The sequence below is a fragment of the Lampetra planeri genome, chromosome 41, assembly GCF_965212315.1.
Source record: "Lampetra planeri chromosome 41, kcLamPlan1.2.h2, whole genome shotgun sequence".
Classification (NCBI taxonomy): Eukaryota; Metazoa; Chordata; class Hyperoartia; order Petromyzontiformes; family Petromyzontidae; genus Lampetra; species Lampetra planeri.
This window is the reverse complement of record NC_136147.1, coordinates 8,952,723-9,024,811: the sequence shown is the minus strand read 5'-3', so window position 1 is coordinate 9,024,811 and position 72,089 is coordinate 8,952,723. Positions and strand designations below refer to the sequence as shown.

Below are 72,089 nucleotides of genomic sequence, written 5' to 3'. Positions count from 1 at the left end.
GCGAGAGTTATCTAACCACGCGGCCGGAGCAGCAGCGGTGAATTCGCGTGGCCTTGACTCAGGGGCTCTGTCACCACCACCACCGTGCCAATCGGAGGTGCGGATCATCATCCTGATGCTGTTGCTGCTGCTGTCGTTGCTGCTGCTGATAATGACATTAATCGAATCATCAATGTCTCATCGAGTCTCAAGAATAGTTTTCAAGAGGGTCTTTCTGCGTTGGGCTGTGTGACGGACAGTGTTCATGGGAGTTTGGCTTAGTGAATGAGGAAATTGGAGATGCCAGCACCGCGCTCTGTAACAGGGGGGGAGGGGGACACTCGGCACTGACATCTCCTGGCCGCACCTCGCCTGCGACACCCGGCAAGCCCTGGAGGCCGTCAATCCCAACACCGCGTGATCGAGCAGGCCAAGTCCCGACTGAGCGTGCGACGTCTGGCCACGTGTGGCGCTGTCTGGCGCAGACCGCATGGACGCTGATGCAGAGGCGTGAAGAGGGCCCCCCTCCTGTCCAATGCCCCCCAGGCCCCTGGGCCCCCCTTTCCAACCTGTGGGCTCGGGTGGAGTTGCGCGGTTTGATTAACCCACGAATCCGATAACATGAAAATAGTTGAAACGTAACTCTTTATCGTTTATGGTTTTGTTTACCAGGCAAGGCCCACTGAGCTCTACAGCTCTTTTTCAGATGCTCGCTGGCTATCACAAATGCTAGCTCAACTTATAGCAGCCATGTACTCTAAACGCATGTGTCTCAATGTGGAGGGGAAAACCGAAGGACCCAAAGGAAAAATCTCCGCGACCACGAGGAGAACACGCGCACTCCAAATAGACAACAGGCGTCAGGGTTGGGATCGAACCCACGACCTTCTGTACACCAGGCGAGGCAGAAAACATCTCGCCATCGGGACAACCCCAAAACCTTTTGTTTACACGCGTGCCACTGGACGGAAGGCCACGTGATCGTCGTCATCATCAGCATGACGCCGGCGTGGCTTGCAGTGACACCCTCGCTCCGGCACGGCTAGAACACACCCTGCCAGGTGCACACCCTGCCTGATCTACACCCTGCCTGGTGTATTCCAGCCGGACACGCCGGTGATGCAGCACCGTGCTGCGTCACAGGGTCGATGGATTACCCCACAAACGTTGCGAAACTCCCTCCCCGTGGTCACCGAGGAGGCGACACACTCTGGGCCCGCCAGCAGACGGCGGCGGAAGCCAAGCATGGGGACTCCACCTTCCCCGTCTGATGACGGGGTAAGATGATTTAACACGAGCGCGCGTGGTTTTTCTCTGGGTTTCCTGCCGTAACACTTTGGTATATATAGGACTGCAGAGCTTGGGAAACTGTTTACTGTGCGGCTGCTGCTGCTTTACCGCTCGTCTTGCGGCTCCTCTCGTCGCCTCTGAGTGGCCCTCTCTCGATGGGTGTGAGTCGAACCCTGATGCTCCTGGCCTGTCCAACTGTTAATGTTGTGCAACAGTGGATTTACTGCAGTGACGTGCGGTGAGGTCAATGGCAGGGGAGGCGCTGGCTCGTGTCAGAGCCATATTCACACACTGAGGGGGCGTGTCCTCACTGAGGGGGCGTGTCCTCACTGAGGGGGGCGTGTTAGACACGTCCCCCTCAGTGAGGCAGATGTGATAGCTGCCTCCCCTGGTACTTTTTAATTGCAGTTTCATGAAGAGACCAGCGAGCCTAAATATCTTTATACACATACGTGAAATAAGTTGCCTGGAGTATAGAAGGCGAGGACATGAAATGAAATGTTCTACAAACATTACATTGGTGACATACTGAGATAGTAAGAGGCACGCGCTTATTGCCCGCGCTCCATCCAGTTACTGAGGGGTTGCGCAATCAGAGGGGAGGCTGAACTCGTCACTGCCTCACCTCTCTTCCTGTATTTGCAGCGGAGCTCCGCAGATTTGGTGATTTTGACTATAAAAAAAATTGTTGGAATCGTACAGAAATGACATTTATAACACCGATCAGTGGAAAAATCTTAATATTTATTTTATTTGATTCTTCTTATTTTTTACTTTTCGTAACAGCTATTTTAATTGGAGTATGTCAGGTGAGGCTCTGCCTCCCCTGACCGCACGTCCCTGATATGCTGCATTTTAAAAACGAACCACACACACGAAGCTGGTTTGGGCAGCACTCGTGTGGCTATAAGGGGGATGAGTGCCGATGAGCGAGAATAGCAAAGTTGCTGGAAGCCAAACGCCCCCAAAATGATCCCCACCCCCACCCCCCAGCGCAGACGGAGCGCTGAAATAATCTCGTGAGCAGATGCCGGTGGGATTTGGTGCGCGGTCGATGAGGCCGCGGTAACCCTTGTCTAGCAGTGGATTGACCATGGCTGGTGATGACGACGGCCACGATGATGATGATGTTGTGAATAAGCTGTGCCCTTTGAAACTGCAAAGGAGATGTGCCTTGCTGCGACGTTGGCAACAGCGCCACCCATCCACGACTTGCCACGCGGGTCGTGCTGCAATCGCAAAGGATGATTCATCATAATAATAATACTACTACATTAATACTACTAATCGTGACACAGCACTAACACAGCCTGCGTCACCATGTCGGTGACTCGGCTGCTTTGTCTCGACACGTGGAGACGTTCGCTTGGGGTGGGTGGAGAAAGCGTGCGGCGCGCGTGACTTGTCCTGCGCGGTGATTGCCAAATAGAGTTTTTTTTAAATTCTTCCAAATCCAAGCTCAGCGCTGAGACTCCACTGCGTGAGTTGGTTTCTGCCCGTCGGATGCTATTTTGAGTGATGAATTCTTGGCGCGTTGTGTAACCCTGTGTGGATATGGGGTCCACATCTAACAAGGGAGGGAGGGAGGGGAGGGAGGGAGGGGAGGGCCCCCAGGGCCCCCTTTGTCAACACTGGGCGACTGTCCGCCAGCATTGATTGAAGAGCAAGCCTGAGCCGGCTCGCGTCGAGACGCGTGTGTGTCGAAACCGGTTCAGAGTATTGATTGATTGCGTTTAAATCAGTGCCGATGTTACTAGTCACTGCCATGAGGCCGTGCGGCCGAGGAGCTGTGTTAGGAACATGCCTTTAGACGATTTAGATGATTCTGCTGCTATAAATGCCCACGTGAGAAGCCTGTTTTGTCGAGCTGTCGTTTGTGGCCAGGTCGATTTAGAAAGATAAGTCCGTGCATCAGTGGGCTCTGTCTGATAGGATCGGGACGGTTTAGTCTTATTGAACGTGTTTGGGTGATTTGTTGACACGTCTTGTACTTTTCACTCCTATCGTGGGTTTTGTTTCTGTGTTGTTTGATGTTGGAACGTTCTTGCTCGCCCCGACTGGACATCCTGTGAAAAAAAGAGCTTTGCAGCTCATCGGATTCCTCCAGTCTAAATAAATATTTATGATTCAGATGATTTATTTTTATTGTTAATAAAGGAATGCTCGTACAGGCGGATCGCGTGTGACACGCACAGCGGGTGGCTGCACAATTGTGTTCTTAGACGAGGTCACGTGGGGGCCATTGCGCAACGATGACGTAATTGAATTCACTGGCAGCCCCACCCCCATGCGTGGTATGAAATGTAACCGCACGGGCGACTGCGCTTATATGGACTATGAATTTCCAAGCGGAAGTATTCAGTGGTGAGTCACGAGTTGAGGAGGGTCACGTGAAAGCGTGGGTGTCGATACCGATTCCGCTGAGGTAGGTATCGATTTCTGGAATCGATCTGCGAATTCCGAATACTGTAATGGAATTTTAACCGAAATCGTCTCAGCGGGATCAGTCGCTAGAAGGATGCTTTAATAGCCGTGTAAACGCGTGGATGTAACGGGACCATTGTTGTCGTTGTTGCGCGACTGAATCGTTTGTTGGCACCGAGATTCGAATCGACGGTTCAACAACTCTCGATCGAGTTGATGCCCACCGGCCTCCTAACCACCACGCCTCATGGCAGGTGGAGGCGGGGAGGGCGGGGCTCGCGGCTCACGGGGCGGGGCTACGGGGAAGAAGTTCAAGGGCATGGAGGGCGGGGCCTCGTGGGGTGGGCGGGGCCAAGGAGGAAGTAGGCGGGGTCTCGCGGGGTGGGCGGGGTCTCGTGGGAGTGGGCGGGGCCAAGGAGGAAGTAGGCGGGGTCTCGTGGTAGTGGGCGGGGCCAATGAGGAAGTAGGCGGGGTCTCGATGGCAGTGGGCGGGGTTAATTGGGGGAGTGGGAGGGGTTAAGGAGAGGTGTGGACCAATGTAAATGAAGGCGACTGTTATTAATAATAATTATATCTATCGAGAGCTTTTCATCAAGTATCTCAAAGCGCTGTACAGGACACAGCAGCAGCAGCAGACACAACGCATACAAATAATATAAATACATTTTAAGAATATTTTTTTGTCTTGCATATAAGTGAATGTACGTTGAACTTCTTTTGCACCGTACGTAGCCCACCGTGCTATTCGGAGGTGCGAATTGGTCCTGGTGTCATCTGGGACCGTATTTGTTGTTTTGCTGCCTTGCCCCAAGCTTGCGTTTAGCATTTTTAAAAATCGCCAACAATGTATGTTGTCATTTACGAAAGTTCGCACTGACGAAATTTCGCGTTCACGCAATTGACGAAATTATGTTAAATTATGCAATTTTCTCGATTAACGAAATAAAATTTGCGTGTTAACGAAAATGTTCACACGGCACAGCATGAGATCGAACAACACACCTGTCAACCCCTTAACAGTGACCTACTTTAGTACAGACCAATTCAGACCTGATTGGTCATCCCGTGCCCTTATAAATCTCAGCGTTCATCCTTCAAAGTCCCATCACAAGGAAGAAACACAAACAAATAGACACTTCTATTGCCCGCAATGGAACGGCTGTACGCCGTCGTATGCACCTGACAACTAAATTTCCCCCGCACAAGAAGACTACGGAGTAAATAAACCGCATGGGTTGACAGCGATGGAGCAGGGAGCAGCCGAGAGGCTGCGTCATCCACCCACGTCTGTGTCACGGCGACCTGCAGCAAGACATCAGCCACGGCTCCACATCTGCCTGTTGCGGTGACCTGCAGCAGGCATCAGCCACGGTTCCACATCTGCCTGTTGCGGTGACCTGCAGCAGGCATCAGCCACGGTTCCACATCTGCCTGTTGCGGTGACTTGCAGCAGGCAACAGCCACCGCTCCACATCTGCCTGTTGCGGTGACCTGCAGCAGGACATCAGCCACGGCTCCACATCTGCCTGTTGCGGTGACCTGCAGCAGGCATCAGCCACGGTTCCACATCTGCCTGTTGCGGTGACTTGCAGCAGGCAACAATCACGGCTCCACATCTGCCTGTTGCGGTGACCTGCAGCAGGCAACAATCACGGCTCCACATCTGCCTGTTGCGGTGACCTGCAGCAGGCAACAGCCACGGCTCCACATCTGCCTGTTACGGTGATCTGCAGCAGGCAACAGCCACGGCTCCACATCTGCCTGTTGCGTTCAGTTTGTTGTCCTTCCCACGCACCTCCGATTAGCACGGTGGGCTACGTACGGTGCGAAAGAAGTTCAACGTACGCCACCTGTTCAGTCATTCCAACATGCAGGTATTTTGGTGAGTTCCGTAAAAGGTGATTTAAAAAATATATCATTCAGTCATTTTTAGATTGATGTCCCTTTATTACTTGTTTGTGTATTGTGAAAAGTAATATCGGTGTGCAGTACACGTACGTATATTTGTAGGTGAGGAGAGTTGGAATTGCTCATTTTTCGTGCTTTTTTGAAGAAAATAGAGGGATACCTGTGTAGTACCGTCGAATATAGATCGACACCCGGGGTTGAGGCACACTGACGTTTATTTACAATAAGCACAGGGGACACGTAATACTGGAGGGGGTAACGGCCCCCTCACCCGGATAGCTGGGAACACACGGCTATCTACCCTGACCTGCCTCTTAATCCTCCAATCTCTGGGCTAGGGGAGGCTGTCTGGCCTGACACTGGTGAGTCGGGCTACGGCACCCGGAGTCCCAGAGTCCTAGCTCTGATTCACGGGGCCCCGCCACTGGCTCGGTCCTGCGCGGCCCTTACAAGGGCGGCGTCTCAGGGGAGACCAGGGCTCTCACTAGGCAGTCTTCAATCTTCAAGAGTTACCAACACATTCTGCCCCGAGCCCTCCGGCTCATCCCCTTATATCTTGAACCCCTCCCCGCTGGGGTGGGCTCTGTGCGGACGTCGTTGCGAGCACCCTCCCGTGTGCTCACGAAGCCCCGCCCACTGTGCTAGTTTCTCATACGATCCCATACATATCACCTCTACACATATCTCCTCCGTAAGACCCCTACATCACCCCCCCCTGTACAGCTCGCAGCCGTCCCGGCTGCAACATTGACAATAAAAGTTTAAACCATCTCCATCCGCCCCAGCGTGTGCCTCATTATTTTTTTTTTCCTTTAACAATAACGCAACGAGACGAACAACAGGAAGGAAAAGTAACCCGACGAACCCCCCCCGAATAAATACGAAATCCGTAGGACGAGCGTATATACACGTGCTTCTCTTCCTGGAACCCCTCCAGCACCCACAGAACACACAGAACACACAGAACACACACAACACACACACACAGCAAGCCCAACAATCGTACAACGCAACGTGCCGGGAACACAGCACGGACGCCCCACACCGTGAGCACAACATGCGAATGTACACCGGAAAGAGAACCCACAAAAGATGCAAAAAAATAAAAAATAAATTCTTCTTCTTTTTTTTTCACAAGAGTTTGCGCATTTTTGCGCGCGTCCTCGCCGCAGGCCCGTCACACGGGACAGGCCCGGCCGGCAGGTCGTCGGCCGGCAGGTCGTCAGCCGGCAGGTGTTCATCACCGAGCGAGTCTGTTGCTGACGTCGCAAGACCCTCAGCATCACCTGCGGGGGTCGTCGGGCGTGAGCCCGTCACTCCCGGTGCACCTGGGGGTGGGACAGCCGGCAGTACGTTAGGCGAGAGCAACGGAGAAGACCCCTCTGAGTCGGACGCCCCCCCACATGTTTGGCCACGCGCGTGTGTAGTGGGATCTCGCACCGCAACGAAGGGTTTTAGCCTGGAGGGGTGTACAAACCACCGGCGCCTCCCCCATTGAATGCGCACGCACTGAGGTCTCAGGACCTCAACCACCTCGACGGGACCCCGCCACGGTCGCAGCAGTTTAGAGGAGGACGCGAGCGGTACCTGGGGACAGTGCAACCATGCCCTGTCCCCCGGCTTCCACTGTATCACATGCGCGCGACCCATTCTGAGGCGCTCATTAGCCCTCTGCCGCCTGGCAGAATTCTGCATGGCAGCATCCCGTGCCTCCGTTAATTTTTCCAGGTTGAATTTAACATGTTCGGCCAATTGAGTTTTTCCCTGCGGCGCCGGGATCTGCAGTTGGGCCTGAACAGGTGGCTCCGGTTCGCGGCCATACATAAGGAAAAAGGGGGAAAATCCCGTCGCAGCATGGGGGGCCAACCGGTATGCTGACAGGACCCCCTGAATTTTCAAATCCCAATCTGTCTGTGAGTCAGAAACGTGCTGCGACAACATCGACGTGATGGTACGATGCAACCGCTCGACCATCCCGTCGGTTTGTGGGTGATATGGAGAGGTGCGAATCTTTTTAGTGCCAAGGATCTCACAGACCTGTTTGAGCAATTTGCCTGAAAAATTTCTACCCTGGTCGGTCAGCAGCCGCTCGGGAGCACCTTTGTCAAGGACATAGCCCTGGACAAAGGCCTCCACGATGGCTGCTGCCGACTGGTTGGCCAGGGGCCAGGCCATAGGCCAGCGCGTGAAATATTCAACACCGGTTAGCAAGTACCTATTTCCCCTGGGGGTGGCGGGGAACGGTCCTAGAATGTCCAGCGCGACGAGTTCGTTCACCCGGGAAACCCTGATAGATTGCAGGGGCGGGTTCGACTCCTTCGCTGGTGGTTTGCGCTGCGCACACCTAGGGCACGATCCTAATAGATCCCCAACATCCCTTGTCATGCCCGGCCAAAAGAAATCAAGTTGGAGCAAGGCCAAGGTCTTTTGGGTGCCCAGGTGGAGGAGGCGCTCGTGAGCGGCCCACACCACCCTACCCCGTAACCCCGAAGGGACCACCAGCCGGTGTCGATGGGATTTGCCGTCCCAATGCATTAACAAGCCACCGAGCATTTCCCATGCGTCGGCATCACCCCTCCCCCGCCCCCGGTCCCTGACGCGGCGGCGCAACGCAAGGAGGGAAGTATCTTCCATTTGCAACCGACCCCATTCCGTAGCAGGCAACACCAACAGGGAATCAGAACCCTGGTGTGCGATGGAATTTGTCACTGCTGCTGCATCGTCAGCAGCCGCCAAGACCGGAACAGGCAATTCAGCAGGATGCCTGCACCGACCCGACCCCAGGAGGCATGCGCATTCGGGGGTGGTCGGCATGCGTGACAGGGCGTCCGCGTTGGTGTGGCGAACGCCCTTACGGTACGTGGTCTCAAAATCAAAATCCTGGAGAACCTCCAGCCATCGAGACAATTGTCCCGATGGTTGTTGGACTCGCAGGGCGTACTGTAGCGCCGCATGGTCTGTACGGACGGTGAAACACTGTCCGTACAGATATGGCCGGTACTGCTGGATGAAGTAGACAATTGCCAGCAGTTCCCGACGCGTGACACAATATCGTTGCTCCGCTGGAGACAACACTCGGCTACCGTACGCGACCACCCGTTCCACGCCCTCGACCACCTGGGACAGCACGCCCCCAATACCTGTGTTGCTCGCGTCGGTATCGAGCACAAAGGGTTTCGAAAAATCGGGATAAACCAGGGGAGGGGCATTAACCAGAGCGTCCCGAAGTGAGCGGAACGCAGCCTCCTCCTCCTGTCCCCAATGGAAGCGGACCCCCTTTGACGTCAAAGCGTGCAAGGGTTTAGCAATGGTGGCAAAGTCCGCGACAAAGCGTCGGTAGTATGACGCGAAACCAACAAAGCTCCTGACCTCTCCCACCGAGGTGGGAGTCGGCCAGGAGCTGACGCACTGCGTTTTGGCGGGATCGGTAGCAATACCCGAGCGTCCTACGATGTGCCCCAAATAACGTACCGATTCGCGCAACAAATGACACTTTTGAGGTTTAAATTTCAAATTAGCAGCCCGCATTTTGAGGAAAACGGCCCGCAACCTCTGGAGATGCTCGTCAAATGTTCTGCTAAAGACGATAACGTCGTCCAAATAGATTAAACACGAATCCCACTGCAATCCAGCCAAAACCAATTCCATCAATCGCTGGAAAGTCGCCGGCGCCGAGTGTAATCCCATCGGCAACCGGTTAAATTGGAAGAGACCATGTGGTGTACGGAATGCAGTTTTTGGCTTAGATTCATCGTCCAGAGGAAGCTGCCAGAATCCCGAAAGCAAATCCAATGTGGAGAAGAATCGCGCCCCCGCCAAGGCGTCGAGCGATTCATCAATACGGGGAAGCGGGTATGCGTCAGCAACGGAAATTTTGTTGAGGCGGCGAAAATCGACGTAAAACCGCAACGATCCATCCTGTTTCTTTACCAGAACGATCGGTGCTCCCCACGGGCTGGTAGAGGGGGAAATGATATCGGCGGCTAACATGTCATCAACAGCCGATTTGACATGGTCCTTCTCGGCGGGACTCAGCCGGAAGGGATTTTGGCGTATGGGCGCGCTGTCACCAGTATCAATATGGTGACGCAGCAAATGGGTGCAGCCCAGATCGAATTTGTTTTGACTAAACACATCGGCAAATTCGCGCAATAGTGTCCGAAGTTTTTGACGCTCTGCATCCGACAGGTCCGTCGAACCCGCACAAAGCGCCTCAAGCCACCCTTCATCGGTGTCCGAATGTGGAGTTGGCAGAGTGGCAGCGCGCACGTGATTTGCGACAGACTCCTCACAGGGCACCGGCGTTGCGTGAGCAAGCACGGTCCCTTGGGGAATTACCACGGCCTGCGACCCCACATTGAGGACTGCGATGAAGGGGTCCCCGTCCCCCCTTACGATGGTCTGAGCGGGAATCAAATGCGGCCCGCTAACCCCAGCCCTAGACGGCCCCAGCAGGATACCCTGGTCCCCAACACCCTTAGTGAATGGTCTACGAAGCTTTAGGGGCACCAACATTTGTGCCCCCGACGGCACGCGAACCGTTTGAACTACAAACGCGGGTACCGTCGCGAACGCCGACCGATCCGTAGTAGGGGAGGGCAAAAACGCCATCCGCCGTCCCGACGGGAGCTCAATGCAACCCTGATCAATCATAATCCGAATCGGCATTTTGCCCAAGAAATCCGTCCCCAGCAGGCACGGAACCGCCAGCGAGGAGGAAACGAAAATAGGGCCGGACAATTTAATATCACCGATGGAAATTTGCGCGCGAATCTGACCCATGATACCCAATGAGCCCCCGTTAGCAGCGTAGAATGGGACATGAACCGGTAGCAAGGGACGACTTTGGACAGGGAGAATGTTGTATATTAGTTCCGAAATGATGGTCGCCGATGCTCCTGTATCGACAAGGATACGCACTTCGACCCCGTCAATATACCCTACTACGGCCGACGACCCCGACGGCGCAGCCAGAACGCGATGGGCCAACACGGACCACTGGGCGGGTTCGATTTGGGTCCCCATAGTGGTTCGTGTTGGCCCCACGGTGTGCAATGTTGGCCCCCCGTTCGTTGCGGTGTGTACATGTGTAATGGGTGTGTGCTTCGGCCAAACATGTGGGGTGCCGCGACTCGCCGGGTCATGTCGGTGGAGCTTGGGAGGAGGAGGAGGAGGGCCGGCGTCCCGGCGAGGCGTCGTCCCGCGCTGTCGAGGGGAGCGGCACCCTGAGGCGACGTGGCCCCGGATGCCGCAGTTATAGCAGCGCGGGAGCGCAGGTGGTGAAGACGTGCGGTTGGAGCGGGCCGACCCATCCCGGTCCGCCCGTACTCCCATCCGCTGCTGCTGTCGGAAGTCAGCGGCGTAGACCTCCTCCGTCGGTGGGGTGATGGCAGCCACCGTACGCCCGGCCGCTGCCCTGCTGGCCTTCCTTCGCTGCGACAGGAGGTTGGCGTGGAGGAGCCGCGCCGCTTGGAGGGAACCCATCTCTGCGTCCTCCTGCGCGACGATAGCGACGTCCAGGTCGTCCGCCAGCAGAAGGATCTTCTCGGTGACCATGGCGTCGACGCCTTGGTCATCCATACGAGGGAAGGCCGTCTTTGCGAGCGCCAGAAGGCTCGTACGGTAGGCGAGGGGCGACTCCTTCGCACCCCGCTGGCGATCGTAGAATCGCTGCCTACACTCCGCCGAAGGTCCGTAGACCCCAGCCAGCAATTGCAGCGCCATCTGAAGAGTAGAGCGCTTGTCCCTCGGTGCGGACGTAAGAGCGGCGAGGGCATCGCCGTCAAGGAGCGCCGGTAGCGCGCAGAGGGCTTCGGCGTCTGACCACCCCGCCATCTCTTGATGCGCGAGGAAGCGCCGCTGGAATCCCCCCCAGTCGCCGTCCTCAGCCACAAACTCCTTCAGCGGGGGCAGCCTTTGTTGTAGCGCAGCGACCGCCGTGGAGGCCCGCACTTTGCTGTCGCCGCAACTCGGCTGAGCGTCAGCCCGAACGACAGATGTAATCGCCTGTCGCGCAGGTAGTGACGCTCCGTCCGAAGGTGGTGACGCGGCAGCCCCAGCGGAGCCGATGTCGGACCCCAGGCTGAGGTTGGCCACGCCCTCGGCAGCTGCAGCGGCGATGGCGGGACTTTCAAAAGTGCCGTCGGTAGAAATGGCGGGAAGGCGCAACGGCCGTCGGCCGTCCTCGCCCCCCGGTGGTCCAGCAGCCCCCAGCCGAGTGATGGTCTCGAGTGTGGCGGCAGCAGCGTACAGCAGCTCCGCCAATCTCGCGTGCGCCAGCCGAAGTCCGTCGGACAGCGACTCCCCTTCCTCCCGATGCCCCGGTAATGGTGCATTCGGTCCCGGCTGCTCGTTGCCCCCATCAGCCGTCTCTGGTACCGCACTTCCCGCGGTGTCCTCCGCCTCCTGCACCCCGGCCCGAGCTGTTCGGCGCGTGTCCATGTTCGTTGTTGTTTTTACTTCTGACGCCAGATGTAGTACCGTCGAATACAGATCGACACCCGGGGTTGAGGCACACTGACGTTTATTTACAATAAGCACAGGGGACACGTAATACTGGAGGGGGTAACGGCCCCCTCACCCGGATAGCTGGGAACACACGGCTATCTACCCTGACCTGCCTCTTAATCCTCCAATCTCTGGGCTAGGGGAGGCTGTCTGGCCCGACACTGGTGAGTCGGGCTACGGCACCCGGAGTCCCAGAGTCCTAGCTCTGATTCACGGGGCCCCGCCACTGGCTCGGTCCTGCGCGGCCCTTACAAGGGCGGCGTCTCAGGGGAGACCAGGGCTCTCACTAGGCAGTCTTCAATCTTCAAGAGTTACCAACACATTCTGCCCCGAGCCCTCCGGCTCATCCCCTTATATCTTGAACCCCTCCCCGCTGGGGTGGGCCCTGTGCGGACGTCGTTGCGAGCACCCTCCCGTGTGCTCACGAAGCCCCGCCCACTGTGCTAGTTTCTCATACGATCCCATACATATCACCTCTACACATATCTCCTCCGTAAGACCCCTACACCTGCATAAACTTAATTCTGTTTATTTTTCGTGACTTACATTTTCTCTCTTTTGGCACTCTTATAGTTTGTTTTTTTGTTGTATTTTTTGTTTTTGTATTTTATTACGTTTTATTTTTATAATTTTATAATTTTCCTTCTACGTGACTTTACCGAAAGAATCAAGAAGATGAATCCCTGCAGTCACGAAAGCTTTAAATCGAAATTTAAAAAGTATTGTTTGTTGTTTTAAATTGCTGACCCGCACTCCCTACTGGACATCTGTAAAGAAGAGCTTTATAGCTCATCGGATTTCCTCCTGCAGTCGAAATAAAGACTCAGGGGGTGGGCGTGGTTATGAGTAAGTGGGCGGGGAGCGGGAGTGCAGCGATTAGCGCGCTGCGCTCCAAACCTGACAACCCGAGTTCGATTCCCGCTCACGGCCAACACCAGTAACGATTATTTGAACCGGTCCTGGGCCTCCCCTAGGTCGACTCAGCCTCAAATGAGTACCTGGTGCGGTGCGTAAACATCGCCACTAGGGAGACAAAGGCGGCCCCTCGTGTGCTGTTCCCGCCTTCATAAGGTGGTCGCTAACAGCACTTTGCCCCAACAGTCTGTTGAGGCTATACGGGGATCTTTGTCTTGGGAGTTAGGTTGGAATTGGGGGGGGGAGGTCAGTCGTGGCCGGAGTGGGCGGGGTCACCCGGTCGGGCAGGAGGAGGCGAAACCAGGAACGGAGTGGGCGGGGTTTATAGATAGTAGGCGGGGGCTATGGGGGAGAGTGGGCGGGGTTTACGGGGGCCACTTGACGCAGGGGGTGAGAGGCAGTGGGTGGGGTTTTGAAGTGAGTGGGCGTGGTGTTCATGGTCACGCAGTGGCCGGGGGCGAGAGGCAGTGGGTGGGGTTTTGAAGTGAGTGGGCGGGGTGTTCATGGTCACTCAGTGGCCGGGGGCGAGAGGCAGTGGGTGGGGTTTTGAAGTGAGTGGGCGGGGTGTTCATGGTCATTCAGTGGCCGGGGCGAGAGGCAGTGGGTGGGGTTTTGAAGTGAGTGGGCGGGGTGTTCATGGTCACTCAGTGGCCGGGGGCGAGAGGCAGTGGGTGGGGTTTTGAAGTGAGTGGGCGGGGTGTTCATGGTCATTCAGTGGCCGGGGGCGAGAGGCAGTGGGTGGGGTTTTGAAGTGAGTGGGCGGGGTGTTCATGGTCATTCAGTGGCCGGGGGCGAGAGGCAGTGGGTGGGGTTTTGAAGTGAGTGGGCGTGGTCTAATGCGCAATGGGCGTGGTATAACGTGAGCGGGCGTAGTCTAACGCACAGTGGGCGTGATCTAACGACAATGGGCGTGGTCTAACGTGCAGTGGGCGTGGTCTAATGGCAGTGGGCGTGGTCTGTGGACCCGTAACGGTTTGACGCGGTCGGCTGAGCTCGCGAGCTTCCCATTCGGCTCCGCGTTGTGGCCGCGTCGCCCGCAGCGAGGCGCTGATCGCCAACCCTCTCGCTCTTCACCAATACTCACCGATATCTATATTTACACATCTAATTGGCGCTATTAAACGCGCTCTCTTTATGTAACGCCCCGCGCGCCTCTATAAAGACGCTGCTCGCCGCAGCCTCTCGGGGCGAGAGGAGGAGGAGGAGGCGCTCGAGTCCTGCCTGGGGGGGAGCGAGGGTGAGGAAGGCCGCGCACGGCGCTGCCGTGGTACTGTGTGTACTGTGTGCACTGTGTGCGTACTGTGTGCGCTGTGTGTGTACTGTGTGTGCACTGTGTGTGTACTGTGTGTGCTGTGTGTGTACTGTGTGCGCTGTGTGTACTGTGTGTGTACTGTGTGCACTGTGTGCACTGTGTGCACTGTGTGCGTACTGTGTGCGCTGTGTGTGTACTGTGTGTACTGTGTGCGCTGTGTGTACTGTGTGCACTGTGTGTGTACTGTGTGCGCTGTGTGTGTACTGTGTGTGTACTGTGTGTACTGTGTGCACTGTGTGCACTGTGTGCGTACTGTGTGCGCTGTGTGTGTACTGTGTGTGTACTGTGTGTACTGTGTGCGCTGTGTGTACTGTGTGTACTGTGTGTGTACTGTGTGTACTGTGTGTACTGTGTGCACTGTGTGTACTGTGTGTGTACTGTGTGTGTACTGTGTGTACTGTGTGCACTGTGTGTGTACTGTGTGCGCTGTGTGTACTGTGTGTGTACTGTGTGTACTGTGTGCACTGTGTGTGTACTGTGTGCGCTGTGTGTACTGTGTGTGTACTGTGTGTGTACTGTGTGTACTGTGTGCACTGTGTGTGTACTGTGTGCACTGTGTGCACTGTGTGTGTACTGTGTGCACTGTGTGCACTGTGTGTGTACTGTGTGCGCTGTGTGTACTGTGTGTGTACTGTGTGTACTGTGTGCACTGTGTGCGTACTGTGTGCGCTGTGTGCACTGTGTGTGTACTGTGTGCGCTGTGTGTACTGTGTGTGTACTGTGTGTGTACTGTGTGTACTGTGTGCACTGTGTGTGTACTGTGTGCGCTGTGTGTACTGTGTGTGTACTGTGTGCGCTGTGTGTACTGTGTGTGTACTGTGTGTACTGTGTGCACTGTGTGCGTACTGTGTGCGCTGTGTGTGTACTGTGTGTGTACTGTGTGTACTGTGTGCACTGTGTGCACTGTGTGTACTGTGTGTGTACTGTCGGTACTGTGTGTGCTGCTGCTGTAGCTAAACTGGCTGCTTGTTCGCCTTACTGGCAACTGAGAGTCATCGGGTTTCCAGGTTTGCCGTGCGGATATACAAAAAAATCAATGTCGAGCAGTAATCGTACCACCGCGGTTGGTTTTGTGAGGGGCTGAGGGAACTAAATGCAATATCAGGGAGCTGCTGGTGCTGAAGGTGGTTGTTGTCATGGGGGGTCCGCGGCGCGCTGGGCAATCCGGCAGTGACAACAAGGGGGCAGTAATGGTGGGTGGAGGCAGGAGTGGTGAGGGGTGAGGCAGCAGAGGTGAGGGATGAGTGGTGATGGGTGAGGCAGCAGAGGTGAGGGATGAGTGGTTATGGGTGAGGGATGAGGGAGGAGTGGTTATGGGTGAGGAATGATGCAGGGGTGGTGAGGGATGAGAGATGAGAGAGGAGTGGTTATGTGTGAGGGAGGAGTGGTGATAGGTGAGCAGGAGATCGTCTTGTAAGTGAAGTGGCGTGTAAAGTGAAGAGTTGGGCATGAAGAGTCATCAAGAGAGTGGTGGTGGTGGTGATGATGGTAATTAAATGAGGTGTAGCGTCAGATTGGGGAAGCTAATTGCTGGATAAAGGAACCGATGAGAAATGAGCATGTGGCAGTAGAAAGATAAAAAATAGAGTGAACGAAGGATGAGGAATAATGAAGGGCATGGTGATGGTGATTATGATGGTGATGGGTTGGCGAGAATTGTGTGAAGCTGGTGACGAGTGTGAGTGGGTGAGGCTGACTGAAGGTTCTTGTGATGGTTGTGTGTGGGAGTAAACAATGAGGACGTGAGAATGAATGAACGGGAGGCGAGTGTTCAAAGGTGTACGGGGGAGAATGGACGGTGGTGATAATAGTGATAATGTTCATTTTGTATTCGCCCCGGAGACGAGGGGAGAGTCTCATTGTCAAGAGTGACCTGGGATATATAAATGACAAAAGATGAGCTATGAGGGAGATGGTGGGTGAGTGTAGGTGGGTGGATTGAAAATGGACGGGCAAGGGAGTGTGGTGATTGATGATGGTTGTGGAGAAGAGTGATGGTGGATGTTTGCAAGGTGCTGGTATTCCACGTGATCCTGTAACTCTCTGGTCAACCCAGTGTTGGATGATGGCTTTCCCATGCTGCCAAGGTCATGGGGGTTACGTGATAATACTGGTTAGTGCTGGTTGGTTAAGGTCGGGAGCATAGACACGAGGGCATAGGCATACAGTACAATTTATTTTATTGCACTACCTTCTGCTGTCAGCATAGCCTGCATCTACGCATGGCTGTCCAACCAATCCCTAGTATCATCCGGCTCGACTATGCTTCGCGTCTGAGATCTCAGAAACTTCGGCATCATGCAGCTGATATCGTCACATAGGTGTGCTTGTGCAGGGTGTATTCTGCGAGAGAGAGAGAGTGGTTGAGGGTGTGTGTCGGTAGCTTTGTGGTTGAATTTGGAAGGCTGGAGGTTTGGGAGACGAGAGATGAGCCGGGAGCTGGAGGGAAGAACAGTGTCGAATCCCTGAGATTTCGCACGGACACCACGAATGAAAGGTGGCCGGGCTCGATTAGTATGCGGGTCGTGTGTCCCTGGCGGCCTCCGACTGGCCCCCCCGGCATTTCGTGGCCACCGACCGATCGATTAGCCCGGGAGACTGGTTAAGGAAGTCGCCGGTATCCTGGGAATACGTCAGCGAGGGTTGTGGAACGGGAGGGTCCCCTTGTGTAACATCACCCACAAAACGGTGGTTCCGTTTTTGTCGCACCTGCGTCGTAATGTCATTGACCAAATATTTAACCGGGCGAGGTGCTACCCATTGAGGTTCAGTGTTGAATGCCCCCATTGAAGCTTCTTTGTGTGGCTAGCGGTGGGAAGCAGCGGTGAAGAGACAACGGTGATGTCAAGCACGCTAGTTGGGGTGTGTGCGTTGAGTCGGTGTTGCATCTCGGCGTGGGGAAATCGGAGGTCAGGCGAAAACCACCGCGGCCACTTGAGCTGCGCTGCGCACAGAGCCGTTCATTCACCGACGATGCCACGGATGGGATAAGTAAGGAGTGCTCGTGCATTAATGCTCATGCGTCAAGGTTAATCAGTTTGGTTCTATTGTCTGATTTATAAATATTGTAAATTACTTGAACTGCGATTATCTATTTACATTAGCGCCGTGTATTGTATATATGTACGTTGAACGTCTCTCGCACCGTGTGTCGCCATCCGCGCTAATGGGAGGTATTGCTGCTTAGTTGGAGAGTGTTGCTACAAACTAGTTACTCTGCTTCTGAATTGACATTTGGTTAAGTACAATTGGGGTGTGGCAGGGGCGGTTTCTTCATTAGGGCGATTGGGCGACGCACCACCAATGTCATTCAACCACAGAGTCACGCTAGCCGTCACTGTCAGCCTCTGGATATAGTCCAATCAGCGTCATGTCACGTTCTGTGGAGTACCGCCTCTTTTTGGGCGATTTCACTCCGGCTGAGAATCGCCCCGAGTGGCCCCATAGACTTACATTCAAAGATGTTTTTTTTTTCGAACGGGGGCGCTGCAATGCATTCTCTATGGCTTCCGGGAGGGCTCGCCCTAACGTGCTTACGTCATCCTACGTAAGCACGTTTCATCCAACAATATAATTGGTCGCCACCTAGTGGAATCTTTAATAAAAGAAACTTGAGTGGATTGTATATTAATAGTGAGTATAGGAACAAACAAGATGTATTGTAAGAGTCACTTTATTTTTCGTTAATATTAAAGAAATGAAGTTGCCTTTACATGCTTAAGCTGTTAATTTATCCATTGCATGGGTGGACCTTATCCTTATCAATCATCCAGACATTTGCCCCCCCCTGAGAGATTTTGCAGGAGCCGCCACTGGGGTGTGGTCAGTGGTGACACTTGTGCCTCCACAGCAAGAAGGTCCTGGGTTCAATTCCTAACGTGGGTGCTTAAATCTGTGGAGTTTGTATGTTCTCTCCCTGTTCTCAGGTTGTCGTCTCTATAAAAAAATACAATTTAGCTGGTATTTGCAGAAAAAAAACCTTCCCAATGCTGAAACATTTCCTGGAAATTATATAACGGTGTTTACATTTAGTAACAACATAGGATCCTAGATTTGAAGCTTTCGTGACTGCAATGATTCATACTCTTTGGTTTTTTCGGTAAAGTCACGTAGGTAAAAAATAAAATAAATAAAAACAACTAGTGATTTTGGCTGTAACGGTTCCACTTGAAGACGGAAGCTTGTGTTGCCTCCGAAACGTCGTGATTTAATTTAGTTTTCATTTATTTTATTTTTTACCTTCGTGACTTTACCGAAAAAACATAGGATCCCCTTCTCACGAGGCTTGATACCTTGTGAGGCTTTCCTGAGACTTGGTGAGGCATTCCTGGTAAACTAGCAGAATAATGAACATGATCCTCATGGTTAGCCTGGTTGCGTGTTGCCGCTTGCTGTCCTCTGCTTTTGATCACAATGGAATGGCATGCCCATGCGATTACATTTTGCAACCTCACATAAATTCCTCTGCACTGTCTCGCGGTCAACATGCGCAGGGGGTGTTTATCGTGCGTTTTTTTACAGCACAATTTTAAAAAAAACCTGCCACACTGGCTGCTGTCACTATCACTGGTCATCTTTCCCCATCGGCTTGTGATTCATCCACAAATTATCCTCCGCTCACGATTTAGTTTCAGTATTTTCACAGTTGCCGAGCACAATCCCCGTGGCCTTAAGACGTCAAAGTTGCAATCGATTAGGGGCCATCCATTTAGTACGTACGTATGGAGGGGGGAGGGGGGTTAACCCAAATGTATACGCTTGCGTATGGGGGGTATGCTGACAATGTACGTACACATAGGAAACGGGGGGGGGGGGGGGGTGGTGAAGCCTCGATAATAATGTGTCTACATTGGCCTACAAATGAGTTACATATTCCGGCGGTGGACTATCTGTTTGTTTCAACACGTTCATATTATTAATCCTTGATCGTTTCTGCGTGGATTAAATATCGGCCATTCTATAGGATTCGGGGGGGGGGGGGGGTGCGTCAGGCGTACGTACGCAGGTGGGGGGGTGGTGTAAAAAGTCCGCGTGCGTACAGGGAGGAGGGGAGGGTTCAAGTTTTGACAGATTTTTGCATACCTACTAAATGGATGGCCCCTCAGAGGAGACGCAACTCTTGAATTGAGCGAGATTATTGTTCTTAAGAGCTTGAGAACAGAGGCGATGGGAGGGAATTCCAAAGTGAGGCAGAGCGAGAGAAGAAGACGACTGTGAGAGATATGTTGTGACCTGTAGTGTTGGGGTTATTAAACACTGAGGATGAGATAAAGCAGTGGGGTGTCTGTTAGACTGAGTCCTCAACATGAGTGAAGTTCATGGAACAGTAACCATGGTGGTAGTAGCTATTGAGCCATACGGGAAAGGCTGCCAGTGACTGGAGTGAATAAATGAGTAACGGATGGTCAAATAATCCCAAGCTGTTATAATACCCCTGATAAAATTCAACAAGAAACATGTTGACTCGTATCTATTCGAGCTTCCATAGAGATGTATGTTTGGGGCCAGTGTTTGGTCACTGGGGGGTGGTGACGTGACCTTGCAGTAGTGCGTTTGTCGCTTGTTGTAGAGCATTGGTTCTTAACCTTTACTGCAGCATTGGTTCTCGATGTTTAATGTTAATAAACACATGCATAGGTTTGATGAAACAAAGTAGTTGTCCTTACGTGCCTGTGCTTAATTTGTGTTTTAGATTGTTTACCTTCTAAAAAACTCTGGCCATGTCTCGCACCCCTAGAAAGGGCATCTCCCACACCCCAGGTTAAGAAGAACCACTGTTTGTAGAGGTTCTCGATTTGAATCGGCAGGCCACCTTGGTTATTATAGCGCGTGCATTGACCGTGGAATATGCGCCCTCTGCTTCGCAGGGTTGTAAAAAATCCCATGACGTCATTCACAAGAGTGGGATAAATTTGAAATTTACCTACAAATTACTAAATTGGAATTACACAGCAATATCGCACCATTACTGCGAAACTACTGTCGCCTGTCTGTGAACCACAGCAGCGCCTTCGTGATAGCCTTGTGCTATAAGTATTAATCGAAAACCAAATGTATTTGATAATTACTATTATTACTGTGTTTTTCATTTCAGTTTAAATGTATTAGGTATAACCCTGTGAGCCATGCGGCTTTTGACTCGGGTGCAACCGCAACAAACAAAAACATCAACAAGAAACATCTTAAAGTGACTACACGCAACAGAAAAATCCAGGAAAAAACAGCAAAGTCTTCCAGAAAAAACACCGTATATCAATGCTGTGTGCAAAAATCCCAGTGGGATGCAAGTCAAACAATAACAACCATAAGACAATTTCGATTAAAGTTACCAGGCTAACTCTGTACTACAACAAACAAACGTGGCCAAACCAAAACGTTAAAAAATAAACCCTCGCTCGTGCACACACACAGGTTTGCGTGCACCGTGTTATGGGCATCGGGAAGAACACGCAGGCGGCGGCGGTCGGAGAGAAGGGCTGCGAGGTGGGAGGAAACGGCCAGGTGACGACCACCCCGCTCGGAGGAGGCCAGGTGAGACTCAGCCCAGGCACTTCGCTCCGCACTCCACTGCAGCGTTGACTGAAATAACACACTTCTCAGAAGGCTGTATTGCTGATTGGGATGCGTAAAAATGCTTTTTTTTTCCCCATTCGTAAAATGGGAGCGGTCGAGTGGTTGCGTGTTCCGCCGCTCGTTGTCGAGGCTCGCGGTTGTAGCCCGGCGGGCGCCCTGGTTAATGCTGCGGGTGCATGAACCATACAACACTACGTGCTGTCTGCTTCACGGTGGATGTTACAAATTCCATGACACCACTCAAAATGAGTCGGCCATTGTGCGCCGGCGTCATGCTCCACATTGCCAAATTCGAAAAAAACGACACCAAGTGCTCAATTGGGATTGCTCATCGCGACTGTTGCCTCCATAGGCGGAATAATGCTCATTCGCGTGCCACTTGGAGTCACTTCGTACGCATATGGACAGTTGCCACTCCGGGGGTGCCCTTTCAAATGTTTGAGATGCGATTTAGATGGTATATATGAAACCAATGCTGCTGTTGAAGGCCGCTCCCAGCAGACTGTGTGGCTGATGGAATGTGTAAAATTGTGTTTGTTTTGTATATGGAGGGACAGATATGGGGAGGTGAATTGTCTGTCTTTGTTGTTGCTATTTGCTATGTACGGTTTGAAAGAAGTGCAAAATACATACTTGGTGACTCGGGGTCAGGGGGCTGAGCTGACACCACTGAGGGCCTGGATTGGAATCTGGGAAGATGCTTGTGATTAAGCCGGCTTCTCAGCCCGGTCACCAATAACTGCTCAAAATACCCATCGCATCTAATTTGGCTTTGCACTGTGACTGATTCACAGCTCTTGAGTATTAATAATATTGCTTTTATTGACATCCAAAGGATATTCTTTGCCAGGTGTCCCTCTAGTCTGGATAATACATGTCGATTATTATAATAATTATTTTACTAATACGCTTATTTACTGAGGACGGCCTCGCACTGAGTCTCATCACCTCTTTTGAGGAGGTTGCTGCTTCACAGCAGGGGACGATGTAATGAAGTAATAAAGTACTTTTTCAAATTTGGTTAATGTGGACCTTTACTCCGGCACACAATGTCCTACTCTTTTGGAATGTTACGGAACCTCCAATGTCTACTTTGAAGCAGACGGTGTGTATATTTTACGGTTAATACACCCACGGTATTAACCGAACCGTGAACCTCTGCAACGAGCAGCGGATGCCCTGCCGCTGAGTCGTGGCACTGCCCCCTATTGGAGTGACTTCAGAAGCTGGCATCTGATGTAGTCCTCTGAGGCCATTTGCTGATGCAGGGTGATCCACTGTTAGCTGTCGACTTGCGTATTGGAAATGTATTCATTTCATGCATTGAAGGATGAAGCCTAGAAATCCCCGAACAAAGCGGATGCTTCCTTAATGGACTGACTTATCAGCTCGTGTTTAACCAGGTGAGCGCCTTGTGATGCCTCTTATCTGGTTCATTGATTGGTTTTCCAGTACGGTTGTTTGTCTTTGATATTATTGCATATGGTCTGCCGCTGGTGCATGGTCAGCGCTTTTGTCAATCGTGAAAAGGGCCTCTCCAGACTGCGCAGGGCGTGGGGGTTATTTGACCATACTTCACCACGCTGGTCGGAGGTGGGGGCGGGCAATAGAAGGCGGGTGGCAAAAATTCAGGAGCATAGAAGGACAGTACAATAATGGTGTTGCTGCACTACGCTCTGCTCTGAAGAGGCCAACCATTTGTGGCAACAGTACTCGTGGTAGTAACGTATTGCTTGTGGTGATGATGGCCATGATTTATATATGACCTTTTCTTTCTGTAACAAAATAAGCAGAGCATTCACCTCCTTCCCCATATCTGTTCCTCCATGTAAACAACAATACAAAAAAATCCAATAAGCCACACAGTCTTCTGCAAGTGATTATTTTTCAGTGGCATTGGTGTCATGCAAGAAAACTCCACCAGCTTCGACATGCAGTGTCTCATCAGCAGTCAGGCTTGTTTAAATCATCACTGGTGAACTGACAGATGTTTATCGGCAAGGAAAGGGCAAAGCCTATTCCTTTTTCATCATCTTGATGCCAGCAAACACGTTCTTTCGGAGTGGGCAGGTAGGAACTTGGTTGGACAGCGCATTCGTGCACGGCAGAAAGCTCGCGGTCACGTGACACACTTCAACCAATCCGGGAGCGTACTACATGTTTGGGAGGGGCTATGCACGACAGACAAATAATCCCTGGTGGGCAGTGTGGAACTGTTGTTCCTACCTGTAAAATGGTCCCATAGATAAGGACCCTCGCCGTTTGATATGGGTCCGATTTTATCGCAAAGTGATATAACGCCGAACACAAAATAATAATTAGCATTGTTGTGGAGAACACAAGTAGGTGGATGTGTGGGGTTATTCAGAAGGAATGACCAGCAAGTCACCTGGAACAGACATAACAACATGAGCATTATTCCTCAAGAGCCACCCTTCATTACTCTTTGGTTCTTTCGGTAAAGTCACGTAGAAAATAAAATCAAATAATAATAGAATGCGACGTTTCGATTGCAACACAAGCAACCATCAGGTAAGAATGAATGAGAAAAAACAAACCTAGTGAACTTAGAAACACAATGCAACACAACACAGAGAGCCGGCCAACACAACAGCCAACACCCTACCTGGCTGACCACGCTCCTCCAAAGAATGACAAACACAAAGATAGCGCCAATGGGTCGTGGCCTTAAATAGAGAGAGGGGGGGAGGGTTTCGGGCAGAGAGAGAGGTGGGGGGGGGCAGAGGACAATGAGAGAGTTGTGTGGAATTCTGGACAATAGTGGCCGGAGGAGAGACATTGGACTATAAACAAACCAGCTCCGCAATATTTAGAGCAAGAAAATCTGAAGTTTGAGAAAGCAAATTTTGTAAATTCTAGATTTGAAGCTTTCGTGACTGCAAGGATTCATACTCTTAGGTTTTTTCGGTAAAGTCACGTAGGTACTCTTTTACTTGATACAGCAATCGTGCTGTGACGGTTGCCTCCGAAACGTCGTGATTTTCTATTTTACTTTTATTAATTTTATTTTTTACCTACGTGACTTTACCGAAAAAACCTAAGAGTAAATTTTGTAAAATTAGGAAGTGTAATGCAATGCAACACATAGTCGGTTAACACACAATTAACGCATAGCCTGGGTGATTCGTTCTCCCAAAGATTGCTAAATTAGAAGTTAAGTCTAGATTTGAAGTTTTCGTGACTGCAGGGATCCATATTCTTTGGTTCTTCAGCAATTGTTTCTTGCTGTGGTTGTCCCACCTGATGACGGACGCTTGTGTTGCGCCCGAAACGTCGTGATTTAATTTATTTTTTATTTTATACCTATGTGACTTTACCAAAAGAACCAAATAGTATAGAAGTTAAGTGTGAGTTGTGAGGAAATCCTCCCCGTAGAGGTGGTTCAAACAAGATTCGAAGCTTTCGTGATTGCAGGAATTACTCTTTGGTTCTTTCGGTAAAGTCGCGTAGAAAATCAAATCAAATAATTTTATCGGGCTGTGCGCAGAAACCATGAATCTGGCACGCCGTCTATAAATACATGGAGGGGGGGAAAAAACAACCTCGTATTTCAGTGGAACACTTTGTGCATTGTAAGTGCCTGGTATCCTTGGCGGTGGTGACGCAAATCTTGCAAAGTTATTGTTTGCCTCTGCTATATCGTTTAACTAGAATGTGCGAGCTGCTTTGATGAAAACAAGGAATAAAAACCCTACGTTAGCACAGAGCCTTTACCGCTTTCTAAACTGTGTTTGTTCTCAGAACGTGTTTTTAGTGAGCGATAATGACATCACATGTCCAACCCGCACGACGAGGTGACTTCACAATTGATAGCGCATTGAAAAGTAAAAGCAATTTTAAATGAACCTTATCAGTCTTCCGTGTTCGTTGCTCTGACCCCTTCGGTGTGTCGTTATCTATGATACGGTTTCCGAATCTTAGCCGTTTTTGTGGCAGCAGCCCTCGGCAGCCACGGACAACAGAGTTATTGTTGGGGTAGAGAGGAGCCCAGCCAGGAAACTGAAGGCATATATTATTTTGAATAGTATGATGGTATTTAACCTTATGCAAAACCACACATCACCATAACAAAGGTCAACACTGCCTATAGCATTACTCAGATCCGGAAGTCACTTTGCATTTATTGGTTTTAATGGTTACCTCAAATAAATCTCCTCGTAATTAGAGTCTGCTTTTCTATAGCACGTGTTTTCACAACGCGAATTGGATATAACCATGATGAATGTATTAAGGGACACCTTTTTGTATAATGTGAATGAGATAATAACGCGATTGAGTGAACAAATGACATTGCACAAGTTGGAATGACCGGTTGTGTGGCTGCCTAGGTGCAGCATTGTACAAGGCAGTGGGATGCTGCTGGATGCTTCTAGACACTACCCACGCGCCTCGGTCTTTGTTCGGCCTGCGTACGCATCTCACGTGTTATCGTGGCCTGTGCTTTACCCTATATCATATATTATTTATTATAATGCGGTCTGTCCATAACGCGGTGTTCTTCAGGAACGCAACTAATACCGCGTTATAGGAGAGCAGACGGTACTACAAGATGAGTTTGAACATGGTGGTAAGAAGTATTGGATATTTTTACCGAAAATTATACTTGAACTTCCAAGCATCTGCATGGAGGAGCCATGCTCGAGCAATGTTACGATCATCGTATCGCCATTGCAGTTTGCACAGTGTCAGTAAATGTTTAAGTTTATAAGGAAATTATGCAGGAAGTTAGTGACACGCCGGCTGACTATGTTGTGTGTTGTTCACACTGCAGCTGGTTACATAAACATTGTCGCAGTACCACCCCTTGGCCATTCCACGCAGCATTATAACAATGATGCTCGTGTTTTCATTCAAGCGAATCACCCGGAATGCACGCACAGCGGCAATGGGAGGCTTTCACCCTGCGACAGCCGTATTGACGGTGGTGTGGCAACGGGGGGGGGGGGGGGGGACACAGGAACAGAGCCGAGGGAAAGATTCAAGTTTTCGCATGCGTTACGTAACACTGTCCAACATGTGTTTGTCCCTGGAAATATTCAGCCTGTTTTAATTGAATGAGAGAGGTGCATGTTTAGAATGCCATTGTGACCCCTGGAAAGGCACACAGAGAAAACGTGAGAGGCTGAAGGCACAATCTTAACTGTTAAGAAATCCAAGTGGGCGGAGGCAGAGTGCATCACGAGAAGGGGCGGTGGCCGATGGCCAGGAATATCTATTTAGTCGCAGACAAGATCGGGAACATGCCTGAGACCACGTCCATCGAGGAGATGGAGCGGTGTAATCCGTGAATGTTTTCGTTGCCTGATGGATTGTTATATCGCAAGCATGTCATAAAAAAATGTGGGTCATATTGGATCGTCGTTCAGAGAGTTATCGCTGTCCGCCGTTTAGGGACGCAGAAATAGCGAATGTGTTAAGGCTTTAAACCGTTGTTCAATTATTAGACCTTTTGGGTTTTGGGTCTTTATGAGGCATGCAACGACTAATCAATCAAGTTATTTTCAGTTTGTCCATGTATATACAGCTGAAGAGTCTCCACGCTGCACCGCAGTGCTCGTAAACCAAGAATGGATTTGTGTATCTGATCATTGCTCGGAACCTTGCTAACCCATTGCATCAGAGGAAGTGATGTAGACCCCGGTCTCGACCATCAAAGGCAAACAATGCTGCTGAAACCGTGCACTCAAACAAGGCCATGTTGCTGATGGTATGTGTAACACAAAAAATACTTTGATAGTTGTTACGTGGAGGGACAGGTATGTGAAGGAGGAGGCAGACTGCCTGTTTGTTACAGGCAGACGGCAGCGATGCTCTAGGGGGCGCGTCCAGGATTTGTGACATGCGTTTAAGACCCCTTCGAGACGTTGGTACTCTTTAGAATAATTACGAAGTGGAATTTTCTCGTTGGCCGTCACATGTCGACCAATTAGGGTTGCAATTCAGATAGAAATCATCTGTTCACTTTTCATGATGAGAGGGGGGGGGGATGCTCAGAACACACCGGGGTGTCGGATGTACTCTGTTCATGTTCACACATCCCACTCCACGGGGGATTTCAGTTTGAATCGGCATCCTGGGACCATATCTTTGTGGTGATGCATTCAGTTTGATGTGACAGTCAAGCCACTAACTTAATCCACCAACGAGCCGTATTTTATAAAACTGCAACAAATTTAACTGCACAGTGGCACTCTGTGTTGTGATCATATTGTTGCCTTTGAGGCTATCTAATTTGTGGAGATGCGCTTGCGCAATATCTGCTCTTCTCTCGGGCTGTCTTTTGACGCAATCCTGCTAAGAGATTAGTGCAGGTACACGGCATACTGAGCAGTGTGTGTTGTCTGAAGGTCAAGGTTGCATATGGGTAGATAAATCAAAACATTGTTGTGTCGTTGTGCGGCATGGCCAAGGTAATGGAGTTCTTTAAAATAGCTTTCAACTTTATCAGCTTCCAAGGATTCTGGTGGGTTTTTTTTATTTTGTAAAAAAATGTGTACAGCTAAAAGTGAAAGTCGGTGGCAGGAAAGTGGCTCCCCGAGTTTCTGCGAGCCATCCGAGCAGCCTTGTCGCTCATGGCTCCCTGCTCCGTCTACGTCTCCTCGGTGGCTCTCTTTGCCGCCGTTGGCCGTGCCCAGTGGTTTTGTTTGTGGATCACACGACGGCGCATGCGGGGCTTCCACCACCGCGTCTCTCTTGCACTGCGCTGTGAACCTCGGCGGGGTGGACTTTGGCCCACGTCAGTGGCGAGTGATACTCGAACAGGTCCCGGGCCCGTTTGCTAGTCGTTCAAACTGTCGTGAGAAGTAAGTGGGCTTGGGCAGGACACGCTGCTTGAAGGATTGATGGGCGGTGGTGCAGGTGAGAGAGATGCACGCCACTTGCCCAACAGAACTGTGGGAACATTTAAAAAACAAATAAATACAGGAACTTGGCTCCAGGAGTGAGAGATGAGACAACAACAAAAAGTACATACTTATTTATTTATTACATGAAGGCATGTTGCATTTGTATTGCAGTAGGTCCTTGGTGAATTGTTCAAATCTCACGGTAAAGCACATTCATCAAGGAAGTATTAGGCAGATAGTCATCATTCAATTGCAAAATGCAATTAATTCTGAAGATATCTTGTAGATTTATATCTAGGTGGTGTGTCATGGCCTGTCCCGGGAAAGTTTGAAGCCTCGTTCATTAACGTGGTAAGGCTTTCATGGTAACGGTCAAGCGTGTCATTACGGCCCTATAATGATGTCACCGTGACGTACAATGTGAATTACATGTGTACACGTAATTCCTCTTAAGTGCAAGTGCAAGTAAAATAAAAGGCAGAGAGAATCCGTTGAGAGCGTTTTCGCTCTCCTCCGAGAGCCACGTTTCTAATGTCTCATCATCCCACGTGGAACCACCGAGCCAGATGGCGGATTATCACCGTGTGCACAGGGCACAAATCAAACGCACAATTAGCAAAGAGCAATGAAGCGGCGGCACGTGCGCGTTTCACAGAGTTGTTTTTTCCAGTCCGGCGTGCGTCACGCGCGGCCAAAGAGCGCCGCTCTCGTAGATTGCTCCCCGACAGAAGTTCATCTACACGGTGCGCGGAACGCCACGGCATCGAGATACGTTACCGGTATTGAATATTTAAACGCGCGGCAAACCGAACGAACGGGGTGCTGTTGCATGCGCATTGTGTGCGTATGCCGTGGTCATGCGGAAAAAAGAGCTGCTATTTTTGGTAATGGGGGTGGAGCAGGTGGGCAGCTTCTGTGCACACAGATGGCAGGTGCACGTGGGCGCGTGGGAATAGGAAGTGCACGCACGCGTAAAACGATTGTGACTGTCCGACAACGTCGGTGTAACCGGCAAATGTCAAGCGAGCGAGTCACGTCTAAGTGCTCGTGGCTAGTTGGGCGTCGGCAGATGTCATGAGCGGTGAGCGTCCGCATGGGCACGGCGCCATCGCTCATTGCTTCCGGTGTATTGAATGCGTGCGTGTCTTTAGCCGAATGCGCACGTGTGTCTGCGTGTATGTTGGGGTTGTTTTTGTTGCGTTATCAGTAGCCGCGTGCAGAAAAATGTGACCGGTTTGCCACACGCGAGTGGTGAATGTGAGACTTTTTAAAACTGCGTTTTGGTTGTCGGCACACTGGACTTGCAACCCAGAGGGCATCGGTTGGACTCCATCTCTCGGCACGACAGTTGAAACGATGGTGCAAGATTCTTAAATCCTCCCCCCCCCCCCCCACTGCCTGTTTTCACCCAGCAGCTATTCAAATGGGTTCCCAACAGTCGATCAGTATGTCGTGCGTGGTGGGGTAAACTGTGGGCTGTGCCTACCTCTTCCAAGGCATATGGCCAGTAAGTAAGAGTACACCAAATTTCCTCGAGAGCAGCGGTTCTTAACCTTTACTGCAGCCTTGCACCCCTTTCATTCTCACTCGTTAAAATGTGTTACTATGTTAATAAACACACAGGTTTGATTAAACAACATAGTTGTACTTACATGCCTGGTGCTGAATTTGTATTTCCATTATTTACCTTCTAAAAGAAATCTGTCCGTGTCTCACACTCCCAGGAGGAAGGGCATCTCGCACCCCAGGTTAAGAGCCACTCCTCTCGTGCCTCCTTCCTCAGAGGCCCTTCTGCCAGCAGTGGCGTGAGCGAGCTGTGGAAGGGTTGTGCCCTCGCCTTTGAATTGACAAACGAGAGCATGTGTGCATGAGCCGCTGTGCGGTTCGTACGTTGGCACGTGCTAACCGGTGCATTAATTCGCGTCTAATCGAGTTTGTAACCAGCCAATAGACTAATCACGGCTCATGATGATGATGATCATTGTTATTATATCGCTTGTTTACCCAAGAAAGCCTCATTGAGTCTCAAGAACTTTTTCAGGAGGGTCCTGCAAATAATGTAGCAGTTGGAGGGCCACGTTGCTGTTTGTAATCCCAAATGAGTAATTTACAGGTCATATTTTCAGCATTGGAATGTTTGTCCAATACAACTATGGTGCGCATGCTTGTTTAGGTAGGGAAGGGAACCCGAAAACTCTTGAGGAAACTCATGCAGGGCGACAGGGTGACAACTCACAAACTCCACACAGCTTCCCGAGTCACGAGTTGAACCCAAGCGTTTCATGTGGTGAGGCACAAGTGTTATCACTGAGCCACTCGGCCGCCCCATGATCATGAGATGTTTTTCATTGGGGTTTTGAGGAAGAAATCTGTGTACTCAGTTCCGCTCGCTGCTCTCCGATTGCGTTTTCCTGTGGAACGTAAAAGGACCGCTTGCTGTGCTTTAGGATTGTGATGAATTGATTTACCTTGATTCTTGCGCTCGTGATACACGGCAATAAATCGTGCATGTGACGATCGATTATTTGTTACGTGTGCAAGTGTTGCCAAATAATCACCACGTCACGCTCGGCGTGGGGAGGCCCCCATCCAGCAGTCCAGGGACGAAGGGCTATGCCTCGCACCTTGGGAATTTTGAATGTCTCAGTGTAAATGAGAAATGGTAAAATGCCCGCAGCATACCGCAAGCGTAGTTATTGAGTTTTATTGGTTTTCAGCGCAGGTAAAACCCATTGGGCAATACATCCTCATTTTCAGTGGGGACCTGGTTAGCACCTTGGTAACCTGTTTACAGCAAAAGACACGAACAAACCCAATCCACAAACAACTGTACATCATGAGCAGATTGCAGACGGCAAGGTCGTGCATCAACATCGCGCCACCAGCACTGGCACGTGGTGCATAACGAAGTTGCGTTTTAATTTCTTTCTCTGATTATTTTTTTACGGGTGCTTTTCATTAAAGAAAACCATGTGACCCGTAATAGGATCAGTGCGGGGTGGCGCAGTGTTTGTCAGCAAAACACAGTGGCGTTATTGTCCTGTACAATGCTCCCCCTCTGCCTGCGTGCACGCCCCCCCAACCCACCGCTGCCCTGAGATGCATGGGGGGGGGGCTGCCCATGGGTTTACAGCGCCTGGGGGGGGGGCTATCCGAGCCAGTTTTTCTGATATGCGATGTTTTTTGTTTTCAAACTTTACAACGAAGGTTAAAAGTGTAAAATGCATTTGCGCTGTCCGCGCACATTTCTGTAACGGCTCTTGTAGACCTGGTACAATATGGACAGCATTCGAGTATCAAGCTGTGTTGCTCCAATAAACTGACTCGAGAAATCCGGCCACATTGATCAAAGGTTTATTGCCAAAATGTGCCGATAAAAACACCAGCACTGTGTGTGACATCCTCTGGTTGCGCGGCTTGGAAGGTAAAGGCGCAGCCCTGCAATTGCGCACTCGCGCCACTGTCGGCGGAAGGGCCTCCGCTAGAGGGAGCTCTGGAGGGTATTTGGTCTACTCTTCCACGCTGACCAGACGTGTTGGAAAAGGAGGGAGTGCCCACACTTTACCCCACCACACTCCACCTGCAGATCGACTGTGCTGGGTGGACAGAGGTGGCGGGGGAGGGGGGGATTTAAGAAACAGGCATCGATGTTTCAACTGCAGTGCAGGGAGATGGATTCGAACCCGCTGGGTTGCAAGTGCGGCGTAATAACCATTACACCGCAGTGTCAGGTCCCGTGTTATCGCAAATTCAATTGTTACTTTGACAAACGTGGGAAACTCCATGGGTGGGCATGACCCGTTGCCCTCGCGGCTGCTGGTCGGCGTGGATTTTTCGAGTGAAACGGACTCGGGCGCGTGGGTAACGCGTGCGTTGACTCGTGTTTGTGAGAGTCGATGATCCACTCGTGAAAGGGCGCGGTCACGGTTGTGGAGCTAACGGAGTCGTACGAATGGGGGACAACGAACGAAAGGCGTTGCGGCACGCGAGACGACAAACACAAACGAGGCCCGCAGTTCTGTAGTACTAATGAGACGTGCAGCACGGAGAGCGTTGAAGAAGCAAGACGGACAGCTCATGCGATTCCTGACTCTGGTGCCCTTCTGTGGAGAGTCGGTGTTTCTCCCCCTGTTCTGCAAGGCCTTCTTTTAAGTTATTCGGTTCCCTCCCATAGCTAAAAAAACATACAATGTTCTTGGTATTAATAATAATAATGCAATTTATAATGCACGCAAATTTGCGGGCGTAACGGCTGCAACTCAGAGGCGCGGAGCCAAGCTCAGAGTCGCTCGAAAGCATGGTTGTAGAGGTGAGTTTTTAAGTGTCTCTTGAAGGAGGCGATTGAGGGGATGCTGCGAATGTGCAGAGGGATAGCGTTCCAGACTGTTGGGGCTGCCACCGAGAAGCGGCGCATAGACGTGACCATTCTGGATCTTGGTATCAAGAGGAGGTCGTGTGAGTCGCGCTGCGCAGGCCAAAAATCCCAGTGCAAATTTTTTTGCTGTGAATTACTTGATCGTGATTACACAGCAGCAGCAACATCGTCCCGACTGTGAAAATGTGGCAGGACCCTCCTGAAAAAACGTCATGAGCTTTCCTGGGTAAAGGAGTTAAATAACAGCATGAAAATGCCTCTCCCTCCCCACCCTCGTACCTCCCCACCCTCCCCTCCTACCTCCCCACCCTCCCCTCCTACCTCCCCACCCTCCCCACGTTATTGTTGTGCAGACACCCGCCGGGCAAAAGAACGGCGCTGCTCTCTCGGCAGACGGAGACGGCGGCGACTGCCTACCCATGGTGCCCCTGGCCCAGGAGAACGGGGATGCCAAGGTGACATCAGTCTGTGGCTCTGTAAGGTTGGGCCCGGGCACGGCTTGAGTACAGAATGTGCGGGAGTGCCGCTAGTTGGTGCTGCCCTTAGGGTGCGTGGAACATAGTTCTACACGTCAGTGTCATGTGCGCGTGCGGTTTGGGGCAAAAATTATATGGGCGGTCTGCATCTTAAGACAGTCAGATTTACAACGATCCACATTTACAATGTTTGTATCATGCCACCGTGGATGATTTACGCCGATTTACAACGATCCACATTTACAATGTTTGTATCATGCCACAGTGGATGATTTACGATGCAGAAAATTGGTATGCGTCACATCTTCCGACACTACTCCAAACACATTTGATAGGAGTCAGTCTAGTTTTTTCTGATGTGGCTTGGCGTGGAGCTTGTGTTATTCTCGAGTGTTTTTCGTTCATCTTTACCTATTTTTCCCTGTTAAATATCGCTGGTAAAAGTGAAAAAACACATCGGCAAGTGGATATTCTGTCTATGGGAAAGTCCGATTGTATAATGATCCGATTTACAACGGCGGGGTTTCCAGGAACGCATTGCATCGTAAAAGCAGGGGGACAGACTATATATGGAAACTAAAAACTTGGTTATCTACGAAACGAAATGTATTTTCAGTTGGCCGTTCTTGTAATATGTTTTGACATTTGAAACGCTGAAATGTTTCAAGTGGTTTCTAGCTCAAACAAGCATGGAGGGGTTTCTACATATCTGTGACGGGGGCGAGTCGTGTGTTCCTGTGCATCTAGTTTAACCCTGTGTGAACTCAACAGAGCAGGATGAGTCTCATTCGCAAATGTGACCTTCGTCACCAAAATGACAAAAGTGCAAATAAAAGTACAAAAATTAAGCGATGAGAAATTGGACGTAGAACAACGGCATGACAAAATGATAATAAAAGTTTTTTTTTACGAACAAAAATAAGTTTGTTCATTAAAGCTGGCTTCTACGAATGATTCTTTAAAAAAAAACATTCATAGTAAAAGTAAATGAGAGCATCATATTCGGTTCAGGGTAATTATTGCCCTCGTACGTTAACAGACAAAGGGTCTATGACTATGGGAACCTCATTTGCCAGTAAAAATATGATAATTGGTTTTTTACCCTTCTATCTGGCAACAAAACTGACACCTTTTTACATGGAGTCATGTTGCCAGATAGAAGGGTAAAAAACCAATTATCATATTTTTACTTGCAAATGAGGTTCCCATAGTGTAGATGCTTGCCCCGAGCTCTCATACTCTGATGGTGCATTGTCTTTGAGTTGTGCGCCTTTTGGCGTCATCTGGTCCAACCCATGTGAGACTAGGCTCTAAGGAAAGCTGTCTCGGGTGTGGACCAATCAACTTCAAGGACAGTGCACATTATCAGAGTTATGTTATTTTGTTTGTATTATGACTGCAGGTATTGCGGTCTATGCAAACATGACTCCTTGTAAAAAGGTGTCAGTTTTGTTGCCAGATAGAAGGGTAAAAAAACAATTATCAGGGTCTATGACGTCAAATACATCTGCAAGGGAAGCTTTCGCAATGAATCGACAGCTCCGCGTCCGGTTGCAATTGAGCTGGGAGAGGAAACGGAGATGTCTAATGAAGCGAGGGAATTCCAGGGGTTTGGGGCATGAGCAGAGGGATACGAGGTGAGAAGCGTGCGCTGGGACACCACAGTTGACGTCCCATAAGGTGATGTTTAAGTTCATAAAACCCCAGGGAGGTGGCGGCGCAAGCTCGTGATCCAACGCCGCGGAGGTGTTATGCCCTGGTTTGCCAGGAGAAGGCGATGACAGCGACAATGTGTACTTCCATCTGTTCCGTCTGAATGGGATAGTGTTTTTCCCCTCGCGTGCGTAGGTTTTTTCTGGGTACTCCGGTTTCCTCTGGCATGTTAAACGCTCATTAATTGGCGGCGAACACCTCAATATATGGAGGAGTGCAGAGCTTGGACGGTTGTTGATGCTGGCTCATTGCATGGCTGCCTTCTTGCTTGTCTGTGGTTCGTACAATGTGCACCGTGTTACAATTTTAATTTACATTATTATTAATAATGATAAGGGATCTTTGGCCTTCTCCCAGCCCTGCCACACTGGCACAGATCTCGCTGTATCATAACCGGGATCACAGTGGCCACGAAAATTTGGAATTTGAATACAATGCCGCGTAAAATCTTGGCATTGGCCATAGAAATAACATACGTTAGATTTCAAAATGGTTGTTTGAGCTTTTTTAAAATATATCTACAAATATAATACAATGTTTTAGTCGAGTACTACTTCTGATTCCGTGACTTTCTGTATAACTACTGAATTACCCTGACGGAATAGTAGTAGCCCTAATTATGACACTATGTTACACATGTGTTCATATGTGGGGTTATTTGACCATACTTCACGACATGGGTCAGTGCGTTTTGGTAAAGATGGTTATCATAGACTTGGGGACATAGAATTACAGTACAACAATGCATTATTTTCTCCTGCCGTATGTTGCCCACGACCTCCATCACCAGTTTTCCGCAAGATGGTCACCCGTCCGAGCATTATCCAGGCTCAGACCTGCTTAGCTTCTGAGATCTGATGAAATGGGGCGGAGTGCGGGTGACATCGGCACGTTGAGAGATCTATCCGCGTGTGTGTTTGTGCGCACAAGTCGTAAATAGTTGTGGCTGTCACATGGAGCTGTGTACGGGATGACATCATGGCAGCGTGAGACCGGGCAAGGGCACAACATGAGAACAAACAATCATCTGGGATGGTTTTTTTATTGCCATGAGAGCGGGTGAAATATAATAACGGCCATACATTTTGCATGCGTTCGATGTTTGGAGTAATGTCAGATTCATATCAATTTCAAAGAACAGCTTGGGGCAATGTTCTGAAGGGAAGTAATGTTTGGCACGAACAATATGTTCATTAGGTTGTTATTCATAAATTGGAGCAGTCAAATGAATCCTGTTGTAAGATTTTGCCCAAGTTTTTGCCGCGCCTTATTTTGCACAGCAAAATTGAACGGCACGTCGGTGTGCTGCGGCTTGTGTGACGTTTGTGTACGGTCAGTTCTTTATTATGTTTAAACATAGTTGCTGAGTACAGGGACTCTTCTACTTACAAACATTCAACTTACGGATTTTCAGAGATGCGAACGAACTTGTCCGTATGTCCAGTTGCCTGTTTCGGACCGAGAGTCAACCGCCGCGCAATAGATGGCGGTGGTGGCATCTACATCTGCAGAACGTCATACAACTTTGAAAGCCATTCCCCGAGTTTAGTGTACATGCCGCACAACATGTTTGGAATATACCGGAGTAAAGTTTGACTTACAAACAAATCGACTTATGAACAGACCTGGAACCTAACTCGGTCTCTATACAGCCAAAGGGCTCAAAACATCAAGCGGTCAGCCACAAACAGCACTATAAAAGTTTAACACGTAGGCTTTCATGACCAATATTCATAATAGAGGTTTTTGGGTTAGATTGCGTAAGTAAAAATGTGTCGTTAAACACGCCACCACCCTATGAAAACAACCCAACCGGTCATGGATATCCATTGTACTTTATATACCTACATTAACCCCTTCCCCCCTCTGGTCTTCGCACCTGATTGGCTCACAAGTGACGACATCAAATGTATCCCTCCGTTTAAGGCCGAAACAGGAGGATTTCACCAGAACTCAGGCTGTATCCTGATGAGGATGGTTGTAATTTGTGGCGAAACGTCACGGTACTCGAACTGTGAATGTTGTGGGTTTACTCTCCAACACATCGGTGTGCTGAACCAGTCACGAATTAGCACGTTCTGTTTACGTGACAAACCTTACTAATTGGCTGTGTCGGGTGTTGGCGGGTTTTACGACGAATTTATAATTACGCGATCTAACCCAAAAGCCTCTTAGGGATGAGTACTATCAAAGGTGTAAGAGACGTGATTTTGAGCTTGGTTATTTAAAGAGCCCCCCCCCCCTCCCAACTCCCGGAGATACTCGCCACAACTTGAGAAACACCGGGGAGATGTCGGCACAATCCTGGACAAGTTTGGAGAGCGCCATATCTGAGACGCCGTCCGAAGGGTTGCGGATGAGAAGGTCGTCAGAGAGACGTCCACGAAACCTCGGCTGTCTGAGACAACCTTCGACATCTTGGAGGAGAAGGCCAGAGCATGCGAGAGGGGTGGCACTGCTGAACTCCAATGTTTAGGGGTTCCCCAAAAACCAGCGCTGTCTCTGACCACGTGATTTTGAAGACCTCCTCTGTGTCGGGATAAACTATCTTCTTTGCGGGCGGGGCATAGGCGCCTAACTTGTGTGTGTGGTCCCTTGCTGGGTCACAGGTGCTCACGAACGGGTCCGTGCCAGGCACAGAGGAGGAGGAGGAAGTGTCCGTGTTGGTGGGAACGCTCAATAAGCAAAATGGAGAAGCCAGGGTGAGGCTGTGTGTGTCTAAAAGCGGAGTGTTCATGGTTGATGAGGATGATGATTGTGATTGGGAATGAATGCGCGCACGTGTGTGTGTATGTGGGGAGTGGTGGCACAGTGGTTGGCACACTGTGCTGCAACCCAGCGATTCGAGTTAAACCGTGATGGTAACTGTGGGTGTTGTGGTTGTCGTGGTAATGGTGATGGCACGGTGTGGCCAGCAGCGCTCGCTGTTGGGACTGGAGCCGCACGCACCGGAGTCTGCCACCCCGCAGCGCCGTCCCTACGACATGATTTACACGATCGAGGACGTGCCGCCGTGGTACCTGTGCATCCTCCTTGGCTTCCAGGTACCGCCTCTTCCCTGCGCCCGTGCAGCCACCCACGACCGTCAGCTGTCGCGAGCGTTTGACGAGACGGCAGAGAGCGGACTAAAGCACTTCCTCGGCTCGTGAGGGTTCATTGTTGATGCCCGAGGCTCAGAAAGGCAGGCAACAGCACTCTCAGGATTCTTAGGTTGGGGTCAATTCAAGTGTAGGAGCGCAGGCTGTAACGGCGCGTGGTGGCGGCATCCACCCTCCGGCGCCAACCCCGAGGGGTCCCCTCTTGGCAAAGCTCCCAAGCGAGAGCCCCCCCCCCCCCCGTACCATCCCCGAGTCTGGAGAGCGGCGACCATTGCTTGTTTCAAATGATATTGAGAGATCTTTAACATCCACTGCGAAACCGAGGCGCATAATGCTACGGTGAATCTATTCGCGTTAATAACCAGGGGGCTGCTCACTGGATTCGAATGGCAAACCTCTGCAGCGAGTGGCGAACGTGCTCCTGCCGGGCCACGTCACCGCCCCAAAGTACAACTCGCGATTCCATGAACCCATCGAAAACGTACGTCCCTCGAGCCACCGGCACGCACCCTGGTTGACGTCGCCGTCTCCTCCTCTCCTCCTCCACCAGCACTACCTCACCTGCTTCAGCGGCACCATCGCGGTGCCGTTCTTGCTGGCCGACGCGCTGTGCGTGGGCTTCGACCAGTACGCCATCAGCCAGCTCATCGGCACCATCTTCTTCTGTGTGGGCATCACCACCACGCTGCAGACCGTCTTCGGATGCCGGTGAGAGACGTCTCAACCCGGTCCTTCTTTACTGTCGCCACCTCCCCCCCCCCCGCCCGCCAGGCCCTCCTCTGTGGCTCGTTGCAACCCCTCTGTGATACAGTGCAACGTAGGACTCGCTCTCCTGGATTGTTTCATCTCGTCTATGCTGTGTTCAGCCACCACACTGTATGTGTTACAGCAACACACTGACTCGACCACCCACCCACTCGCCCACTCACTCAACCACTCCATTCACCACACTGCAGGTCACAACACTTTTCTCTCTCTTTCCTCGGACTGAAAAACTTTGAAATTCCCTCCCATTGTCTAGTTTTCTCAAGCCCTTCTTAACCGTCCTCATATGTGCTCAGAAACTGTGTTCAAAATACATGACAGTACATTTGCATTCATATAGCTTCTAAACGAGGCTGCACCTCAGGATGCTGCACAGAAAGAAAAGCATTTTCATTTTATAGAGATGCAGCGAACAGAGGAAACTGTCCTGAGCTTGGACTTGAACAAGGGCAGGGAGTTGAGAGCATAGATATCTGTGCAATAGGAAATCCAAACTCCTCACACGTGTCAGCCATGGGGGTTGTTACGAGGGGGGGGGGGGGGAAAGGCGCAGGACCGGTTCAGATGTCACTCGCCAACGACGTTGGCGGCGGCCCTGGTAATCGATAGCGACGCTCAGGAGCCACGGCGACTCGCAATTTATGAGCGGCTCAGTGTCGGCGACCTCGCGTACACGATGCTGCTCGTGCGTCCCCGGTCGCGAGTTGCGCAGCGCGGCCCGTTGTCTTCTTTCCTGGGTGCCCAAGAAGTGTGCTCTGGATGTAAGGTACCCCAGCGGATAATCCCCGTGAAAGCCCTGACCTAATCCCTTGCTATTAAATGTACCTTTGTGCTGCAAAGCGTATTACTTTCTCAGCTCTTGGCTCAGCGAGCGTTGGGTGTCAGGGATAACTAGGCCACGCTGCTAGGCGGCCAAATTGGAGTAATTCCACGAGTAATCGCGGTGCGGTGGCTGGTAGATGCTCTTCCTCCAGTGCGGTGTATTGTCGGGTGTCCTCGCAATACCGCGAGCAGATATAACGTGTCCCTAACATAACGAGGCTTTTCTGGGGAGCCCCAAAAATTGGAGAGAAAAAGAGGAAACTGGCATAAACGGAAGCTCAGGAATGAGCTTCCGTTAAACTGGCACAAGGCAAAGGCACGCGGCCTCGTGGTCGGCAACCCCACGTGTTCCCACTAAGCAGGTGCAAGAGGGCAATATACTATACTTTAGCAACAACACTGCATTTCAAATTGGAGCGTGCTCAGTAAGGCGAGTGGAATTATATTATCATGGGGTTTGTTCATAATGATAAACATGCACACGGTTTTTGTTAGACTCAGAGGCGTGGGAAAGCACAGCCAAGTGTGAAGGGCGCCAGAACCAGTGCTACCAACGATTGCCCAAGCTCTGAGGTCCTATATCGAGATGTTTGGGCAACTCCATTTCCGAGTGTTCACACTTGTGGAAGGAAACCGGAGTACCCAGAGGAAAACCCACAAATGTGAGGGGAAGGGGTAACATTAAATCCTCATATTGATGGTAAGTAACCCACTTGCTGTACTGCCATAACACCCTAGCAATCCGAGAGTCTGTGCACCACCAACCCTCGCTGCCTCGGCACATTACAAGCCACTTGCAGCATTATCCACCAGCGTAGCTCTCCGCTGGCGTGTTTGACAGCCCGATTCGTTCCGCGGTGAGGACAAGGTCCCAACCATGCTGACGTGACAAGGGAGAACACGGGCTGTGGCAAGGGAGAACACGGGCTGTGGCAAGGGAGAACACGGGCTGTGGCAAGGGGAGAGCTGGGTTGGGGAGGAGGGCTGCGTCGCTCACTCGCGTGTGCTGCCGCTCGCTGCGCAGGCTGCCGCTGTTCCAGGCGAGCGCCTTCGCCTTCTTGGCGCCGGCGCAGGCGATCCTCTCGCTGGACAAGTGGAAGTGTCCGGACACAGGTGCCCCACGCACGCACAGCTCCCCCACGCACGCACAGCTCCTTGCCTTGCACACAGGGCACGGGAGCACCGGTCACACCGGTCACACCGCTCACACCGCTCCTCACTTGCGTCAAGACAGTCATTTATTGATATCCACGAGTCTCAAGACTCTTGTCTCAGGAGGGTCCTGCTACATTAGGATGCTAGGCCAATTCCATGAATGGGAGTTTGGCTACGTGTGAGAAGAAACGAGAGAACTCGGAGCAAATCCACCCGATTATAGAAGGGAGATAACACCCAAGTTTCCACGTCGATGGGTTCATGAACCCACTTGCTGTACTGCTATATCCTGGCCACCAGGTGATCATTCATCTCATCATGTGACATCTATTGGCAAGTGGATTAACATTGGTATAAATAATCATCATTATTTTTGATAGAGCACCCTTTACGCCGCGGCGTGTCGGAGCGTTCAACACGTAATAAGTGGCTTGCATCGCACCTCAACACATTTGAAAGGGCACCCCCAATGGCAGCTGTCCTTTTGCGGCACAAGGCGACTCGGCACACAGTCTGCAAGCTGGCACTTAGTCCGCTGGTTGGGGGTGACGATGAGTGTTGTGTGTAATCCCAGTTGAGCAATTTGCGGTGTCATGTTTTCTAGACCTTGGCGCCGGCACAGAATGGCCTTCTCATTTCCAACGACGTTAGAAAGACGACGTTTTTTCATAACACATCTGTGTGGAGTGTAACAACTGGCTCCTGGTTCACGTTCCCCACCTGCGCGTGAGTCGTGTTAACGCGCTGCCCTTCTGCTCGTCTGTCTCTCCTCCCAGACGCCATGTTTGCGAACAGCACCACGCAGCCGCTGGACACGTCCGAGATTTGGCATCCGCGGATGCGCGAGGTACGACCACACCGGTCGGTCCCGTCCTGGCCTCCTCACCGGGGCGCGCGGCCGGGACAGGGCGAGAAGGCCGGGACAGGGCGAGCAGGCCGGGACAGGCCTGCCACTGCCCGAGGCGGTCGTGCCCCTTTGGTGTTGAGTGTCACCGTGGGTGTCATTAGGGTTTTGTGATGCATTATTTCATTTATATTTGTGAACATAGATATTTACTCGATGAGTAAGCCCATGTACATTAATGGAAATCAAACCATTTTAATTCTACCTTGAATTCTACGGGTTTGACAAAATTGTTAACGTAAAATAATATTGAGCGGTTGTAAATGTTTACAACCAGGTAAGGGCCCATTGAGAACAGAAGTTTTTGACAGAAGACATTAGTTTACTTGAGGACAGTGAAACTGTAAACCGGTTATGAAAACAACAGGCCTAAAAATACATAGTGAAGATATGTTCAGTGCAGTTAAGCAATAATATGTGGCCGAGTGGCTCAAAGGTCGGAGCACTGAGCCGGCAACGCTGAGAAGCCTGGGTTTAAGTCCGGATTTCGACAGCATGAGATTTTAGTTTGCCGGTCTGAGCCACCTGCATTAGAGGTTTACGTTCCGAACCAGACGTACATCAGTAACGACATTCGCTCTCCAGACACAGGCTTTTACTAAGGGAGTGAACCTTTCTGGAATAACACACCTGCAGAAGGTGGTTGATCTTTTAAAATTTTGGCGGAATGGTGAGAAGGGGCCCCACTGTGAAGAGCCTCGGGCAGCGGGTCTTGCTCTCAAGCTTTTATTGACCGCAATGACTTCCGTGGGCTATTGCTCGCAAGCCTGCACCCTATTGACCCCTTTTCACAATATTTTTTTATTAAATTTCATAATTTTTTGTATTGCTCTTGTTTACACAGGAAGACCGTTATTCAGAAGAGTACTGCCGTGTTTTGTAGAAAGGGGGGCGGGGGGGGGGACGCGGCTGCTCCTGTGTAAATCCCATTTGAATAATCTTTCAGCATTGGGATGTTTGGCCAATACAGGTTACATTCTATGGAGGGGGGGGGGGTTCCTATTGGAGGAAACTGGAGAACCCCGAGGAAACCCATACGGAACGGGAGGAGAAACGATCAACTCCGCAGAGAAAAGCGCCGTATATGTGAATGGAAGCCAGGTGCATATTGCCATGAGGCACGAGAGTTACCACGGCGCCAACATTCAATAAAAATGGGAGGATTTTTTTTGGAATGTTTTAAGCGCTGAGCCAAAATAAAATATACGACTTTCCCCACGCACACCTTTGTTAGACTGTAGGCGTGTTGCACAACAGGCGATGGTCAAACGCGACTGCTTGCTTGCTTCTGTTATGCAACATTACTGGGCCAGCTATAAATGCACTGATGCGTTCCTTTTCTGTGTAGTATTCGCCCTTTGGCGTTCTCTGGTCTACACTGGTGAGACTAGGCCCTAAAGAATGTTGTCTCTGGTGTAGACCAATCAGTTTCAAGGACAATCGATATATTATCAGAGCATGTTTTGTTTGCATGTTCACCACCAGTACGTGTGATTAATGCAGACATGATTCCTTGAAAAAGGTCTCTAGTTGGTGGTGTTTCAACATCTTAGCACCTGTTTTATTGCCAGAAAGGGTAAAACCGATTATTATTTTTCATACATCCCCATCCGACCAAGCACAGCCGAACGAGGTATTAGCTTACTTTTCCGAAGCAAACTGGCCACACAAATGATCGCTCAACAAAGTGGCTTATCATTTGGACATTTCTAGCAGCAACATAATCTAAATAATCACAATATAAGGGGGTGACACTCAATGCTCCGCACAGATGGATTTAATACATAAATACTGTCAATTAAATTATTGTGTGGACTGAGCCCAGTGCTTTCCTGCCATCTCCTGGCCAGCCTCACACCTGCAACATCTGCCAAGCTCTTGACCGTCACCCTTTAAGGCACCAGGCTCAGCCCTTCTCAACTTGTCAGATCAATTGCAGTCGATCACTCCTTGTTCTTCCATGATGAACGCAGGACAGGCTGGGAGGGTCTGTCCTGCATTTGTGTTACTAATGGAGTTTTGAACTCGTGTTGGATGGCCCAGAACACAGTAGGTGATTGTTTTTTTTCAGCAGGCTGGGAGAAGCGGTCCCTGAGTGAGAGCCCAACGGAGGACTCTCCAAGGCCCTTAGCAGGAAGCTGCACTTGAACACGCACATTACTGTTCGCCAAAAAAAACGCAAAAACTAATTAGAGCTCATCAGTAAAAAGTACAGAAGAGGTGATGCTTTGGGCAGTGGCCCTTCACAGCACGTTGAGAGGGCACTACCTCTCTGGCCTCTGTATGTGCTGTGACTCTACCTCTGGCCTTTCTGTTTGTAGTCAAAAGGAGCGGCCGATTGGGTCTGTGTCTCGGTGGCTGTACCGGCGATGGTGATGACGATTTTGTGGTGGTGTCTCGGTTGCGTTCGGAAGATCCAGGGCGCCATCATCGTGTCGTGCCTGGTGGAGGTGGTGATCGGGCTGCTGGGGGTCCCGGGCGTGCTGCTCGCCTACATCGGCCCGCTGACTGTGGCTCCCACCGTGTCGCTCATCGGCCTCTCCGTATTCCCGGCAGCCGGGGAGCGTGCCGGCAAGCACTGGGGCATCGCCATGCTGTGAGTCGCCGCCGGTGATGACCGCCCCACGGTGCGTGCCGCCTGTGCCTGCCTCCCGTGCCCTGCCCCCTTGGAGGGCCCACTGTCTAAATTACGTTTACTTTCAATGTGTAACGTCATATTGGCCCGGCGGTTTTGCAGACGTTGAGGTTCGATTCCGGCAGGCCTTCCTGGTTAATGCTGCGGTGTGTGTTAACTTGTAAATTCCGCACGCCATCTGCTGGACAGTCGACGTTAAAGAACCCCGGATGCAATTCTGAACGAGTTGGGTATTGTGTGTCGGCGTCTTGGTCCAAATTTTTACCAATTCGAAAAAATTACCCGCAAATTACTCACATCAATCGTTGTCCCCAACTGGAAGACTAATGCCCATTCACAAGTCACGTGCTGAGTCACCTGGTGCCACACGGGGAGAGCTGCCACTGGGGGTGCCCTTTCAAATGTCGCATGAGAGGTGACCTAAGTCACTGATCGTGTCTAAAGCGCTGCTAGACAACACCCATGTGTGAAGAACACTCCATCAAATACAAATCTATGTTATCTTAACTTGCGGTGCGTTTTCCTGTGTGCGTCGCGTGACTTGGGTGCTGCATGCGCACGTCTGACAGGACCATCGTGCTGGTGATCCTCTTCTCCCAGTACTTCCGTAACGTGCACCTGCCGCTGCTGGGCTACAAGCGTGGCAAGGGGTGGACCGTCTACAGGGTGCAGGTCTTCAAGATGTTCCCGGTTAGTGCCGCCCGCGGCTCCTGTGAGGCCCAAGTGGGGAGTGTTCTAAAGAGTGAGTCAGGGGTGTAATGATTATCTGGTTACATTGATTTTTTATTTATTCACGGTACATGCGTGGAATTACAAATCAGTTATCTTTTATTCGCGGGTACATGGTAGTGCTTATGGTGGTGTAAATCGATAGTCGACTCTTGATTATCTGGGGGGAGGGGTGGCTCGAATAAAACAACACACACCTAATGCAGAACACCAGTAAATTAGGATACAAAAATGTGTGTACCGTCTAGCTTCGTAGAATGGGGGAGAAGACTTAGAATGAGTCGTCTGTGTTCATGCTTCTCACGGTGATCGGTGACTTGCCGACGCGTTTACTCACGGCGACACCGGACGTTGACCCTCGATGAGTCGGGAGCAGATAAAGCAGTGAACGCGTGAAGACATTTCACGGATTTCTTCGCCAGCACGGTTATTCCGCAACCCAAATAGCCCACCCACGAGTGATCGAGAGTGAGCTGTAGATCGGTAGCGGGTTTCCACAATTACCTGAATAATAATTTTAATAGGGCACATTTGGTATTCGCGCCGTTCTCGCCTCCTCGTGTCCTACGCTTGTAAATTACGTCACCGGATCTTTAACTACTCTTAGGTTTTTTCGGTAAAGTCACGTAGGTAAATAATAAATAATAAAAATAATAGAAATAATAATAGAAATAAAATTATGAATCACGACGTTTCGGAGGCAACACAAGTCTCCGTCATCAGGTGGGACCGTCACAGCTAGATTTACTGTATCAAATTTAGACCGGATCTTTAACGTTCCCTGTGAAGCAGATGGCGCGTAGTAATTTACGGTTAACATGCATGGCAGTATTCACCCGGGTGGCCTTCCGGATTCAAACCGTGAACTTCTGCGGCATGTGGCGAATGCGCTCCTGTGGGCCGTGTGTCCGTGCCTCCCTCCCCCGCAGATCATCATCGCGATCGTGATCGCGTGGCTCCTGTGCTATGTGCTCACGGAGACCAACGTGTTCCCCAGCGAGCTGGCGACATACGGATACCACGCACGCACGGACGCACGCGGGGAGGTCATCTCCATCGCGCCCTGGTTCCGCATACCCTATCCCTGTGCGTACCCCTCACACTCTAGATTCCGTACGCACTATGCTATAGAATCACGACATTTTGTGGAGGTACCTTGGTCCAACTGTGGATTGTTCATGGCTGATGATGTGTGTAGCGTGACCGCGCGTTGTGTTCTAAACCCAGCGACCCGAATTCGGCTCCCGTCCACAACCAACATCAGTAATTAATATCTGAACCTGTCCTGTGTCTCCCCTAGGTCGACTCCGCCTTAAATGAGTACCTGGTCCAGTGTGTAAACATCAGCACTGGGGAGAGTTGTGTTTACCACCCCCACGCCTTGCGTGCGACTTGCTCGTCTCGGGCCTTCATTAGGTGCCGCTCACTAACAGCACTCGCTCCTACAGTCCGTTGACGCTACACGGAAGGGGTTCTCTGTGCGTGCAGGCCAGTGGGGGTTGCCCACGGTGACGGCGGCCGGCGTGATCGGCATGATGAGTGCCATGCTCGCCAGCATCGTCGAGTCGATCGGGGACTACTACGCCTGCGCCCGCCTCGCCGGGGCACCGCCACCGCCCATCCACGCCATCAACCGGTGAGCAAGCGCACGACCATCCTCCACCGCGTTCCGCCTCACTCGCTGCCCCCCGCCCCCCTCCCCTCAATGCCGGACTCGCCATCAATCTGCTTGGGGATTCTGCGTCTCTCTGGGTTAAGCTGGGATTAGAGTGCAGGGCATTGTCTGGTCCACACGGGGCTGGCATTAGGAGCTGCTGCTCCGCTAAGTTTGCCTCTGATGTTTTCGGTGTGGTACAGTGTGCCCACGGCTTCAGGTCTCACCGGATACTTTTAGGGTCGCCGGTAGACTGGAGCAGGTGGCAAGTGACCAGTAACCCCACAGCCCACAGCGAGCAGTGTGCTGGATTGTGGTGTGCTGGGTGCTTAAATATTCCAGTTCTACCCCAGACAGACCCGGTTACCTTTAAGCCCTGAGCGTGCGTGACCATGATACATTGCTCCGGTGTTTTCATTCTGCACTTAAGTGTCGAGCGCTAGGACTGGGCGACGCATCCCCCGATGTAGCAGGACACTCATGCAAAGTCTTGAAACAAAGTGAAGCTTTTATGGATAATTAAATCATGTTACAGTATCGTGAACTGTTTAACACGCAGGCTAATAACAACAGTAACAGGTTTTACAGTCACTCGGAGAGCTCAAGTAGCATTGTTTCAGGTCAGACGGCTCAGCAGATGAGCAAACTGTTTGCAATCGGAAGTTCACAAAGTCAACCCCCAACTCCCGGTTGGGGGTTGACTAAGTTGCGTGTCATCCCAACAGTGGTTGTCATGTATGTTGAACTTCTTGCGCGCACCTTCTGTAGTCAACCGTGCTAAATCGCTTTGTATATTTTACATACGATGCTTTAATTTTTTACAGCGAGGGTGAGGTTTACATCTTGGCTGAATCCTTAGCCACAAGACCAGATCGAGAGGTGATCGTGGCCAAAGCCGTCGCTGCTGCCACAACAACTCATTGCCGTTGAACCCTCCTCGCAGCGGCTGCATCTTAGACAGACACGCAGAGAACTCCGAGATTTGCCCTCGTAGTCTCCCACCATTGCCCGCTCGGTCGCCCGATTCGTGGAGACGACTCCAGCAATATCTGTCTCGGCAATCGACCCTCGCGTATCCTCCTGCACGTCCCACTCGGTGCAGCCGCTGTTGTTGAAAAAAATTGGTTTGCCTAGAGTTGAGCATGGGGGGGGAGGGGGGGAGGGGGTTGAGAAGGTCGAGGGTTGATGGTGGCGGCGGTTGAGCGTGGCGGGGGTTGACGTTCCGTGTTTCCTCCATCAGGGGAATCTTCATGGAGGGTCTGGCCTGCATCATCACAGGACTGTTCGGCACAGGGAACGGCTCCACCTCGTCCAGCCCCAACATCGGCGTTCTGGGCATCACCAAGGCATGCTCACCACAACACTCCCACCCCACTCACCGTGACACTCGCCGTAACAATCACCAAGGCATGCTCACCACAACACTCCCACTCCACTCACCGTGACACTCGCCATAACAATCACCAAGGCATGCTCACCACAACACTCCCACTCCACTCACCGTGACACTCACCATAACAATCACCAAGGCATGCTCACCACAACGCTCCCACTCCACTCACCGTGACACTCACCGTAACAATCACCAAGGCATGCTCACCACAACGCTCCCACTCCACTCACCATGACACTAACCATAACAATCACCAAGGCATGCTCACCACAACGCTCCCACTCCACTCACCATGACACTAACCATAACAATCACCAAGGCATGCTCACCACAACGCTCCCACTCCACTCACCGTGACACTCACCGTAACAATCACCAAGGCATGCTCACCACAACACTCCCACTCCACTCACCGTGACACTCACCGTAACAATCACCAAGGCATGCTCACCACAACGCTCCCACTCCACTCACCGTGACACTCACCGTAACAATCACCAAGGCATGCTCACCACAACACTCCCACTCCACTCACCGTGACACTAACCATAACAATCACCAAGGCATGCTCACCACAACACTCCCACTCCACTCACCGTGACACTAACCATAACAATCACCAAGGCATGCTCACCACAACACTCCCACTCCACTCACCGTGACACTAACCATAACAATCACCAAGGCATGCTCACCACAACACTCCCACTCCACTCACCGTGACACTAACCATAACAATCACCAAGGCATGCTCACCACAACACTCCCACTCCACTCACCGTGACACTAACCATAACAATCACCAAGGCATGCTCACCACAACACTCCCACTCCACTCACCGTGACACTAACCATAACAATCACCAAGGCATGCTCACCACAACACTCCCACTCCACTCACCGTGACACTCACCGTAACAATCACCAAGGCATGCTCACCACAACACTCCCACTCCACTCACCGTGACACTCACCGTAACAATCACCAAGGCATGCTCACCACAACACTCCCACTCCACTCACCGTGACACTCACCGTAACAATCACCAAGGCATGCTCACCACAACACTCCCACTCCACTCACCGTGACACTCACCGTAACAATCACCAAGGCATGCTCACCACAACGCTCCCACTCCACTCACCGTGACACTCGCCTTAACAATCACCAAGGCATGCTCACCACAACACTCCCACTCCACTCACCGTGACACTCACCGTAACAATCACCAAGGCATGCTCACCACAACACTCCCACTCCACTCACCGTGACACTCGCCTTAACAATCACCAAGGCATGCTCACCACAACACTCCCACTCCACTCACCGTAACAATCACCATGACATGCTCACCGCAACACTCGCCATGACACACTACCACTACACTCGCCACGACACACTCCAGTGCTCGTTATTTGCTGTCCCATTTACCAGAGCCGGCACCTCGCTATGGGAGTGTGCCTTTCGGGGAAGGACGGAGGGGGGGGGCGTGCAGGGTAAGTCCGTGAGTCCCACTGCCGCGTGTACAAACCGGTGAGCGGTGAGGGCCGGGCGAGTCGATGGCCGGGGACTGTGGGGCCCGTGCTGCGTTGTTGACACCGCTGCTGGCGCGGCGCAGGTTGGGAGCCGCCGTGTGGTGCAGTACGGCGGCGCCATCATGCTGGTGCTGGGCCTCGTCGGCAAGTTCAGCGCCCTCTTCGCTTCGCTGCCGGACCCCATCCTCGGGGCCCTCTTCTGCACTTTATTCGGTAGCGACGCACGCCGTGAACGCACGCCGTGAACGCACGCCCGGCTAGCGCCAGGCCCAACACGGACGCTTAACGCACGGCCACTGACAATGGGCCTAACGTGGACACTTAACACGGGCTACACAGCCAGTTACGCGTGGCCGCTAACCCAGGGGCTAGCACGGATGCTTAATACGGGGGCTAATACGGGGGCTAAGACGGCGGCTAACATGGGGACTAGCGTGGACGTTACAACAGCCACAAACACACGTGGCTGGCATGGCCTCAAACACAGCAGAGCTACTAAGGCAACTGTTAACAGCCACTAACACAACGTGCTTGTGCTGGACATTTGGCGGTTCATTGATGAATGTATATTTCTGCAATCACGGTGCAGTTATCAACTCTAAGGATCTATAATTGATAGGTGTCTACCTTAGTAAAGGTGCAATGAAACCAAACGTAATCGTTGGACTAAACACGACGTGTCGAACTGGGGCTAAAAGACCGGAAGCTGCCTGGCTGCCGTGGGTACGCATCCGCAACACAAGCGCTGTGCGTGTCGGGTTGCGTGTCTGTCCGTTGAAACCGCGTTGTCTGTTGCCAGGGATGATCACCGCTGTGGGCCTCTCCAACCTGCAGTACGTGGACCTCAACTCGTCGCGCAACCTCTTCGTGTTGGGCTTCTCCACCTTCTTCGGCTTGGCGCTGCCCAGCTTCATCAAGGCCCACAAGGACATGGTTCACACCGGTGAGCGGTGCAGCAGCAGCGCCACCACCGTCGGCGTCGAGTCGTTGAAACCTTCATCGCAGCGGCTGCCAGTCACGGGTTTTATGGAATAAGTGGGATTTAAGAAACCTTAGGGAGCTTCTGTGGTGTAACGGTCGACGCACTGGACCTGCACCCCAGAGGTCCATCTCCTGGCGTGGCAGTTAAATAGGGAAAGTTGATCAAATCTCCACACCCCCTCGCCCTCAATCCACCCAGCAGATATATAAACGTGTGTGTGGGTACGCCCAATGTAGACCATTATTACTTTTATTAACTTTAAATTTTATTTTTTAGCTACATGACTTTACCGAAAGAACCTAAGAGTATGAATCCTTGCATTCACGAAAGCTTCAAATCTAAAATTAGACCAAAGGCTCGTCTGCCAGCAGTGGCGTGAACAAGCAAACTGCGGGGCTTCACCTTTAACTCTTTACCTTTGTATCGGACCGTGCGTGTCGGCACAAAGTGTGCGGTCGGCCGCAAGGACCGCGCCAAGCGGGCCCCGTGCCTCCGGCAGAGCCGGCGTGTGCGGCCCGCTGCTCCGGCTACACCACCACGACAGTAACCCAGGCTGAGCCTGCGGCACGCTACCGCGGTGCCACGCTCGCTTGCGTTTGCAACGTTAAGCCTCCGTTCCGCGAACAACGAAGTCGACACCATGAAATAGCTACTACGGAGGGACACAAACCGCCAGACTATAACCGACTGAAACGTGGCATGACTAAGCTGCCATCTGCAGATTATTCTAATCCGACGGCCTACAGGTCCCCGAACGTGCGTGACCGATATTTGCACGCTTCATAACTCGCCGTGCCACCGCAATGGCTGCTCCGACACGCACGTGAGGAGTCGCCAAGTTTGCACCGGCCCTCGAACCGAAGACATTCGAGCATCTGCGCGTCGGAACCACGTCGTGCGGAGAGCGTACACCCGCGCCGCGGTCCACACATCTGGCTCGGGGAACTTCTGCAACCGATGTTCACCCCGGAGTCCAGGCGCATCCTCCCGTGGCCTGCTGCGCGGGGCGTCCCGCGTCTTTACACGACCAAAACAATGCTCGGCAACCGCAGCTTTGCCGTTGCCGGCACCCACTGCGTACTTTTTCTCGTTGAAATGGACTAACGTTGAATACTTTCGTCGTTTGTCCGGCGCCCTTGTGATTGCTTAATGCGCCCCCCTCTCGGAAGCCAAGCAGCCCTTGGATGGGTGGCCACCTTGCTGCACGCCAGGTTGTCTTAGGCAGCTGCAGGGACTGTGGTCAACGTGAGGCGTTGCAAATGTCGTCTTTTTTCCCCGAGCTTGTACGCTCCCAAGTCCATGCCGTCCATCTTGACCAACCCCGCACCGAACGGCATGATGCAATGTGGCCAAACGACCCCTTAGACTCGCATGGCGAGCATAGGCCCTTAACTAGTTTACTTCTTATGTGTTTACACCCTTCAAATGTTACTTGGAAACGTTATTAAGTTGAACGTTGCGCAGAGGTCGGCAAAGCATACAGGGGAATTGTTGAGGGTAATGTGGTGGAGGGGTTTTTTGCCATTTATAGGCAATTCTGGGAATGTTTTGTGGTGACTTGGAGCTGTGGCAATGTGCAATTAGTGTCGGTGCGTGGCAGTGAGTCATTGTCGTATTTGATCATTTACACAGAGCTGCATAGGTGTTGCACTAGAACATGAACACACGACTCCTTGTAAAAAACGATCCGCTTCCTTCAGTGGTCAACTGCAATTAATCCGTGTGTGTAGAGCTTCTTTGGCGTCATGCATAGGCAACCGTGCTAAGTCGGAGGTGTTGGAATTAATGACTTATTATAAAACATAAGTCCTGTACAGGCCCTTTGTCAATCCACTGCTGGATCACGGCCTGACCCACACCGTGTTGGGCCACAGCACAGTGGAGTCGCTGACCATCGGCGAGGTGCAGATATTTTCTCATTACAAAATGGTAAGCACGGTTAATCCGAACCCTGGATAATCCATCCACGCATTATCAAGTGGTGGTGTCTCTAATTAAAAATACCCCAAGAGATCTGTGTGTGTGTGTGCACAGTCCTGCTGGTCTTAACCCACCCATGTCATACTCTTGGCATCACCTCCTCGGGGTTGTGCGCCTGATTGAGTTGGTGTGTCGGGGCGTTGGCAGGCGATTCTGTGCATGTTGCAGTGCGCTGCGCTATGAACCCGGCGACCAGAATTCGATTCCCAGCCATGGCCAACATTGGAGGCGAATATCTGATTTGGTCCTGAGCCTCCCCTAGGTCGACTTGGTGTTGAGAACATGGTATGGTGTGTAGACAAACACTTCTAAAATCGGCCAGAAGTGGTGCTTGCCACGGCACTGTCCCATGTTCGCTTACACCACTTGGCCCGACACGGTTCTCAGGCTACATGGGCGATGTTTGTCTTTGTGGCTTCGGCAGGTGTGGCAGAGATGGACCAGGTGCTGTCAGTTCTGCTCACCACCGAGATGTTCGTGGGAGGCTGCGTGGCCTTCCTGCTTGACAACACCATACCAGGTAGGATGCCACCACGCTCGGTCCATGGAGCTGATTGGCCTTGCTGATGACTGGTACCAGCAGCGTCAAGATCGGCCTCTGTGAAGGAAGTTCATGCAGGATGCTGCTGGGGAGTTGGAGGCGGTCGCCGTTCAGCAACAACAGAGGGCAGAAGAGCGATGCTCACAACAATGAGCGGAGCACCGGGCGGCCAAAATGCAGAAAATTGGCACGGAGGGTAGCACAGTTGGGGCATCTGCCAGTCATCTGTCAGTCAACCCATGAAACCTGGGTCCGTTCCGTGACCTGCCAGCGGCCTTTCGACACTTCACGTGGCCTCAAAGTGCACCTAGCATGGCACAAGCGCCGTGGTGACGTCAAGTGAACGGCGGCGGTTGTTTTGTTGTTGATGTTGGTACTCATGGTGATGACGTGGTGGTGATTTGTGCAGGCACTGTGGAGGAGCGGGGGCTGCTCAAGTGGAAGGCCACGGGCCCCGACACGTCGCTGCCGTCCTCTGTGCACTCCGTGGCGAAGGTTTACGACTTCCCCGTGGGCATGGCCGCAGTTCGGCGCACGCGCTGGCTGCGCTATATCCCCATCTGCCCGACGTTCACTGGCTACGGCTGTGGGTCCCCACGCACGCCATCACCGCCACCCGGGCCCCACGATGACCGGCGCGGCTCCGTCGACGTATAGCCGGCACTGCGTGGCTGTCACCGCGGTTTTACTCGGTTTCCGTACGGCGACATCGCCAATGACGCCCCTTTGTTTTTTAAAAACCTGGGTGCGTCGTCGCGAGCGGGCGGACGGGGAGTGATGACGCAAGGGGCAGATGCGCTGCGGTTGTTGTTGTTGTTGCTGCCGCCCGGTGTGGTGGTGGTGGTGGTGGTGTTGGCAAAAGGAGTGAGTGCGCGATTTAATCGGTTTTCTTTACCACTTGGTGGCATGGGATCCCTCGTGTGACGTGCCTGCTACCGCCCAGCGTCACGTCTGCTCCCTTTGTTGTCGTCTTTAGCGTGTGGCCATTTTAAAAGTGCATTCCGCAATCGCGTCGACAACTCGTCAGCGACTCTGCCGCCTTGTCGGGCTAACGGTGGGCCCATCTTACTCCGCCCTTGACGGGCATTCTGTTGTACCACCGTTGTGTCGCTCGAGCAAGTTCAGGTACACGTATGGGCTTGTGAGCGCCCGATCGGCCACCACACCGAAATGGTGCAGAGTGCACAGGTGCGTGACAGGCAAAAGTATGAGATGTTACATTCCTATCGGTGAAATCATGCCAAACTTAATAATAGTGGATAACAAATGTTGAGTATTTTTTGGTAGAGCGCTGTACACGACTTGCATCTCATCCCAAACATTTTCAAGGGCACCCCTATTGGCAGCTGTCCTTGCGTGGCACAAGGTGACTCGGTTCCTGGCCTGCAGACGGCACGTATTTTATAATCCACACCGCAGTATTAACCAGGGTGGCCTGCCGGATTCGTACCATGAACCCCTGGCAACATGCAGCGAAACAACCCGTCCCTACGAAGGTAGTGATGGAAGGTGATGCTTTTGCACGAAAATTAATTAAGTTAAAATCCAAGTTGTAAATAAAACTGTTCCTAATGATGATATTTGAAAAACACACTTGACCGGCGGCTGTTAAGGCGTTGCGAGTGATCGGTGGTGTTGGCACCACGAGTTCAGTTCCCAAGCCCCACTTGAAGTCCCAGTGCCCACGTGTACATAAGACAGACACTTGACACCTACACACAAACACTTTACATGTGTGTTGCAATACAGTTTACTTAAAATGGATGGACATTATTTCTTTAGGAAAATATACTTGGTGTTTTTTTGCAGTTCTAAAATAAGCTGCTGCGTTTGTATTGAATGGTGAAACAGTGGCACCCGTACTCCGACTCGTGGCTGGAGCAACACCTTAACCATTGAGCCGACAGCACTTTGATCATCTCTCTCTAGGAGGGCATTTCTCTCTCAGCTACTTGCCGTTCTCTCTCCCGTTCAGGTCACACGCACCGGCTTCATTCCACGAGCGTCCTGACAGTCCCGATTAACCCTGCTCCGCTCGCGAGATGCGAAGCGTTTACGCTACCATTATGTAAGCGCAGCGGGATGTAACCTCGGCCGCAGCGATGGTATTAAGCATTCACGCAACAGGGCGAATTAGGTGTCTGCACGTGTCTTCAGTGAAAACGCGCACACAGGCCGTATGTCCCACACTCTCCCACACGAGTTTGAAGATTTGATGAGAATAAAAAGGCCCCTGTGAGTCTAAGGCATTCTACTGTGACGTGGCATCAGCAGACCGTGCCTGACGGTCACTTACAGGGCTTCTCTCCCCCCCCCTCCCTCCTCATGGTAACAAGCGACAGATTCGTGTTGGACGGACGGAGACGCGCGGCCTGGGTCTGTGGGTTGCTTCTTAGAGCACGCAAGTAATCGTGCCGCCCGCTTGATGTAGGCACATTGTTAAGTGACGGCTCTGGCTCCGCATGAGCCAGCTCAAAGCCACGCTTAACTTGAGCTAGCTCTGAGCACGACGCCCAGCCAAGTTGAGGATTTCCATGAGCCGAGCCGAAGCCAAGCCACGGCTGAACCGTTCACATCCTTGAAAGCAACCGAGCGGCTCAATCCCAGGCCGTGCCACGATCGAGGCAGAGCCAGGGCAGAGCCACGACAAATCGTAGGCCTTGGTTACACGCCCTGCGAAATGCTACCGCGCGGATCCTTGATTTTTCTAAAGAATGTTTTAACTTGCTATGACGTGAGCCCGTTGAAGGTCTGGAGTTTGGGCTTGCGGCTGTGTTCATCCCCGACGTTCCATGTGTCCCCATGGTCTTAAACTGCATGAGCACCGAACTACTGCGCAGAAACGAGCAGCGGAATGGCGAGGTTTACATATTTAATCATTATTTATTTTTTTGGTGGGGATTGGCAGGCATCACGCAACATGTTTACAACACCTCAGTATAGAAGCGGAGTCTAATTGCATCTGGATCCGTCCGAGGAAGGCAATCTGGAATTTATATTAATTTTCTACATTTGGTATTCGCGCCATTCTTATAGCGCAGAGCTATAACCCAAGGGTGCTGTGTTTCACAGACGGATATAGCCTGCCAATAGGAAGTCATCTTGATATGCATAACCACAATTGCGTAACTTGTGGGCCATTCTTCTAATCTGGCTAATTTGGACCATGACACACAATGCCATACCCGTTTCGAATGACGTCACATGACTTTTTAACACTGCCGCGGGGAAGCAAACGGAATGACGTCGCATTTAATTGTAAATACTCCCGAAGTAATGGCCAAGGCAGCCTGCTGCATTCAAACCGTGAACTCTCTGCAACCAAACGCCCGGCACACCCCGCATCCACCGGTACCATTCGCTCCCACTCCGGAAAACCGGTCGGCAGGAAATGACAGCCCGAGTAGAATGTTGCAATGAATCGCTGCGTTTCGTTACAGAAAGTGCGAGTTCCATTGTCGTTGTGTATATGAGCGAGTTCCAATGTAATGTTATGAAAGTCGGCGAAGCTTGCACAAATAATTGAGATTTTTTTTAGCGGGATCAGCTTAAATATTTAATTTAATAACGCGTTTTTAAAAGGCATTTCGTATGCAAAATTGTGCACGTATCAATATTTTTTAAAGATTGCTGCCCATTGTGGAACAATGGGTAATGAAGTTGGAAGGTGATAATTACCGTTTATTGTGTGTGTGTGCCACGGTGTGTGCTTCAAGCTATTTCATTCCAAACTACAATCGCCATAGCGTGATATTAATTAATGGAGCACATTTGGTATTCACGCCATTCTAGTGGAAGGCTGTCACAAAGGAAGGTACTGCCGTTTCATTCTGCAGTCGTGTCGTAGTCGGGGCGATATTTGTATGTGTTTGATTCCAATTGTGTAATTTGCAGGGTTTTTTTTTTTATTTTTGGCCAATTTGGACCTAAACACCATCACATAATGGCTTAATCCTAGCAAATGATGTCAAGGGATACAACACCAGCTTGAAGAAAACGGTGCATATTTTACAGTCAATACGCTGGCAGTATTAACCAAGGCGGCCTGCTGGATTTGAACCGCAAACGTCTGCAACAAGCGGTGAATGCGCGGCAACTGGGCTAAGTCACCGCCCCATGATAGGTCACGTGTAAGTCTCGCTACATTTTGCTGTGAAGAGGCTGTTTTGAAACCTTAATAGGTGGATGTTGTTGATAATTCCACGGTTTGTATTTATGCAACTGCTATCCGTGATGGTGCGAATGAATATTCATCAATTGGGTTCAATTGCAGCTGCGTCTCACGTAAATGTCATCCTTTAAAATCGTTTAAACGTGCTGGGGAAAGGTGCAGCCCTGCAGTTGCTTGCTTGCGCTCGTGCTGGCAGAAGGGCCTCTACCCGAGCGAACTCTACGCGCTGTTTGGTCTACATTCCCACCACCACGTCACCTGCTGATCAGACTGTGCTGTACCCATTTATGCTGCTGGGTGGGCAAGAGCCAGGACACTTTGGAAACTTGTTCCCCCATTGTTTTAACTGCCGTGCCAGGAGATGCAATCCATTCAGCTCCCAGTGTTGGAAATGGTCACAAATTGTAGAACTTAATGAATCCCACGAATTTATAGCAAACGATGATGCTGACAGAACCTGTATTTACCACTGAATTAGCATTCGAGTAAAAATGTCACTGGAAGAGGGGGGTGGGGTGCGCTTTTAATTACCTAATTACGGGTGGAACCACAGCGATTAACATTAACTGTGTATCTTTTGGTGAATTCATCAAATGGAGTAAACACCAATGGGGGTGGGGCGGAGGGGTCTCGGTTGTTTTTAATGGTTCTTGTCTCCCCTGCAGCTACGACAGGCACTACCAGTCATCACAGTGCTTGAATAAGATTCTATTCTTGAATTATAACCCTCAAATCGCAACAATATGTATGAACTGCTTTCACGTCGTACGTAGCAAACCGTGCTAGTCAGGTGTGGGAGGACAGAAAACTCAAAGTAAAAAAAAATTGTATCGATGCAGGGTTGAATCTTTTCATGTCTATGGCTGATGCGAGATGCTACACGTGCATTGGAGACTGATCTGCATGAGCACGAAGATTGACATCACCACGCAATGTTTCAGTGATTTCTGACATCACCATGAATCTGTCAGACCGAGGCTTAACATTGCCAATCCTAGGCCCTCTACATCGAAATGTTTCAGTAATGTCAGTGAAACAACAAAATCGTGCCTTGAAAGATGAACTCTTTATTTGGTTTCGGTGCTTCTCGTCACCTGTGTAAGGAGATGACAGTGTTGCCCAGGCCGGCATTCTGTACATTTGGTGTCTGGTTACGAAAGCTGAAACCATCTCCCGCTCTGCATCGTGTTTTTTGCTCTCTTGCCTCCGTTGTTAAATTGTCTTGCCCGTTTTAAACCTAGCGTGCGACACGCGACGCTCGCATGCAGTGAGCTAACCCATCGGCCCCTAGAGTCGTCCCACTTATAGACACCCTGGTGATTATTATCACTCCAATTAGGGATCGTGGCCACATGTCCCAGGGCAGGATGTGGTGGGGGGCGGCGGGGGCGGCGGCTCAATTCGCACGCGGAGCTGGACACACAAGACCCGAGTCGCAAATCCTGCACTCACGGGAATTGGCGATCCCCGCCCTATTCTTTGGGTCTTTCGGTAAAGTCACATAGACAGGTTCAAAGAAAATAACCAAAAACTACGACGTTTCGATCGCAACACAAGCGTTTGTCATTATTTTTTGTTATTTCCTTTGAACCTATCTCCGTGACTTTACCGAAAGACCCAAAGAATATGAATTCCTGCAGTCACGAAAGCTTATCCCACTCTACCCAAAATTCAACTGAAAATTATAATTGTTAGCAAAGGCTGAGTGTTGTCATTCCAGAGATGAGTAAAGAGACGGCTATGATTTGCACCTCTCTGTTATGTATTTGTGTTCGTCTTCTCTGGCCTTGCATGGCAAACGGCCAGAGCGTAGGAGGAGAGACATTAAAATGACACCGTGTGTCAATCTGTGTAAAAGCAAGTGCAGTGGACTTTCGATAATTATCGATGTGCGGTTTCTCCGATTTGCGATTAACTGCGCACCTGAGATTGATATAAATTAATAACTCGTGGGTTCTCGCTAAAGCCCAAATAATCTAAAAACAGTTCTAGTTATTCTTGGAAATGTTTATTACAAGTCACGTTCTTAAACCGAACAAATGTGCTCCAGTGAATCGGAAATCCACGTGATCGCCACTACAGTACAGGAGTTGCATATCTTTACAAATGGGGCGGAGTTTGATTGACTTTGATGGGCGTGGCTCTGTTATCCACTTAGTGGGCTGAGTCTTCTGCGCGGGAGCAGTGTCGTGTCATCACCGAGCGAGCGCATCGATCGATTTAATAAAACAGGATCAATACATTCTTTCCTACAAATGTTTGTTTTGGTAATTAATAAACTCCACTTTCTTAATTTAAACAGAATTGATACCTGTATTGATGGTTTTAGCCATAGATATCCGCAAAAAAAATTATATTTTTGGATTATCCGTGGCCATCCTGCCCGGATAATCGAGAGTACTGTATGTGGCTTTTCGTGCATGAGCCCAGAGCAAGCAATGGTTTCACCAGAGATAGCAAAACCTTGTAGCTATATCCAGTGTTTCATGCACATTGTAAAATCCAATTGCCATGACATTTTAAAAACGGTTATCGCAAGCAGAACTCAAATCTATCTCTGAAGGTTTTCAATTACTCATTGCCAAGCTTGCCACACAGCTGGCATTGACAAGCAGAGGTGGACCCCAAAAATGTGTTGTTTATTTACATTTCACAAGAGTAAATGCATTGAAATTTTAATTTTTAATTCAGGGCCCTATTTGAAAGGTTTGAGATTTTGGGCTGCCGCCCCTCCTCCCCTGGGACGTTTCTCGAGCAGGCACTGCCAATGAGGTGGTGAATGTCTGTTGTGCATACAGCTTGCGGCGCATGTTTAGTCTCGGGGCTGGTTCTGGGGGTTCCCAATTGTCGTCCGCGCTTGTCAATTCCCGGTCAGAAACGTCGGGACGCTGAGAGAACAACTGAAAGGTGTTTCACTGAACTCGAGACCAGAGCGAATGTTTTCAGGTTCTCAGCGTGAGCACGTGTTGGGCAGCAGAAGAAGGTTTCGGTGACATCCTTTGTTGTACTGTACTGCTATGCTTTCTCGCATCTTTGCTCCCTCGAAAAAGTCTCGTGGCTTGCAAAACACCTTGGAGGCCCTCAATCAGCAGTCTATATTTTGTTTAAGTTTATTTATAATTCACAATAGATTTTTGGGGTTACAACATGCAATGATCCGGCAAAATGTTTGCAGTGAAACCCTTCCCCATCCGACATGGGTTGTGAAAACTACATGTGAAGTTAATTTAGAATAAAGGATGCACTATGTGTGTTCAGAAGAGTGGAGCTGCTGCATCCTACTGTGGTAATTGGAAACCCAGCGAGTCACGCAGACTGCACGGCGGTTTTAAATGTAGTTGCCAGTCCTGAAATTGTTCTGTACCACAAACGTGACTTTCCAAAACACTAATTCCATGCCCTAATATTTTTTTGTTACAATACAGCCTTTGCGTTCATTGAAGATTTGTTACTATGTTTTATCATCATCGTTTTCGTTTACTTGTTTTAAATTGCGAACTTGTGTTTTGAAATTCCAGTCAGCAGTGACGGGTTCGAATCATCCCGTGCGTGAGGCTGCGCGCACGCTTTGTGTTGACGGAGGGGTGGAATAACGACCCCAGTGTTTTAGAAGGCAACACAACCTCAGCCTCCCGACCCACTTGGCATCAAGTCCAGCGGGCCCGTGCGATCGACGAGCAGAGTGGGCACCACCCTCCTGCTTCGCTCTGTGGAATCCGATGTCGGTGGAAGCGTCTTGCAGATTCACGCACAAACTGCGTCCGGGTCTGTCCCAGACACCGATTTACAACGTCGTTAAATCATAAAAGGAACACGGTCATACGCGCCTTTAGATCGATCTACCTCTATAATATAATAATAAGCGAACAAATAAACTTTGAAATAAATGGGGACTTATCCTGGTTAAGAATGTAAATGAGTAAAAAAAAAGTTGATCAAATTTCAACAAATAGTGACTTGAAAAACAGGAACAGCAACATGTAAAAACATCAACAATTGATGGAAATATTACCGCCATCGATTGTGGTACTGGTTTTAAATTTTAAAGGTTTTTTTTTCCTTCCTATAAACAAAACTTCCAAGTTGTTGTATTGGCATCTCATGATTACACAGATTGACAGGATAACATGGCTGTGTCTTGAAGAGGTTTCTAACCACCCGCTCTCCCCTTACCCAACTCAGCCCCTGGCTGGCAGCCGGCATTCGTTTACAGCAAGTGCCGGGTTTTGTTTATTCGTCGAGCCAAGTTTGCCATGTAAATCGGATTACACGGGGGGGGTGAAAGTTAAACATGTAACCCATACCTGTCAACCCCTTATCAGTGCCCTACCTTATTACAGACCAATTCAGACATTATTGGTTTCACCCCGTGCCCTTATACATCTCAACGTTCATCCTACAAAGTCCCATCACAAGGGAGAAACACAAATAGACAAAACGTGTTTTTGCCCGAACTGCAACGGCTGTAGGCTGTATGGACCTGACAACTCAATTTCCCTGTACACGAATACGGGTAAACTGTATGGGTTGGCAGGCATGGTAATCATATTACACGGGGTTACTTTTAACTTTAAAATCGGATTACACCGAGATTATATTTTACATACAACCAGATTCCACTTGGTGGTTACGTGTAAACATGTCTGTCACATCGCGTGGCGTTACATTTTAACCTGTCAATCGGATTCCACAGAGGGTCACGGCCTATCCACGGAGTTGCTTGACCAGGTCACTGCCGCTCGTTGTGTTCGTCCTGCAGTATTACTGCCGTGTGTGTGGGTGGGCGCGTGACACAGTGATTTCTCGTGGTGCGTATAGGGGGGCTTGCTGTTGATTTATTGTCGTGATTGTTATTTTTCTTATAATTTGATAACTAGCATGACAGATAAGACCGTTGCCGTGACTACAGCGCACGGAGTTATGGCATGCACTAATGTACCGGGAGTATTTGCACTACCGCCTTAAATACAATGCTATATACGTGCATACATTACAACAGCAACAATTACAACGCTACTATAGACACAAATACAACTCTTACTATGTTGCCCTGAGGGATTCTGGTGGTCGTCTAAACTCTACCCCACCGCCTACTGACCCCCCCCCCTTCCTGCCACAACCTCCACCACCACCACCCAACCACCACCCAACCACCACCATCACCACCACCACCACTACCCAACCACCAGCACTACCCAGAGCAGGCCACAAAGAGGAGGCGGGGCCTAAAGGGAAAGGTGTCGATGGGGAGAGAGGAAGGGGGTGGGGCTCGATTCGGCAGAGAGGGGGGGGGGCTACAGAGGAATGAGGCGGGGGTCTACGGAAGTTGAACGTCCCTAATAATAGAGAGTTTTGTTGGGGTTAGATCGCGAAAATATAAAGATGTGTCGTTTAACCCGCCACCACCCGACACAGCTAACCAGTAAGGGTTGTCACGTAAACAGAACGTGGCAATTCGTCACTAGTACAGCACTAGTGTATAGTGTAGTGTATAGTAGTGTATTGTATAGTGTAGTGTATAGTGTAGTGTATAGTGTAGTGTATAGTGTAGTGTATAATCGTGTATAGTGTAGTGTGTAGTGTATAGTAGTGTATAGTGTAGTGTATAGTGTAGTGTATAGTAGTGTATAGTGTAGTGTATAGTAGTGTATAGTGTAGTGTATAGTAGTGTATAGTGTAGTATACTAGTACAGCACACCAGTGTGTTGGAGAGCCAAGCCACAACATTTACAATCTGAGTACGACGTTTCGCCAGTAATTACAACTGGCTTCATCAGGCGACAGCCAGATTTGGTGGCGGGTTTAACAACACATTTGTATAATTACGCAATCCAACCCAAAAAAACCCTCTTATGGATGATATTGATCGCGAAAGCCTACGTGTTTAGATTGAGCGTCCCTGTTGGTTAAAAGTAATCAACACGAGCGAGTACTTGCCACATCAATACCTTTCGTGCCACCAGATGTGGCCACAGGAGAACTAGCTTGTATATACACATGCATACAATGCCATGTGCAAAGACAAAGATGCCTCCGTGTAGCATTGGACAGACTGTTGGGCAAGTGCTGTTAGCGAGTGGCACCTATGAAGGCCGACACGGCACACGAGGGGGTTGGGTAGCCACCAGCACCACGCGCGGCCGCCTTTGTCTCCCCATAACGAGTGTGTACATACACGTGGGTGGTGACACATGCAAGCGAGCGTGCGAGTGCCACTGGCCAGAGCCACACGCACGGTTTGTTAATCCAGTCTCGACAACTCCCCATTTATCACGACCGTGCACCGAATGTGAAAATCCGCAAACCAAAACCGAGGGGTTACGACCGCGTGGCCGACTGTGGCGCCTTCGAGGCAGGCAGACTGCTCGGGGCTTGACGCGTCGTGTGGTCGGAGCAGCGGTCGCGTCTGCTTTGCTCGTTGGCGTTTTCGCCGAACTGTGTTTGGTTTAGTGTGGTCAGGATGATTGGGTGGAAGGGGGTTTCTGGTTGATAGGTGTTCGGGCAAGACTAAGGTGCGGATGCGTTCCATGACGTCACGTTGTTGTCAGAAACTTCGTTACCAGAGGTGGCTAGGACAGAGGAGGGGGATAGGGATGCCTTCAAGGACTTCAGAGAAAGGGTGTGGGGGGGTAACTAATAGGAAAACATCAAAGAGGCTCGGTGCCTTCTGCGTCATCAGTGCATGGCCGAGTGGATGTGACGCCGCGTCATATAGACCACCCAAACACTCAACAGTTTCTCAATAACACTGCTTCGTGAGCATACGACTTCAGTAGCACTAAGGCCACTCGATTTCTGGAGCAAAGTATGTTTATCTTGTCCGCTTGGTTTAAAATGATATTTAAGGTGGACTGCGTTGATCCAAACGAACCACGCAGTTTCACCTTTCTTCTCTCCCGCCTCTACCCTCCTTTATGATCCGCATGTTCGCTCCCAGAGAGATAGATCTGCACTGGATGATCATTTGGATGACAAAGGGTGGTAATAAAACATTAGTATCACTGCAAAACACGCGACAACTCTTTACCAGCACGCGGGGATTAAGCAATGGCGAGCGAGAGAAGACCGCGGGTCAGGCCGAGTGAGGGATACTGCCGATAGGCCGCTGGTCATTCACTGTGTCACGAGACTTTTTTTTGTCCCTGTGTAGTAAGTGTTGTTTCCTATTTGCCTATGCCTCAAAAGTACAATAAAGTGGCTTTTATTATTCCCCACAAACTTTGCTTTTGTGACCCGGACACAAAAGCAAAGTTAATAATCTACTCCACTAATACGCTGTGTAACACATTTATTTATGTTTTGTTCCTGTGTAGTAAGTGTTATTTCCTAATTGCTTATGCCTCAAAAGTACAGGAAATGTCTATGATTCCCCCACAAACTTTGCTTTTGTGACCAGGACAGTGATATTTCGAAATGTACCTATTTTCAATGAGAACACGTGGTGTGCATTAGTGTCATTCCTTCACGTAAAGTCCTGGTCACAAAAGCAAAGCTTGTGGTGAATAATAGACATTTCTAAAAATACTTTTGAGGCATAAGCAATTAGAAAATAACACTACCCAGGGACAACAATCGTGTTACATCGTGTGATATACAGGAAACAAACTCCGCTCGGTCATGTATACAGGGCACATGCAGCGTGAACAAAAATTCGACCTTTAAAAAAAATCGCTTTGCATACATTCTCAAGTTATTTAAGTTCGTCGATTTTTGTTGTTGTTGTTGTGGCAAAACTACCGCGGCGAGGAGGCCCCTCCGTGGTCGACTCTCGTTATGAAGGAGCTTCCTCGGTTCCCAGAAGCTTCGCTAGCCGGGGTGTTGCTGCACTCGGCTAGTCAGGACTATCGCTGTAGCATCACATGTGGGTTTGCGTCTGGTCGGCTGGAGCAGCGTCTACGACGGCTGTCCGCTTGATGGCTTTGGGCAGGCCCAGCCCAGTGTCTCGCGGGTGAGGGTGGTGGAGCTCATTGTGGTGAGCGCTTGGACTCGACTATCGTGGTGGTTACGTTTTGAGTCGGGCCGGTGGGTCTGGATGTCTCGTGCGGTTGGTGCGAGTGCGCTCGCTTGACTCAAGTGCTCTGCATCCGCGACGATTGCAACGTGCGGTCTCTTCACTGCGCGTGTCGCTTTTCCCGTCTTGGTGTTCAACAATACCCAGCGTCGCCCGTGTCCAAGGTTCAGGCGGTTGGCTCGCCCGACACTCGCCCGACAAGTCCGCTTGGGTTGACCGTCACGCCCCGCCGCGCCCCGTTACTGCGTGACGCGTCCTGCGGAGTTAGACCTTCGCAGGGGCCAAAGCTTCTGTTTAATCTGAGCGGAATGCACGGGAGACGCTGCCTGGCTGTCACATGCAGGTCGCGCTCGAGTGTGCCCTGATGGCAAGTTTAGGCAAATGGACTCGCCGCTCACCCACACTGCAGGTCGCACCGCTCACCCACGCCGCTCACCCACGCCGCTCACCCACGCCGCTCACCCACACCACTCACCCACGCCGCTCACCCACACTGCAGGTCGCACCGCTCACCCACGCCGCTCACCCACACCGCTCACCCACACCGCTCACCCACGCCGCTCACCCACGCCGCTCACCCACGCCGCTCACCCACGCCGTTCACCCACACCGCTCACCCACACCGCTCACCCACACTGCAGGTCGCACCGCTCACCCACGCCGCTCACCCACGCCGCTCACCCACACCGCTCACCCACGCCGCTCACCCACGCCGCTCACCCACGCCGCTCACCCACGCCGCTCACCCACACTGCAGGTCGCACCGCTCACCCACGCCGCTCACCCACGCCGCTCACCCACACCGCTCACCCACGCCGCTCACCCACGCCGCTCACCCACGCCGCTCACCCACGCCGCTCACCCACACCACTCACCCACACCGCTCACCCACACTGCAGGTCGCACCGCTCACCCACGCCGCTCACCCACGCCGCTCACCCACGCCGCTCACCCACGCCGCTCACCCACGCCGCTCACCCACACCGCTCACCCACACTGCAGGTCGCACCGCGTCTTCTGCTCCACTTGGGAATTCCTTCCCGTCGTCTCTTCCCCCAAGCTCTCACTGTCACCTTTCAAAAAAAAAGACGTCAACTTTCATCGACTACAACTTTGACAGTGCTGTCTGTTGCTGGACATTGATGTCTTGGGGCCTTTGGGACTGTGCTCATCAATTGTGTAAAAGGGGAAAAAACTAATTTAACCGTGGTAATGGCAGTGGAGGAGGGACGATGGGGGTGCCTGCCCCCCCCTGACAGCCCCAAAATCCAATTAATTTAATATTCAACAGTGGCGGAGAGGTGGCCTGGATAAAACAATAGTACGGATAGTACAGACCACGAGTTACTTCGGGTGTCAGCATGTGTCTCGGTTACCCGCGTCGAGTGCGAGTCAAGATATAGGCTTCGTCTAAGTTGCTGTTGCATCTTCAAGTAAAAATGTGTGCGCGGTCATGTGGACAGAGTTAGCTACAACAGGATGGCTGCGGAGACACTCAATGAGTTAGAGTTCATCTTGGTGAGAGGTGATCACGAGGGGTGCCGCTGATGCCACCACCACCGCCCTCGGTGTTGACAGCGCGCGGTGAATGGGCATCCGGTCCAATGCGCAGAGCAAACACTGCGGCAGCCCACGCTGACGGTATCGATGGTGGTTGTCTGCTGTGTTGGACAATGCATGTGAAGGGCTGTGTGGAAATCATTCCTACCGCCAAGCTTTAATATTGGCCAGGGCACTGCGAACGGGGGAATGGGGCGCCCTTAAAACAGACACAGAGTGTGACAGACACACAGACACAGAGAGTGACCGACAGACACAGTGTGACACACACAGACACCAATTGTGGCAGACACAGACAGACACAGAGTGTCACAGACAGACACAGATAGAAAAGGGGCAGGTACAGACAGCCAGGGGGGGGGGGGGCGACATGCAGAGAGAGAGAGAGACGCAGACATGGAGACTGACACACAAATGGAACTACGAAAACAAACAACATTGACGACAACCGAGACGGAGAGACGCCGATCATGTCGGGAGCCCTAACACACGGATGGGAGGGTGGGGGGGTCACGACCAGCGCATTCACCATTTCAGTATTCAACAACTAAGGTTACCAGCGACGATGAGAGCCACTGTCGGTTTTTTATTAGGTAGCCATGTGCGTCCCATACGGCAATGAAGAGTACACGAGGCGCGTGGTTGATGAAGACCAGGGGGGTGTGGAAGCTATTAGCTCACCCAGGAGCAAATATGACTTCTACATAACTAAGACGGTCCAAGCACACATTAGCCAGCATTAAACATTGATCGTGCTCGGACTACTTGAAACACAATGAGCGTGCTAAAATGATAAACAGTGTTGCAAGGTGAAACAAAAAACATGTTGCCCTCCAGTACCCGATTAGTGCGCCCGAGATGCTTTGCAGCGGCGAATACATATTGTTTGTATCGGGGGGGGGGGGGGGGTCGTTGCGAAGTGGCTAGCCTCGTTTTACCGCGCGGCCACGTGTAGGGACGCCTCTTTAAACTCTCCCGCTGCCTTTCACGGCAGACGAGACGCAGGCGAGGAATTTCGCAGTGGATTTATTCTCGAGGAGAATGTATTTTTGCACCGTTGTCTGGCGTGACATGTACAGTATATAGTGTGTGTGTGTGCACAGACACACACGGTCGCGTGTAATTAAGAGGTTTTGTCGGACTGGGAGTTGTGGCTAAGGGGGGCTTAGAAGGAGACCACGCTTTGAACATATCCTAATTCTCCCTACCAGGGCAGTGTGACGGGATCGCATTGGAACTGGCAGGAATGTGATTCGGTTTGATTTTCGTCGACAGGTTTAGCTGCATCGTCGATAAATGTCACCTTTTTGAGTAAAGAGCCTCGTATGGTGATAATATATATATAGCTGCAGTAGATTATGCGCACAATTAAAAACGTGTAAATGCGAGTTTATATTTGGTGATGGCTATGGTTGGAAGAGATCTGTGTGTGTGTTGTGTGTGCATGCTTGTGGGACCGCCGTTTCGCAATGCCAACAGCATCCATAATAATGGGGTTTTTTTGGTGAGATTTAACCCAAAACACCTCTCTAACCCCATAAACCCCCCTCTATCATGGATGATCTTGGTCGCGAAAACCGACGCGTTAAACTGCCAACATCATCCGCCGTCAGCGTCAACTCGGCTACCCCGGCGGACGGGCGACCAAAACCCGGATGATACCCAGACATTCGTAAACACGGGTTCATTACCGACTCGTGTAGGACTGTAGTAGTAACAATAATCGTGGTTTATTTATAAAGCGCCCTTAAACAATCGCTCTCAGGGCGCTGTGCACGCAAAGGCGGAAACAGTTCAGCATCAACCCAGGAATGAAGAAGTTCGAAAGACGTTTGAACATTAACTCGAGAGAGAGAAAGCCATTTTAGACGGATACGCTTGTGGTCGAGATGTGAAGACGTTCGAGTTTATCGGAAGTCCCCTGACCTCGAAAGGCCAACGAGTTCCAGAGTTGAGCTCCCGCAATTGCAAAAGGCGCTGTCACCACCCCCCAGGTGTGTAGCCCACACCGTGGGACAGTGACCAGTGCACAGTCGGAGGATCTTGATTATCTTGATGGAATATATGGCTGAAGGAGGTCATGCATGTGGGGAGGAATGGGTCAAGATGTGGCACGTGTCATCCGGTTTTAATTGTTAATGACGAACCTATTGCAGTCGTCAAAACCGCAAACGCGAGCAACGCTGTGGCCTTAATGGGGAACAAATGCAGGCGACACGTTTCGGGCAATGGCAATAAGCGTGTCATGAAGGTCATTGCCGTGATCGTCGCCTCCGACCATCACATTGTTTTCCTTTGAAGCAGTGTCGAGTTGTTGTTTGTGCAGCGCTGGCAACGCAGCAGCAGCAGCGCCACCAAGTGGACCTCTCACGCGGGAACTCACGCGGCCCGCGACTATCCTGGAGTTGTTTGTGTTCGCGAGCACGGTCAGTCCGCAGCCAGGGATTGTGCGCTCAAGGAGAATCGAGAGTTAACCGCGACTTCTGTATATATGCGAGTACACTAAGAACGCGCGGTGTGTGTTGTGTTGTTTATTTTCCCAATGTTGGTTTCAGAATTGTAAATTACAATACGCGGGAGGGGTCGGCCAAGCCACAGCCGACCCATACGACGTACAAGTCTTGCGAATTTAAAAACAAAACATTCAACTCAAGCCGTGTCGATGCATGATGTGGACGCATTGCCGAGGGCAGCATGCAGGGTGGTGGGGGGGGGACGTTGACGTGCCAAGGGAGCGATGCGTTTGAGTTGACGAGCGAGAGAGCCGGACTAGGAGACTGCCTGCAGTTGAGAACTCGTGGAACCACGTTGCAATCTCGACGAAATGTTCATTTTCGTCTCCGTCACCCACCGGTGGGGTTCAGGCCACGCTCCGTTTTCGTCCAGTTTGCAAACTCGGTTCGCGAGGGTCTACGCTTGTGTTTATTTATCTGCGCATGGTTGTTCTAAACACACTTCGAACACTTTGTTTTACCCGAAAGCGGTCGTTTATCGATGGTTAATAGCGTCTCTTTATTTTGTTATGTAGAAAATTGTGCATCTCTCTATAAAGATATCTGTCCGTATGATTCGTGTGCGGCTGCTCCTGACTGTGTGGGCCATTCTCCGTTGACGTCGTTACGTACAACGTTGGTGACTTGCTGGATGAGGGCCTCCCTGCCACGACACTCGTCGTCGGCTTGCCCATCATACTTCACCATGCCGGTCATTGCTGGTTTGGTGAAGGCGGAGAGAAAAGACGTGGAGGCAGAGCGCAGTACAATGGATGTTGCCGCACGACCTTCGAGATGCCCCGGTGTGAGCACCGCAGCACAATCCCACTGTGCACGGCCTCATTTTCGTGGCCAAAATAAATAAGCAAGACCTCCATGTGTCCCTCCAACCAAAACATTGAAGGATTTTTTTATTACACATCCCGTCGGACACCGCAGCCATTTGGAAGGGTATATCATTCCAGCAGCAACGGGATGTGTACACAACACAATGGGGACAAAAAATAAATTATTCGGGAGTGTGCACGATTTTGAAGCATTTGAGGCGTTTTGTAGAGCGACTACTGGAAGTGCCATCGATGTAACCAGGAAATCCGGTGGCGTTTTGGCCAATACATTTTTGAGAATTTGCCATCAGAGAACGCGGAGAAAACCCCCACCACGACTCCAGTGTCGGATTAAGCTGGTGTGGGCCTTCAGCATATGTTATAAAGGGGCCCTAAATGGAAAAAACACACATATTTAAACAACATTTTTACTTTCATAGTAAAGTAATTGTATTTTTTCATTTGCTATACAGCCAGATAATACGACACATCGCTAACCTTAAACACCCAGTCGTTCATAAAAGTTGAAGGCGGTATAGTACTATAGTAATAGAGCAAGTGCAGAATCATGAACCGGAATTGATAGCTTGAAAGCGTTTAGCGCGGGGCCCTTGAAAGTGCATCCTATAAGCAGGCGGTGGCTGCGAAGCGCCAGTGATTGAGACACGTGGTCTCGTCAATGACGTTCCCAGCGGCGGTGGCGTGAGATACCTCTCGAGGCCTGTACCCCCAGGTTGACCCCCAGGTTGACCCCCAGGTTGACCCCCAGGTTGACCCTCTAGTTGACCCCCAGGTTGACCCCCAGGTTGACCCTCTAGTTGACCCCCAGGTTGACCCCCAGGTTGACCCCCAGGTTGACCCTCTGGTCTACGTCGTGATAGCGGCACACCTGCTCGAAAACAAAATCAACTTCGACTCAGGACGCCAAACCAATAGTGAGCATCAAACCACGGGCGCGTTCTCGCAGAGCGATGGGTCGAGTCATCACTGACGTTGGGTTCGCGCCCTCCACCACCCAACAGCGCCGCCGCGACTCCCCTGGACCTCTTGCCCTCGTCGTTGGACGTGGGTGCGAGGGTTCGTCGTCTTCCTCTCACCTGACCTGGGGGGGGGGGGCTGCTGGCAGGGACCCCCCTCGGCACGGGACGACTCGGGGAGCCATCATCGCGGCCGACTCTCCCTCTCCGCCCTCCCGACAGTCTCGATGTCGTCCTCGTCACCTCCATTCTTCTTCCCCACGGATCTCCGCGGCACCGAGTCACCGAGTCCCTCTTCGCCACGGGCTTCTCCGGGGTGGATAGCGGAGCGCGCCCGCACAACAATGTCAGGGCACACGCACGCGTTCACACTTCTAGCATTTGGATTTACTCGCGATAAACTCACGACTGTAACAGGTTGAGAGTTCAAGGCGTAGGCCTTTGCGGCCAATATCCATAACAGAGATTGAGAGCGTCGCTAAAGTCTGATCATCTTGTCGAGCGCAATGACGTGCGCGTCACAAGCCGCCGCGCTCAGAGCGAATTCGTTCGCATCCAGCAACCGATGGCATCGGCGTCTCGTCGTGATACAACTCCTCCTGTGACTTCTGCGCGTGGGACTCGCACCCTCTCCCCAGCTGCACACGCGTCACACACACACCGTCACACACACACCGTCACACACACGCACCGTCACACACACACGCACCGTCACACACACACGCGCCGTCACACACACACACACGCGCCGTCACACACACACGCGCCGTCACACACACACCGTCACACACACACACCGTCACACACACACACCGTTACACACACACACGGTCACACACACATGCAGTGGCACCTCGTCACGTCCCCACGGCACACCACGACCCTATTATTGCCATGAGTGAAAGCGCCTTCACCAAGCAAGAGGCTGAACAAGTGAATGCGCTGTTCATACAGCGGGGTGGTGACGAGGTGAGTTAATGAGAAGGCTGGCAGGTGGTACGTGAATGGGATGATGGTGATGGTGCGTGAATTAAACGATGATGAAAGTGACAATGTGTGGTTCATGATGAGTGTGATGAGTTGGTAGCGAAGTTGGTGTTAATGATGAGGCAAGGCAGAGGGAGGAGGGCATTTTGAGTCCGCGAAGGGAAATACGTTTGAGTGTTTTAAGAACGACACATGGACAGTGAGGCTAAGGGTGGGGATGCAGAGGCGAGACAGAACGAACGGAATGGTGATTGGGCACAAGGAGGAGAGGGGTCAGACAGAGAGAGCCGGGATTGTGAACACAGGGGGCGAGGAGGAGGAGGAGTGGTAGGACGGAGGGAAGTCGACGAGATGCATTGGGGCCCGAACCGTGGACTGAGTTGTCAACTCGGGTGAGGAACTTGAACAGGCGACGGGATCCCAGTGCTGCTCATGGATACGGAGTGTTGCTGTGTGGGACTGGTAAGGAAGATTGAAGATGATCCGGGCAGCAAAGACAAAGATCTCCCTTGTAGCCTCAACTAGACTGTTG

At 51.1% G+C, this 72,089-nt stretch overlaps 1 protein-coding gene across 4 annotated transcripts; it reads left to right on the top strand.

Moving 5' to 3' along the window:
• Window positions 1-13,984: 13,984 nt before the first annotated feature.
• Window positions 13,985-69,340, top strand: LOC144732175 (solute carrier family 23 member 1-like). Of its 4 annotated transcripts, none has more exons than XM_078613522.1 (17): window positions 13,985-14,260; window positions 20,747-20,866; window positions 32,503-32,625; window positions 36,948-37,040; window positions 37,254-37,382; window positions 37,987-38,144; window positions 40,048-40,136; window positions 40,955-41,025; window positions 43,497-43,678; window positions 44,287-44,407; window positions 45,376-45,532; window positions 45,935-46,082; window positions 47,341-47,446; window positions 49,113-49,242; window positions 49,829-49,972; window positions 52,416-52,511; window positions 52,942-69,340. In XM_078613522.1, exons 2-17 carry the CDS (start codon window positions 20,765-20,767, stop codon window positions 53,187-53,189), a joined length of 2,097 nt encoding a protein of 698 aa, XP_078469648.1. In that variant the 5' UTR covers window positions 13,985-14,260; window positions 20,747-20,764; the 3' UTR covers window positions 53,190-69,340. The 4 variants fall into 4 exon arrangements, with proteins under 4 accessions (XP_078469648.1, XP_078469650.1, XP_078469649.1 ...); XM_078613524.1 differs by having other exon boundaries at window positions 13,986-14,260; window positions 32,503-32,604; XM_078613523.1 differs by having other exon boundaries at window positions 13,986-14,260; window positions 37,257-37,382.
• The last annotated feature ends 2,749 nt before the right edge of the window (window positions 69,341-72,089 follow it).

What these genes read in the sequence shown, in the direction of transcription:
- LOC144732175 (XM_078613522.1), top strand. Translation starts at nt 20,765, where the DNA reads ATGGGCATCGGGAAGAACACGCAGGCGGCGGCGGTCGGAGAGAAGGGC. An exon ending in TGACATCAGTCTGTGGCTCT is followed by an intron (nt 32,626 to 36,947) that starts GTAAGGTTGGGC and finishes GCTGGGTCACAG; the next exon opens with GTGCTCACGAACGGGTCCGT. An exon ending in GGCATCCGCGGATGCGCGAG is followed by an intron (nt 41,026 to 43,496) that starts GTACGACCACAC and finishes TGCGTTCGGAAG; the next exon opens with ATCCAGGGCGCCATCATCGT.